We start from the raw sequence: 71,636 nt of genomic DNA on the forward strand, positions 1-71,636 counted from the left end.
CTCCAGCACATTTTTATCTGTTTAAAAAGGACTATGTATAAATAAAGTTCTTGTAATAACTGCTTTGGAATAAATGTCCCAAAAATAAAACACTGAAATGGTAATTTTGGTGTTTGGGACACAGTACATGTGTTACTTATGAAATAATGTATGCCGTTATGTGACGATGCATTTTGACTATATACTCAATGTGTCTGTCAGTGACATGGCTTGTTAAAAATGGACAAAAATAAACACAAGAGATGTTTTGCTTTCCTTTGTCATTTATATGAGTTGTTATGGTGTAATATTAATTTTATTCTCCTTCAGGTTTTTTTTCCAACTTTTCCTGTCTCAATATGTTTTTACTCTGTTCATCTTTTTTTATTACAAAGAAACTCTGACGTCTATACTCTTCACTCTTGCAAGTTGGAAGACTATGTATGTAATCCAACAGGAGTAAGTTAAGTTTGGGCCCGTTTATGGGAAACAGCCTTGACAGTTAACAGCATGTAGGAGCTCCAATGTTTTCACGTGGTGGCTACATTTTTTCAATGAGCGGAGCAGAAATGAGTCGAAAGTTTGTCCTTAAATTAAAATTTGAAATGGTCTGCTTATGTTCCAAGACCTCAGAAATACTGAAAGGCTTGGAGATTTTACTAGAAATACATACATTTGTTCAAATTAATTGTTATCAGGAGCTCAGAATACACTTCAAATCGATCTCTTTCTAGGAAGTTTGACCGATCTGCATGAAACTCGGTGAACATAATCTAGGGACCAATATCTAAAGTTCCCTCTTGGCAAAAGTTGGAAAACTTACTAAAACTGAGCCTCTATAAGGTAATGAATATTGCGGAGGGCGTGGCTCATCACATAAAGGTGTATAACATCTCAAGGGTTTCACCGATCACCACGCGACTTTGTAGGTATATGACCACACATAATCTGAGGGGACCCCTCCATTATTGACCCCATCAAACAAAATGGGGGCGCTAGAGAGCCAATTTCTTATCTAGGCCTAACCGCCATATTGATTTTTTACTAAACTTGGTAGATATGTTGAACAGGACGCTTCAAGGTGAGTGGAGAAATTTAACTCTAATTGGCAACTGGGTGGCGCTATAACAACAGAAAAATGCTTAAAAATGGCTAAAATGCGACCGATTGCTGTGGCTCCCCCTGTGGCCCAATGTTGTTGTTTTTTTCTCATTTTTGGTATGATTAAGTCATGGTATGGTATGCTGTACTCAATGGGTATGGCCTAGTACGTATATATTTGTGTTTGCGTCACTTGAACTTCGCATGTAATATATGCATTGCTTCTGACCCATGCTCCATTTTGTTTAAAGATCAAAACCAAACAAAACTCTCTTGAATAATCAGTTTATTAATGAATTTAAGGCCACTCTGGACTGTGCAGAATTCATAAAGAGAGCAGAAATAACTCACAAAGTCACATTGCCCTTGGTTGCTTCAGTACTACCCTGTGATGACGGCTTTCTATTGCTGCTGAGCTTATCCACATCAGAACGGAGTCAGATCAAACATAAAGTAGCTTTAAATAAAAACCCCAGAACCTCAGGTCAAGTGTTACAGAGTAAATGATGGAATCTGTACATTGTGACTTTGGGAATAAAAGCTTCCTTTGTACATTTTCATCCTCAAATTAAACAGCGAGGATCATTCCGTTCAGCAGATGGAAACTTGCATTTTCAGTCACAATTACACGTTTCCAGTTGACAACACAGACACTTCAGCATGCTTCGTATTTTCTAGATAAGCACTGATATGTATCATCTCCACATTGTGCTCAGTACATTCCCTCACTAATAGGTTTGTTGCCATGCATATTTAGTCTGGATATAAAGATGCTATTGTATTAGTGACCAAGTATTCAAATACTAGTACTGTGTGTTGCTAAGGCCATAGGATTTGAATATGAATTCACATCAACATGATAACAAGTATATACTCATCTATTTATGTAAATCACAGGCAACCACTCTCAGAGCTCGTCTTGTCCACGTCAGCAGACAAATACCACAATGACAAGAAGATAAAAATAACTTTTCAGTACAGCGTTTGAAAAAGAAGAAGAAGAAAAAAAAAACCATTAACCATGAACTATCATCATCCCTTTGCTGAAGACAAACATTTTCTTCCTCTGTGGTTTGTTAAATTTGAGAAATCCGAAGATGTGTTGGTTTGGAGATCCTTTGAACACAGAATCGAAAGATGCTACAAGTATTGACAGGAAGTGGTGATAGGCCCATCCATTAAAATAAGAATAGCACAGTGTTACAGAAATCATTCATGACATATGAAGTATACTGTATACATACACACACACACACACACACACACACACACATACACTTTTTATCCAGCATCACAGCTTTCCGTACAGTCGTCTTTGGTTTCAGCCTGTTCACCTGCCAGTAAAGTCACCCTCACAGTATGAAGGGACTGTTTCTTTTTCTCCTGTTTACAATCAAATCTGTCAAGAGTGGGGGAAAAAGAGTGAAGAGGAGGGCGGAGAGTCGACATGCAGTACATGGGCTCTACTGGAATGGAAATGGCAGATGTCTTCATGTGATAACTTGTTACAGAACAGCATTTCACACCAGCCACGTCGCTGAGAGACGGGGTCAATTTTCATGAACCGTAAAAGGTTTCAAGAAAAAAAGAGAAACAGACCGTTTCATTTTTGACAAACCTACCTGCGCCTTACATATAATGAGAAATATATTGGTGACAAATCTCTGATTTTGAGTACATTTTCACAAAGGTGGAGACACCTGCTGTAGTGGGAACTACCAAAGAAGCTATTTTAAGTACCTTGCCTAGTGTTTATATGTCTGTCTGTGGACAGAATTTGTCAACATGGTAACATCACATTCATACAAGATGCAGTCACAAAACTTTACAGGTGTAGTTAAGATCACAACAAAGGCTGAAAATCGGTGAAATCCAAGCAGTTAGTACGGGGGTAGAAATTAGGGAAGGGACGCTGCACCCCACTTAGTTGCAGAGTGGCTGGTGTGAACTCATTGCAAAATGATCTCTAGTTTTTTACTCCTTTTCTGTGTTGAGAAAAAACCCTTTCTAGTGTATTTCTCAATGATATGTATAGATCAAGAACAGGAGATGGGCAAAACATGTTATAAAGATGGACTGCATATCATCTGTTAAGGGAGAAGGCCAGCATTCTTGAGGGACACATAAACATGACATATATAGTACACTGCACATAGTCAACGTATACGTAAGGACAAGTTAAGCAAAACAGACTCCATTTTGATGTGAATCTCAAACTCATCTGAAGGCAGAAGACTGATAACCGTTGCCAGGACCTGCTCTATTTGATAAAGGCAAATACACGAAAACACGCAAAAAAGAAAACCGATCAAATGTAGTAGATATTGGATATGCTGAAATTTGAAAGGCTGAACTGAATGCACTAAAATACACGCTACACAGAGGAACTGTACGTTGGCCTTGATGTGCAGAACTTAAAACGCTCACGCACATTCGCACTGGTGATTCTACTGAACATGATAGAAGGCAAATGTTTGTGTAGAGTGTCCATAACAATAGAAAGATTTAATCTATCTTTTGATAGACAAATGGATATAGTTCAGCATCTCTATGTGGGAGCTTCCTTAATGAGACCCCAGATATGTGCAGACAGGATATGTGCGCTGTTATGTCAGAAGCAGTCATAATAATAACAGTAATACACAAATCTGTCAAGTTCCGTCATTCAGCACTCGTGGTAGCAGCCTCTCACACTCAACTGGAAACAAGAAACTGTCTCCATTTTACTCATATTCATTGGCGTTGAGACAAAAAATGAGTGTGACTGCTGGAAATCGCAGCTACTGCTCTATTAAACCCAATATTCTAAATAATGTAAGGTATGAGTGAAAAGACAAAAAAGAACAAGCTTCTAAGGCATCACAAGGTTTAACCAGCGACCACAGCGCTGTAGATATATAAACTCATAGAGTCCATCTTTTACCCTTCACTCTTCACTCTGGCTCCCCTGGAAGAAGAATCAGTGATGTGACAGGAACCAAGGTGGAGAGCCATCAACTAAGGGTTGAGAACTTCAAGTCAATTGTTTTTTTTTTAATCACCCAGATGAGCGTCCCACTGTCTGCAGGCAATACGATGTTGATTCTCCACAAACTGACGAAAGCTTAAAATGGGCAAAAACTCCAGGTGAGTGAGGAGAAAAACCACCATCGTACAGCTTGTACCCAGAGGATTATCCCATTGAAGTTATGGCAGGGTGAAACTTGATTAGCAGTCTCTTGGACTATTCCTCTGAGTGGCCCTCTTTGAGTTTGGCTGGTCCTTTTGCTGAGACTTCAGCAGCTTCTTTGCCTACAGCTTTGGCAGGAGGAGGTTGTGTTGGGGGAGGTGGATGTAGACCGGCCTCAGTGCCGATGTTGACAGTGATGTTGGTGTAGAGGGGCAGGTATTGCTTTGAGATTGTCTCATATTCAACGGTGTTCATCCCATCCAACTTCCAGGTCTGCCGTGTCTTGGCCAGCATGTTGAACCTTTAAACGGAGAGCAAAGACAGAACAGACTGAAGGCTGCGCCCATTTTACTTTTACTTTCTGCTGTTTCCATCTATGATCAAGCAGTGCAGTTTTTCCCCTTGACCTCAACATATTTCAGATTTTTTGAGTCTGCAAATACCGTACCTCTTTGGGTTCACATCGTTGCCTTTGTCCAGCTTGTGTTTGATCATCTTGTACCGGCCGACCCTCAGCGATGGACGAGTGATATACATCCCCCCCAGAGACACTCTGAGAGGACCAAAAACAAATGTCAGTCTTTCACACAGTTCAACTGAGTCCCACACATCTGGTGTCTGACCAACAGGAATTTGTTGTTAACTGACAGTTGTATTTGGTTAGTGTTAATCAAGGATGTCCCGATCAAGCCCTACCCTGGATCTACCCTGACACCGATGTCTGCGATCGGATCAAGACATCCCTAGTGTTAAGTATCAATGTAATATCAGAGCTTGGAAACTGGAAATGTCAATGTCTGACTGGCTACAGACACATTCCTTCCACAGTAGAACCTCCCATTCTTGGGGGAATCTTGCCAAAACTATTCTCACCTGACTCCAATATCATCATCCTCTCCACCCCAGCCCCAGTAGTTGTTGGGAAAGCCGTTCATTTTGAGGTAGTGCAGTGGCGTCAGAGCTGACACTCCTCCAAAGTACATCTTGTACGGAAGCCTGGAGATGATCATTTCAAACAAAAAAATATTAAACATGACTGTGTGTGAGGAGCAATCCATTTGATGGACACAAACAAGAAAGGACATACTTGTAGCCAAACTTGTCCATGGCGATGGCTGCATGCTTGGGGTTGGAGTCGCAGATGTATGTGTTGCGATCGTCCTCTGGAATGAGGTCCACATCATGAAAGAAGAGACAGTCCCAGTCTTCTTCCTTCATGGCCTCACGGAAACCCACGTTCATCAACTTGGCCCTGTTGAAAGTGTAGTTTCCCGCCTGGGGAGTAAATGCCGACACTTGATGTCAGAGTAGCAACGACCTCACCTTACACACCAGTCTATTTAAAGAGTAACAACACCTCAAAACCATTTTAATCACCTCAAAACCAATGTATATGGGTATTCAGTAGTGTTGTTAATGGATTCAGGTCCAAAGCTTAGCATTTTGTGCAAAGTATTTGCATTTTACATATTGTGTTAGGAATATGCATAGTGACTGCCCTCTACTGGTTGGAAACCAGCTTTTGCCATGAGGAAACAACTGGCTATGTCTGGGCATGACTGGGATACTTCCTTCACATTCTAGAGACATTTTTTGAACTTCCAGGATAGAGTTACTTCAAAAGAGTGTAATTTGCCACAACATTTGACAAATCAGTTTGGAATGAAGTGATAACTTCTGGCTTGTCAGTGTGGGATATAGAAAATAGATCATTCAGATTCTCTACCAATTCCCTAATTGATTGAAAAAAGTCAGTCAGGTTTTCATCGTCAAACCAACTGCTTTATTTCCTCTGAGTCTGAACAGTGTAGAAACAGCACAATAGTAAAATGTAGTAGGCATGCATGTGACTCAGGTGTGCTAAACCTCCACTGTTAAATCATTTTCTTAGTCAAAGCAAAAACCTGCTAAGCCTGCCTGTGTGTTGTTAATATTATTATACCTCAGGATATTTACTTTTGCTAACTGACATGCTGCTTGGGTAAAAAGCAGTGACACATGTAGTAGAGTGTCAAATACATGCCATTCCTGGAATTTCAACCTATGTCATGTAGAAAAATGTTTCAGCATATTGCTACTTGAAAAGATCATTTTGCAGACATTACAAGCTGTAATGTTGTCATCTTTTTTTATGTGAAATTAAGCAACACTGCGTCTCCACCATTACTCCTTGTTGCCCATTGCCAGCAGCACAGACACATGGGTTTGACATCATTGTTTTGTAATGCGCAGCTGTCAGAAAAACACGCCAAATTGATAGGCCTGGAGGTATACATACCAGTATGGAACTGGTTCTCCATTCCTATCCTTAGCCATTGTCTTATATCCAACAACCAGCAGACCTTTCTCAGTTATCCAAATAAATTTGGGCTGGGAATCTCAGGGCACTTCACAATTTGATTCGATTACGATTCAGAGGGTGACGATTCGATAATAAAAACGATTATTGATGCATCACAGTGCATCAAAATGTTTGATGTCAACACGATTTATTTTTCTCTTTCTTTTAAAGTATAGCATATGGTATTTTTGGTGATCCATAATTAAATAAACAGATTATTTTACTTGCATACAGTGTGGCTCTTGTCCAGGTCCCTTTCCTCTTCAACCTACATCCTTACCCTCACTTTTGAATCGGGGTTGCCAGTTGGATTGTATCCATCTACGGATGCTCACGCTTGTCTGTTGTGGGATATACATATATATATGGGATCCAGTGTTGGCACAGCCTACTGTAATATTTCCCATGAAACAGTACGCAATTCACCTTCTATTCAATAATATATGGTCTGCATCCTTTTTATGTGAATTTGAAAGCACCTCACATTCTTCCGTGTGGATAAGAATAACATGAGGGGGAGGCGGAGTGCTCAGCCGCAGCCGCTGTGTTGTTATTTACATTATGCCAGCAGAGGAGCTGCAAGCAGCCTCTCTCTTCGTTAATACTAGTGAAAGCCAAGACACTGGGCAGGCCAGGCACAGGGTTTTTGAGGTAAAACAAACTTAGCAGAGAGTTATTTTCTTCACCACAGAGGTATTTTAAATTGGCTAATGCTGCAGCGTGTGTTGGTAAGCTGGTTTACATGCTGATCACTGCTCCTCTCGTTAATGTAAGTCTATATACTTCAATATATACAATATACTTCATGTTCGCCTCACAAATGTAATTATTTAGACATTAAACTGAAACAAGCTTGCAACCGCTGTCTTGTGTGAAGATGAATTAGTACACGTTAACTTTAGCTCATCTGCACTGTAGACTGTCCGGGTGCTACACTGATTTCGCAGTTGAGTTCCACCTCTTTTGTTCCATTAACATCATGTTACAAACAAACATTTACATAATTGATTACTGACATTTGTTAATTGATGCTGAATCATCCACGTCTACATTGCAATGCACCTAAGAATCAATTTCTCCCATCCTTAGAATAAATTACTACATAACGTACATCAACTGTATATTTTCCGGAAGGCCAGAAAACTAAATACATTCATTTTTAGCTGGCAATCAACTTACTAGGCCTTTTTTGAGGTATCTGCTAAGTAGAGACAAGTCAAATCATTAAAAGGAAAGATTCCACCAGGTGGCTATGCAATGCAAAATCCAGCTCAAGAGGTGTTAAAGATAAAGTGCTGAGAAGTAAACATGACTGGATTGTTACAAGCAGCAAAGGAGATTAAACCCTTTAAGCCACTTTCTTATTCTCTAGCATGCACATCCAGTGACGGCACACTAGAGGGCACTCTTCATTCAGCCTGTACTGAAGTGGATACCAAATCACAAGATGAGAGCTGTAAATATCCAACAAAAGAACTACCTTTTGTTTCTACCAAGAGAGGACCAAAACACTAGGTAAAATGTTAAATGAATCCCTTATTCACCCTTTGACTCTTCCTTTGGTGTGTAACATATGCTTTGGTTGTTTGTGTGTGTTTCACCTGGTGAATGACGTAAATTCCATAGTTGAGCTGTTGCCGCTGCAGAAAAGGATGCAGGTAATATAACAGGAACTTCAAGTGATGTTCTCTGTGTCTGTGGGGAATGATGATGGCTGTCCGGTGCCTCGCCTCACAGTCAGGCGGCCTATAACGTCCTCCTCGCACCACCAGTGGATTCTTCCTCTCAACCTCGGACAGAGTGAGCCCTGATGGAAAGCTGACGTGGATCGGCCCACCTGTGAGCAGGAAATGGTTCGCTGTCATTATTAGTAGGAAACAAGATGCATTTAAAGGCATACGGGAAAACAATCAAGTCAGAGCATGAGAGGCTATGATTTGAACATGACATTTAAATGACCTCACGTGCTGAACTCATTCCTGGAAAGAAACATCCTGATGCTTACACAGAGCTTTGTAAATGTACCAATACAAGTTCTGACAATTGCTCTTTGTTAGATTTACACAGCACAGTCAATCTGAGTACACAAATTTACTGTTTATACTCTCTGTATATGCCTTCTGCTCATCTCACTGGAAATGGCCACAAATGACACAACAGTTTTCCTTCTAGGAATTCAACGTTTTCAAGGTTTTTGATGTCTTTCAGTTACATTTGGATCATAATCTGTACGAACATATACCAACATATTTTCAATACCTCCACACTGATCTAATTTTAAAATAATCATATAAATCAAAGTACAAGGCTGTTAATAACCGTTTTTCATCTGTGGCACAACTGCAGATGAGAAAAATATTACGAGGTGATATAAATATGATGTGTTTAGTGCTTATAGTACATAAAGAGACACATATGCTGTCAAAAAATTACATTTTACAAAGTAGAGTTTGGATTTTTTCCCCACAGAACAGTAGCTGAGAATGTGAAAACTAGGCACATGTCAAAAACTTGCCTATCTAGTTAACCTAGATACAAGGTTACCACACATTTCTATGAACAAAATTTCAAAACTTTTCCATCACTTTTCAACGACCCATAATATTATTTCTAGCCCTACTTGCTCTGTGTTTTTCAAACAAATCAGATTCAAACTCTGTTCATTCTATTCACAACATAATTTCAGCTAGCTGGTATACAGTGGTGGAAAAAAGTTTTCGGACACCCTTAAAATTTTACACAATCTCAAATATTATCATGAAATATTTGTGGAAAAATCTTTTTTGTGTTTCAAAAGGTGTGGCTGCATTAGACAGATACAAACAAATACAAATTATATTTTTTTGTATATTGTTTACAAGAAAAACTAACAAAACTAAATTCTTGACAGTTTCAATATGTCAGTTCTCAACATTGTCGGTATCAAAATCAACAAATAACAGAGAATGTGTTCAAAACTGAACAAAAAATAAATAAACCATCACATCATCAAATTAATATTTAGTAGTCCTGCCATTGGTACGTAGTAGAGCTCTAATCCTGGCTGGCATGTTCCCCACGAGCCTTTCACACTGTTGAGGGGTAATCTTGTCCCATTCTTCTTGAATTACTGCTTTTAATTCTTCTAAATTCTTTGGTTTATGCTTTGAAACAGACCTTTTGATAATCCACCACAGATTTTCAATGGGGCTCATGTCCGGGGATTGAGCTGGCCACTCTAAGACCTGGATACTGTGCTCCTGCAGCCAAGTTCTCCTAGCCTTGGATGTGTGGCAAGGGGCATTATCTTGTTGAAACATCCAGTTTTTACCTCGACGGAACAGTGCACGCGCAGAAGGGAGCATGTGGGTTTGGAGAATGGTACAATACTTGGTAGAGTTCAATGTGCCATCACAGACAGTGAGATGACCAACACCAGCAGCACTCATGCATCCCCAAACCATGATACTGCCTCCACCATGCTTGACAGTAGGTACTGTACATGCTGGAGATAATGCTTCGCCTGGCCTTCTGCGTACCCTCACATTAATAGGAGGAAGATAAAGCTGGAAACTGGACTCATCTGACCACAAAATCTTCTTCCAATTCCTGGACGTTCTTGTGTGCCTGGGCCCAACGACGCCGGGCTAACCTCTGTCTCTCATTGATCAGGGGCTTCTTGATAGCCTTGTAGGACCTTAAGCCATGATCTAAAAGTCGGCCACGTACAGTGTGGGTGGAACACTGGGCACCAGTTTGGTTTGACCACTGCTGCTGAAGCTCCTGTGATGTCATTCGGCGGTTTTGCCTGCACATGCGGATCAGGATGCGGTCATTTCTTGCTGAAGAAACCCTTGGACGCCCAGATCTTGGTTTGCCTTCCAAGCTGTTGGTTCGTCTGTATTTCTACAGAGTGTATCCAACTGCTGAAGGACTGCATCTGCACTTCCTGGCTATCTGGCGGCAGCTGTACCCTTCCTGGCTGAGAATCTTTATCTTCAGGCGTGTTTCCTGCATTAGGTTCCTTGTTTTAGCCATTTTTGTGTCTGAAGAGCTTTCAAATGTGCTGGCTTTATGTAGACACAAAGCTTGGCAACAAAAATTGTGTCTTTTAATAAAAAGAACGACCTTCATCACTGGTACCAAAATGACCCAATACTCAAACTTTCTTTTTTTTCTTTCTCGTATTTTTATGGAACCAATCAATTTTAAGTTTTTAATGGCTTTTTTAGGATTTATTTAGTATTTTGGCTGTGACTGTACTAAAAGAAATTGCACTTCAAGACCTAAGAGTGATTCTTAATGCAATATTTCACAAATGCATGGGGTGTCCGAAAACTTTTTTCCACCACTGTACATGAAGGGGGAGACAGAATGTGGGGGGGGAATTAAAAAAAAAACAAAAAAAAAAAACAAAACTTATGTGATATGTAAACAAAATGTCACATAGTGAGCTACTTTACGTCAACAGCTACAGAAAATAAATCTGCCGTTTTGTTGCATCAAGTGTAAGGTTATCCACAGATGATTACTGTAAGAATTGCATTACACAAAACAAAATTCCATAACTTTTCCCAAACTTTCAACTTTTTTTTTTTACTAATTCCATGACTGGAAAATGTGATCAAGAAATTCCGTGACTTTTCCAGGTTTTCCTTGACCATGGGAGCCCTGAAGATAGGCAAGGTATTATCTAGCTAAGGTTATCAAGTTAACCGAGTAGGGCGCTAAAGCAATCAATCAAAAATGACAATTTTAATTGTCGAATAATCATTTTAAACAAAGGCAAAACAACTGTTGTTCCAGCTTCTGGAATGTGAGAATTTCATACTTTTTTCAGTCAGGGTTCTGCAGGGTACACCAAATTAAATTTAAGACATTTTAAGACCTTTTTAATACCACACATAGTGCAAATAATATATTTTATGATCATTCCCAGTTGGAAATTAACTTTGTAGTCCACCTGCCATTGAGGCTAATGGATTTAATAATCTACTAGCACTCAATAAATTACCAATTTTTTGTTTGTTTTTGTGCTGGTGAGTGAAGCAAATCTAGCAGCCACTTGCATATTTTATCAGCATTTGATGGAAACCAGCAAGGACGCCATGGCCTTGAATTTTTTATCATCAGACCTTTTTTTTTCAGTACTTCCCAGCAGTATAATTCCTAATGATATATCTGATTAAATTACTGCTACCTGGACCCAGATAAACGTCAGAAAGTGGCATTTGGACTGTTGCAATAAAAAAATACCCTTCATTCTCCCCTCATCATACTTGTTTCTGTGAACCTCTGGCCAGTTTCTGCTCACTTCTATCAGCCTGACACAACGTTCAGGTAATACCTAAATGACCTTTATCTATTATTATTTTTTCTAGGAAAGCAGTCAAAGCCTTCTAGCTCAGTTATCACCATGTAGTTTCAAATTACTGGACGTAATGTGGGAACAAAGGGGCAGAGGGCAGAGCCTGGAAAACAGAAAACTAAGCCTGCTTTGACAGAGCATCCTAGGCATACTGAATAAGCAGTACACAGGATCAGATTGTCTAGGTAATGTATGACAAACCTCAAATAGAGGACATGTAACAAGATCCACTTACTTACTACCCTTCTTTTACCCAAGCTTTCAACCATATCTCACAGTCTTCACCAGGGGATGGACTTTGCTTAGTTGTCATTAAGCTAGTGGAGATGAGATGCAGGAGCTATGACAGAAAATGGCTGGTAAGTAAACCTTGAATTAAGATTTTTTTTATAGCAATCTCATTTTTAAGGTCAAGATCACAGGTTACCTACAGGTCAAATTTCTTCTCTGCAAGTTTTCATTCATTCTGTGATTAAGATGAACAAAAACAAACAGCTGTCTGGAAATCCTGTTAACTGAGTGAAGTACTGTGCACTTTCCTCCATACGGAAACAGAGGCTTAAGCAGCAAAGGGACATCACGACTGATAATTGTAGCAAGATGTATCTGCTTGCTTGTAATTTCCCTTCATGATCGCTAATTTGCCTCTACATCATTATCAACGATGCTTAACATGAGCAGTACAATATGTTTGCCTATTGTCTTATGGTCCGCATACGGTTTCCCAGGATTTTTGCTGACAAGAAACTAGCATTACTGCCCCGCAGTTGTTTGCCTCCATGAACCAGTCAAGTTTTTCTTACAGTTTACATCCATGTCTGTGAAAACATGGATGTTTCACACCCATTGCCCCCCAGTGGCACAGATGATCTATATAATCAGCACAGCTTCAAGATGGGCACCCAAGATGAGTATCAGCAATGTAGTATCTGACCAAATTCCCCTTCTTTTCCTGAGACATGACATTGAATATTGGCCAGAAAAGCGTTCCATGCAATTTAATTCAATTCAATTCAATTTTAATCTTAAAACCCAGTATCACAAATCACAATTTGCCTCAGAGGACTTTACAGCATACGACATCCCTCTGTCCTTTGGACCCTCATAGCAGATGCAGAACATTATGATGTCACAGTGCAGGTGACCTCTGACCATTTATATATAGATAAAGATATAAAATGACAGCACTTTGTTATTTTATTATGTCCTATCAGACACTTGTGTGAAGTTTTGTCATAATTAGCAAATTAAGTTATGGCCAAAAACATATTTTGCTAGGTCACAGTGACCTTGACCTTTGACCACAAAATTCTAATCAGTTTACTCTTCAGTCAAAATGGACATTTGTGTCAAATTTAGAGAAATTTCCTTAAGGTGTTCTTGAGATACCGTCTTCACAAGAATGAGACAGATGCAAGGTCACAGTGACCTTGACATTTGACCACCGAAATCCAATCCTTTCATTGTTGAGCCCCAAAGAACATTTGTGCCAAAGTTGAAGAAATTCCCTCATGTTATTCTTGAGATATTACGTTCAGCACAATAAGACAGGTGAGGTCACAGACTTTACCTTTGAACTATGACCATCAAAATCTTATCAATTTTTCCTCAAGTCCAAGTCAACCTTTCTGCCAAATTTAAAGAAATTCCCTCAAGGCGTTTGACCTTCAACCACATAATTCTAATCAGTTTACTCTTCAGTCGAAATGGACATTTGTGTCAAATTTAGAGAAATTTCCTTAAGGTGTTCTTGAGATACTTTAAAGAATTTCTTTTAAACTCTTTGTGAGATATTGCGTTCATGAGAATGAGATGAATGCAAGGTTACAGTGACCTTGACCTTTGACCACCAACAACTTATCAGTTTATCGCTGAGTGCAAGTGGACATTTGTGTCACATTTGAGAAAAATGTCCTTGAGGCATTCATGAGATATTGTGCTCACAAGGATGGGACATACACAGGGACAGACAGACAATCCGAAAACTTAAAAACGGAATGAAACATGTACTTCGTCAGACTATTAAGTCCCGTTCAGCTAATACACAAGATCTGTGTCGGTGTAACAGTCATACTCTGCTTGCTAAACTAGTTTTAGTGAAACTCTAGAGGGCTTTTGTTCACGTTCTGCTACCAGATATAATACTCAGTAATACCTCAATGACCTTTTCAAAGAAAAATGTACAAGACTTTATACAAAGGGTAGCCAAAGCCTTTGTTTTGGTCATCACTAAGTAGATCAGAATTGCTGGCAAAGTCTTACTGAATACCAAGTTTCCTAACCTGAACTTGAAACACACTACTCTATCGCTTCATATCTTTTGCAAGCTGTAAGCTTTATACAGTATACCTGAGAGAGCAGACGATGAAATCTACAGCAAACCACCACAAAACAACACCATGAAGCAGCAGCTGAGCTTGCACGACTCATTACTCAAGTGATGGCTCAACTTCATTGTGCTAAATGGAAACATCTGACAGCTGCAACACTGCCATGCACTTGAAGCAGAAACATGTGGCCCCCACCTCTGTGTCCCCACTGCCTCTATACAACAGCAGATGCACAACACAACCATTGAAGTTCAGTCATCAAGATCACTGACTTTAAAATAAACAAACAGTGGCTTCATAATCCACTGAAATTTGCCTTTCAAATATGCCATGTTTACTGATAGAAGGGCCATTCGTTTGCAGGTAGATCCATCAGCAGCTACCAGTAACTCATAGACAAAGACAAGGTGAAGCAACCAAACATAATCAGGGCTTGACGCTAACTTTTTTCCCAAGGAGCACATGTGCTCCTAAGTTGAAAAAGTAAGGAGCACACAAAGAACTTTAGGGGCACAATGTAAATTGATCAAATAATGTGTTTTCCGTAATAAATGTGATGCAAATAGACATTTACAAGCAACATTATTTAATGAATTTGCATACAAAATCTACAGAAAGGTAAAATCATCAAGTTTTGAAGAAGTATTGCAATTTAATCTTGTCTTTAATGTTATTATCTTATATATATTATCTTTGCAATATGATTATCTTATATAATGTTATTACTATCCTAAAACATTCTCCAGGTCCTCTGAAACTCTGCAGGACTTAAGCCTCTTTCACACAGAGCGTGATTTTCGTGGCACCCACCGTGGGGTAGGGCGCAGAGCAAGCGGAGAGCAAGGCGCGCAAGACAGGATTTGGGGTACAGGCTCGTTCAAGAGCTACAGCTCCATGGTGACCGCTTCCAGGTCTACTTCAGGCTCTTCTCTGCTATTGGACGCGACGAGGTATTGTCACAGCGCGTTGCGGTGAAATTAAGGCCCCATTCAGATGTAGCGTCTAAAAGTGCGTGGAAAACGCCAGCTGTGCCGTTTCCATCCTTTTATCCTAGGCGCTTCGGAGGTTGTGCTACTGTCGCGCCTGCCGTTACGAAGCAACCAAAACTGCCTGTCACTCACAGGGGGAGTAAAAAAGTTACAAAGCCATAAAAATAGCGTATCATCATGCTCACCAGTTATCCCAAGCTCCGAGCTGATAATTCTCCAGGCATTGTTCCTTCTGTTGGAGTCAAAGTAGTACGACAAAGACAGGTCATATAACTCTGGATATCCCTGGACAAGAATGATCAGTCGCTCCTCCATTGCTTGCTGCCTTTCACACCACCGGATGTTGTGAAGTCCGTTGGATGGAAAGGAAGAAGCAGATCCGTGGAGCTGATTGGTTAATTCTTATCACGACATGCAGTACGCTTGCTACATTCAAAAAAGTTGAGATTTTTCCATCTCTGTGTGCCGCGGACGTGCACAAAAAAACAGGCGCGTCGCACCGAATGCACACCGCTACGGCGTTGCTTTGGATTGTGAGCGTGCTTGATGCGCGTTTACATTGAAACTAATGGATTTGTGCGCGCAAAAGACGCTACATCTGAATGGCCCCTAAAAAAATGTTCAATTCGAGCGCAGGCTGGCGGCACGCAGACGCCACGGCATCAGCTCGGCGGCAGAGCAGTGCGCTCTTGCGATGCGGTAGCACATACACGATGAATGGGTTCGTCGGCGGAGGTCTGTGCTTTGCGCGCTCTGTGGGATAAGGGCTTTATTTCAACCCTGCCCAGCAGTGGTACCATGGCGAACGGTCCCTAACTGCGGGGAGAACGGAGCAGGCTTAACCAGAGGTCCACTGCTTTTCCCGGTCCCTCGTCTCTGCTACACTTTGACTTATTTCCACCCAGCTAACAGCCTGGCCATGGAGAACGGTCCCTAACTGCGGGGAGAATGGAGCAGGCTTCCCTGTAGGTCCGCAGCTTCCTCCACACTTTGACTTATTTCCACGCTGCCGACAGTGGGACTTAAATTCATTGTGCCGACAGTGGCTTGGAAAACCGCCCATAACCGTGTCACACGGGGAAGAGGAAAGAGGGAAGAGGGAAGGCAGCTGGAGTTCCTTCAATATTTGCAGTTAGATTATCATATTTTTAAGAAAAATATAGGCTGCTTCGGCTGATTTTTTTATGCGCACATGTGCCCATAAATATTTTTTACAGTTCGCACACACCTATTTTTAGTTGCAAATGCGAATGAAACACTCGCACTGTCGAGCCCTGATAATGAATGGCACCAAATGTAATTCCAGAAAATCACCAGGTATGCCTGTTTATAAGACAATGTTGTATTTAGAGATTTACACATGTAAAGAAAGAGTGATCTATCTTCAGTAGTACAGCCTGTTCAGGTACAACGGAATGGCACAGAAACAGGAAAGACCACTCACCTATAAGAGGAGACTTCTTGGGGCATAAGGGCATGTCATCTCCATGGCCATGCGTTTTGGATAGGTGGGAGAGATTGGCGTATACATCCCCTCCAGCAATGCCTGCTGATGAGTGGTTGCGGCCTGACAGACCAGTGGTGTCAGGCTTGCGGAAGATGCGGATGAAGTAGGAGACCCTCTTTTGATACCCCTCTCGGGACAGCAGTGCCATGACTACCAACTGGATCCCCAAGAACATGAAAAGGTAGCGCCATTTGGATTGGATACTGACCATGGTGACGGCCACGTGTTGTCAAACCAACAAAGGTTCAGAGGAGGCAGTGCAGAAAGTCACGGTCTGGTGCAACCTTGCTCTAAGTGAATTAATGTTGGGACTATATAAGCTCTCCCCGAGCAGAAACAAAATTAAGAAAAGTGATGATTGTCAACTGTGTATTTGATGGAGGCTGGTGTTGTGTCTGTTAACACATACACACAATGTCAAATATACTATGTACCTTCTTTAAAATATGGCAACACACATTGAATGTGAAAGTTATTGTATGTTACATGCAATAATCTGTGGCAGTTTGGAGTATGAATATAAAGCAAGATGATTAAAAAAATAGACAAAAAGTAACAGAAAAAGGCACTTCTGGTAGGGTGTAACTGAAAAAAGACCCCAAAGGAGAGGAAAAATAGAAAAATACTCTAAACCAAGAGAAAAAGTCTTATCTACTTTTCTCTGTTTCACTGCATTCCTCGCTGCAGACCACTATGTGGCAAATATCTCCAAAGTTGACTCTTGGTCCAATTTGTGATTGGCGTGGGGCGGTAATGCCAGTCCCACATCATGTAGTTTCACCCCCATTGAATTCCATCCGTTGCCCTGTGAAGCTCATTCTCCTGCGGTCAAATAAATGGCAGCGTCAGTGTCTCTCTCTCACTGGCTTGCTCGCTCTCTCTTCCTCCCTTTGTGAGCTTTATGCTGCCTTCTGTTCTCCCTCATGTGCTCTCCTGAGGGAGGCCTCTGCAACAACAACAGCCGCCATGACAAAAGGGAGCATATGCAGCCGTATAGGCCCTATACTTTACAGAGGATTACACAGCTTCCATCGACTCACTGGCTGACTGGCTGGAGAAACAGGGGGAGTGGACCATGACCACTGTGGGAGGAGTGGTCAGAGGGTTGTGTGTGTGTGTATGTGTGGAGAGTCAGGCTGAGAGAAAAAGAAATGGGGGAGGAGATGGAGGAGGAGGAGGGAGAGCTTTGATTCCAATTGCTATTGTCCTATAATGATGCAATCCACAGCTCTGAGACACTTCACGCAGCTCACTGCGCTGGCAGCCACTAGGCTCACTGGATGGACAGGAACTGGACCAGTCACTCCACAGCTCTGAAAAGACAAAGAGGAGGAGGGAGTTACATCGACTGACCCCTTTGGTTCAAACTGTTGACATCAGCGATTTTGTACTTACAGCAGAATGCTTTTCCCATACAAACAATGACTGATTGTGTGCAATAAAGGCCCAACAAATGGTTTGTGTTTGTTTACATGGAGACTCAACGGCACAGTTGGACAGCCTTGACTAATCAGGCTCAGCGTGGGCTCCAGTGCAGATGCCTCCCCAGAGAGAGGCCTGCTGCCCACAGCCGATGGCAGAGGGGAAGCCATGCATCAACGTGTGGATTAAACTTCCTAGTTCTAGAGCCAACAAACTCAGTGGCTCCGTTTCTGCAGGCTGCAGCAATGTGGTGTTTGCCGACCTTGCATAACCCCTTAACCTGCTCTGTTGCTGTCTACTGCAGTGTCCAACACATCCTCGGTCGCAGATCAATTAGTTCTCGTTAAAGAAGCCAGCCTCAGACCACTAATCCTAATCCCACTGACTGCTACGAGACTGGTGGAGAGACTAAGAGACTGGTAGAGAGAACAGTGACCAGAACAGCTTCCAACCTCTCACCTACACATTTTAAAGTTACTGATTTAACAGCTTTGATTTAATTCCCAAAAGTCAATATTTGTTAAAGTCGACTCATTGCGCTGAATGAAAGGTCTAAAACCATGCAGAGCTGCAATGTCTCCTAATGCACTTGGACTTAACAGCTTTAAGTCATAAAGGCCTATCATTTCAGCGATGACAGATGGCTTGTTTACCACACATTTTATTTATTTACTCGTTTTAATCTTTGCTTGACTAATGTTTACGTTATGCGCCCTAAAGTGAACAGCTTTAATGCCAGTTGTATTTATTCCTACTGAATCATTAGTATGGTGTTGACATCTTTAGCCCTTAGAGCATGTCTTGCTAATTACACGGGAAAAAAACAATGCGTTCATTTGCAGCCGTCTTTCAGGAACATTCTACAGAAACAGGTACATTTCACACAGCTTGTTAAGATAGAGAGACAAGGAAAGAGAGAAAAGAGACAGTTAAGACAAAAAGATAAAAAAAAAAACATAACAAGAGAAAGATGACTCTGCAATTTGTTTTCAGTAATTATTAGCAATACTAGTGTTGGTAATTTAAAAATACAACCACTTATTCTGCTATATTTCATACTATGTTGACACCTAGTTTTTATGGATGTTTATAGATGTGCATAGCCATGTAGTTTTATAAGAGATCACACTGATGATAAATTGGAATCTGTTGAATAACAGAGTCAATCAGTGTCATCACATTCCTGTGTTTCCTCACTGAAGAGGGTGAGTAAACCGTAATTGTTATTGCAACTGGCAGGAAATAGTAACATCTACAAACCATGTTTCATTTAATTGAGAAAACTACAACTGAAACACACAGCCCACTTGATCAACTACCCAGATATACTGATGACATCTGACAAACTCGTGCTCACTGAACTGTAGTGTTTACGTGCTTCTGCGTTTTGCTTTGACAGCTGACTGCGAGGATTTTCAGTTCAAGGATGATAAAGGTTTTTCTCTGAGGGGATATGTGGATCAAAAAGGAGAGGAAAGCCTCTGCTTGCCGCTGCAGATGATTTTCATCTGCATGAGGAGCTGTGAGCAGATGGGAGATTGACCTCTCTCCCTTTGCCTGGCCTCTATAATAACCCCATAGATTATGGATATGGTTTATAAAGATCATGCCATAAAGATTTATCCCACAGCGGGGAAATTTAACTCCACTCAGAGCTGTGATCCAGAACACACACACAAAAGAAAACTGACCTGGAAAACACTAATCGTTTTTTTAAATAATGACAAAGACTTGCTAAGAGGTTAATGGTCTTTCAGGCTTGCTAGATAAATACAAATGATTAAACCTCTCAGGTTTTCAAGGACAATACATGGCTGATAAGATCAATGTGGTGTGCAGGTTTGAGTCTATACACGACTAAGCATTGTGCATTAGGAAACCCCCCCAGGGACTGAATTAAAACTTTCTGTGACACCCCCTTTCCATTCTCCCATATTCAAGCATCACATTTGTCTGTAATGAGATATATGTAGGCCTATGTATTCACAAAGGGGAAACTGATGAGTCTGGTTTGCTTTAATGCTTGGGGGCCATATTGTGCTTCAGTTGGCTTATACAGTGAGAGAACTTGGCAGCAGGCACCTCCTTCAACAAAGCTCAGGCACTGACTTAACACGCATATAAAAGAGATCCAGTGACTAGATGGAGACGAATCTTTCTGTGTTAGCTAAAGGGCTGAGGGGTGAACCAAACACAGAGAAGGACAAAGCAAACTAAGAGGAGCTGGAGGGGGAGAGGGAAAGCAGCCAATAGTCTGGTTACACTATGTTCTTTTGACTTCATTGTCTCTCCTGCATGGATATCCTCCCCTTCTACATTTAGAATTTCAAAAGAGGCAGGTTTGGCATGACGTAACATACTTCAGCACACCAAAGCGAGCCTTTTCTGGTCTTGTTCCCAGCACCCCCGCTCGCCTCTTTTTTATTTATTTATTTTTTTTCCTCACAATGTGTGCTTTAAAGAGAGTGATGGCACATAACAGCCAACAAATGGGACCTTTCCTTTCCTGCCCATGGGGCATTAATATTGCATATATATGGTATGTCCACATGGATGCTTACACACACATGAGTGAATACAAGAGTTGCCAACGGGGCTAGCATGGGGGTTAGAATGAAGCAGCAACAAGAATATAAGAGGGGATGGGGGCATAGAGAATGGGAGTTATATATATAGATCATCATCCAGGGAGTAATAGCTTATGCACTGCTGTTCAAATCCTAAAGGGACATCATAGCACTCGTGCACAGCCCATTGACAGTCATAACAGCCCCAGAGGGAGATAAACGAGCAGCCAAACCAAGTCTCAGAGAGGGTAACCACAGAAGAGGGTTACCTAGCCAGACATTCCTATTGAGGCTATACTGGCACCAACACTTAATTCACTTTTCCTCTTTATTCCCCCCTTTTTTAATTCTTCTCCAACTGTCAAAGCAGCTCATTCCCTGGACTCATGCTGATCAGCGACATTTAAGTACAAATCATATTTTCAACAGTAACAGTCATTTATTACTTGCCGTGGTTTATTTTATAGTTGGTGGCTATCTGAGCCAGAAATTCCAGGCACAGCTGGTTCACATCAAATGTGCAGAGTACAGAGCAGAGATGTGGCCCATCCATGTTTGACTACAAAGCTATTCTACGATGGAAAATCGTCTGCAGCTGATTTCAAGGCAGCTGTTCTTCAAAGCGTTATTGCAAGAAAGGGAAACAAATGCTATTAAGTGCTTGCTATTGATTTCTTAAGTCCTCAGAGGCAAGAGCCAATGCATGTAAAGCAAAAAAAGGCACTATCATTTCAGCAAACACTGACAAGAAAGATAAGAATGCTCAACTCTTGCGCTCCAAGTATGTTTTACCAAAAGGATAGAAAAGCTTGCCACAAAACCCGGACTAGACTGCACTGCCTGATAAGGACCTTAACCTCTTCACCCCACTGAATCACATAGCAAGGTTCTGCATTAGGAGGATGAACCCTTCACATCTGTCTGAGTGGGTCATCAGTTCGATATGTGCAAAGCTATCGAGGATGAGCGAGGGCTTTCCAGCCTTAAATGTGTGACCTTCCTGTTAAATCTGCTAAACCCTAACTACTGTTAGTCGGGGGAAAGTCCATCAAATCCCACTCGCTTTTGCACAGATTCACTTTGTGCTTTTATTCAGAAAAACAGCAGAAGACTCCTGCATGCTACAAGAACCTGTTATCCATCTCTCTTAAAATGATATATCCAACTGTAGAAAACAGATGAAGGTAGCAGGACACAACAAACACATATCTAACAATAAAATGACAGAAGAGCAAGCATTAAAACTGACAGTTAAAAGGAGAAATTACTTCAAAGCACAGTCCCCTGGGTCTCTTTCAACAAAAAAATTGCATGGCAGAAAGACAAGTGTTCTTTTAAAATAAACGGCCACAGTCAGAGTGCATTTATTAACGCACTACTGAAAATAAAATGTAATCATCACAGACAGTCTGAGATTACTCTCAGAGAGCTCCCAACTTAGCGTAAAAACTTCCAGCAAGGAGTCCCAGTTCAGAGGTGATTAAGGAAATTTTTTTATCTTAGTCAGAAGGTGTGTTTGAATCCACTGCTATGGTTAATGCCTTATTTTAAAAGGTATGATTGGTTGTCACAGACATGCCTATTGGTGAGCTTGCAAGGTGTGGACATCCAGTGGAAATCGTTGGAATTGTGAGTGATTATTGGTCGCCTGATTTATTGCTAAAAAGACAGTTTTACTAAACCAAACCAAACAAACTTATTTCACAAATGTTGGGCCTCATTCATCGATACCATTTGTCTGCCTGCTTAACACAATGTAATGTCATACACACATGGACATATCTCCACCATAGTAATCTTAAGATTAAAAAAACTGGTAGGAATAGGTTGGAGGACTTAAAAGAGTTTCTAAAGCACAGGAGAAAATAGTAGAAAGACAAAGAGCAGTGTTTGACATAAGCAATGGCCTGATGGCCTGGGGCCAATCAAAAAGTATGTCGGGCAAGTTGACTGACTAGTCACAAGCCCGCTTGGGCCAGTGACGCTGTAAGGCTTTTTTGTTTGTTTTTTAACCGCGCCACAGGTCAGAGCTCAGTGAGACACTCTATGCTCAGCATGCCCGAGAAGCTAACTTACTCAGTACCTCAGTAGGCTAATATATATCTGGCTGTCAGGGGAACAACTCCAGCGGGAAACGTGCCGGTGCGCTTGTGCGTCTACGACAACGTGGACACCGCTGCCAGGTATATTTCTCTCCAACGTGCATTCGCTGACCAATAAACTGGATGAACTTAAGCTACTGATGGTGAAAAACGGAGAGTTTTCTACATCTGCAGTTTTGTGCTTTACAGAGACATGGCTGTGTGGCTCGACACCGAACTCTGCGCAGCAGCTGGCAGGCTTCCAACTCTTCAGAGCGGATCGTAACACTGAACGCTGTGGCAAAACTAAAGGTGGAGGTATCTGTTTTTACACAAACAGTGGCTGGTGTAATGACGTGACAGTGATCCAGCAGCACTTCTCTCCTGATCTGGAATCTTTTTTCATCAACTGTAAACCTTTTTACTCCCCCCGTGAGTTTGCTTCATTCATTCTGGTTGGTGTTTACATGCCACCGCAGGCCAACGAGCAGGAGGCACAGCGCACGCTCGCAGACCAGATAGCTACTGTGTGTGGAGCAGACTTACCCAGACTTATTATTTTAGTAAGTTATTGTTCTTGGTGACTTTAACAAAGGTAACCTCACCCATGAACTCCCCAAATACAAACAGTTTATCTGACCAGAGAGAAGAATATCCTGGATCACTACACAGCTGTTAACAACGCTTATCACACCGTCCCCCACGCTGCACTGGGCCACTCTGACCACACCACCATCCATCTGATTCCCTCATACAGGCAGAAGTTAAAGCTCTGAAAACCTGTTATGCTTCTCTGAGGACTTCTGTATACCATCACGCACTACGGTGAGGTATAATGGAGTTAAATGAAATGAAATGAAGATTTATAGACATTTTTTTCTCTCTCTCTTTTTTTACTTGGGCCAGTAAGAATATACAAGGGGCCAGTGAACCTCTGAACTACTGGCCCGGGGTGCCAGTGGGGAAAAAAGTTATGTTGAACACTGCAAAGAGATAGCAGAAATATGACAGTGAGGTAATGAAACGTTACAGATTCGATCTTGCAGGGATAATGTTTGTAGTCAATCTTATTAGAAATGCACTCACATTTCCCATCCAATGCAATAATGCCAGAAATGAAAGTGATGACAGCACCAACATATTTGTCAACAGTGCAGCAGTGATGACTTGTATCTGTCTCAGCTTTATCACACTAACAATTACAGAACTTTAACAGTCTCACATTATGACGAAGTTCCTTTCATTCTCACTGGGTGTCCACACCTTGCTGGCTCAAAAACGGGCAACTAAACACACATCCTATTATGAATGCATCTAACAACGCAGCTCATAAACCATGACACAAGACAGGACACACAGTCATGAGGTGTGTTAATCAGTGTTATCAAAGCGTCAGCAGATGCATGAGTGAGTGAGTGAGTGAGTGATGAATGGACGTTGTTGTGCAAAATTACTAACAAAGAAGCCAACCAAACAAGAGGACGGTGCTGACAGAGTGGACTGGAACAGCCAGGTCTTAAATAAGCTACCCCTGAGAGACAGACCAGGGGCTCCCACTTGCACTTCTAAACTCAACCTACCAGGGACCTGCAACAAAACACGGACAGACAAAGAAAGGGGAAAACACACCTAGCAGGCCCAGGAGAGCCATTACAAGGCATCATACCTGGCAAGGGGATCCACCACAACTCCTAACTAAGGTTTCAGTTTCTATCCCTTTCTTGCTCAGAGGTATAAGTGACTTTTTCCAAAGCACTCACAAGGTAAAAAGTTCCTCCAAGTGATGAAGTTCTAGGAAAAAAATCTTAGAATTATAATGTTTTCTTAGAATTTTCCCTTAAAGTTAAGACTAAATCCTGGTCCTTAAGAGACCTCCTAAGGTGTAAACTGTTAGGAGAAGGGAGAGACTTTTAAGAGGCTTGAGAGTTTATTACAGAGAGGAGAAAATGTCAGAAAGACAAAGAGGTAGGAGAAATAATGCTAAATGACAATGATATAATGAAAAGCTAGAGCTTTGATCTTGCTTGGCTAATGTTTGTGGTCGATCTCATTAGAGATACGCTCACATCTCCCACCCAAGCCAATAACACTATAACTCCAGAAATAAAGTGACCGCAACACTAAGATATTTGAGAACTGCAATGCAACTGTAAATTGGGGCAACAGTAGCTCAGTCCATAGGGACTTGGGTTAGGAACCGGAGGGTCGCCCGTTCAAGTCCCCGTCCGGACCAAAATATGGAGCGTGGACTGGTAGCTGCAGAGATGCCAGTTCACCTCCTGGGCACTGCCAAGGTGCCCCTGAGCAAGGCACCGAACCCTCCAACCGCTCGGCGCCCGTCATGGGCAGCCCACTCTGACATCTCTCCACTTAGTGCATGTATAGGTCCAGTTTGTGCATGTGTGTGTTGTGTGTGTGAAAATTGAATTTCCCCTCAGGGATTAATAAAGTATATAAAATTAAAAAAAAAAATTAAAGCAGTGATAACCTGTGTTTGTCTCAGTTCAATGGTCTTCAGTTTCTGATACTGACAGATAAAGACGCGTCACAACCACCACCAAGTGACACTTCTGAGGAAGGCAGAAGTTTCCGCCAAAACATGTCAAGGTATGTAACGTCCTAATACAATATATATCTGAGATAAGCAACAACTAAAGTTTGTCTCAACATTTAGAGAATGTCCACACCTTGCACATTCACAAAAAGGTTACCAAACACACCCTTTTAATGTATGCATCACACCTAGCAAAAGGGTCAACCACAGCTCCTCACTTAGGTGAACGTTTCTGTCCCTTCCTTGCTTAGAATTGCACTTAAATGTTTCCTGAATCACTTCTGCTATTGCTTGGGTGGAAGATATAAGTGTATCTCTAATGAGATCGGCCACAAACATTATCCCGGCATGTTCTAATCTGTAACGTTTCATTAACTCCCTGTCATTCAGCACTATTTCTCCTACCCCGTTGTCTTTCTGCCATATTCTCCTCTGCTAAAGAAACTCATCAACCTCTTAAGTCCTCCTGCCTACTCCAACAGTTTTTCATCTCTCCTAAGGGCTGACATGCTTTGTGAATAACTTTTATCTTTATCATGATCTGGTCTTAACAGTAAGGGCAAATTCTTGACAAAACATTGTAATATAAGAGTTTTCCTTGAATTGCGTCACCAGAAGCAACTCTTTGTACTGGGAAGCTTTATGAATAGGGCCAAGGGGTCGTATTTTCAAACATTCTGAGAATACTCAGAGCTCCAAACTTAGCCTAAAAAAATTATAGCCAGGAGTCATAGCTAAGGAATGATTTAGGAAAATTCTAAGAGTAATTCCCAGCAAGAAAGGACAAGACAGTCTTGTTTCTCACAGTCTGAGAGTCCTTTGGGTGCTTTTTTGCAAATTCCAAGTGAGCTTTCTTGTGTCTTTTAATGAGACAGGGCTTCCTTTTGGCCACTCTGCTTTAAAGCCTAGAGTGGTAGAGTGTTACAGTGATTTCTAGAAGTTTCTCCTATCTCCACACTGCCTTTGATGAATATTTGAAAAAATTATTACAACAAAAAACAACACTGTTGTTTCAATTAAGACGAAAGAGGAGGGCTAGCAGAAAATGATTAACTGTGTAAGTTTACAATGCATTTATTTTACCACTCTGTTTATTTCTAACATGACAGCTGCACATTCTACAGCTCTTAACTTTTAAGTTGATGCACCTTTTAACGTAATACTCAAGAATTGCATTTAGGTTTGACACAGTCCCATAATGAATGTGGAATTGATTTTAGTTTTTGGCCAAATTAAAGTGAAACAAATGTTACTGATTGAACATTATCAGTGATAAATGGGTACCAATGGACTGATCGATTTTCTAATTGGTGCTCTATGAGCTGTAACATACCAGCAATGTAGCAAGTGGACTCAAGCAAATCAGGACCAAGCATAAAAACACAGTTCAAAGTGGTAACGTTATGGTATGGTTTGAAGGAATTATACCACATTTCATATCCAAGTAAACATCATACAGTGAACTATTAATGCTACCTGCGATTTCAGAGAGGGCTTATTTTTAGGAATGCATTTATTGGCTTAACATCAGTATGGGACAATATTCACCTTGTTGACTAATATCAGCCTCTCAGCAAAAAAACCACCCCACACAAACAAAAAAAGACATTCACTGATGGTTTTTCTGTTGGGTCACACTGATTTTGTACAGGCTAAGAAGCAGGACTTGAGGCTAATGTTGTCCCTTTGACAACTGAAACTATGTCTGGGACAAACAGAGATCTTGCCCTGGATGCCTTCAGGAGAGGGAATGCAGTAAACTTAGTATCAATGTCATTGGATGCATCCTTTTTCCCCCCGATTTGTGCCAATATCTGCAGGAGGAGAGCTACTTAACATTAGCTGTTACGTTATCATGGTGTGTTTCAATGTATACTTTTTTGTACGACTTAATTTGTGCTTATTCAAAGATGGTATAATGATGGGCTGAATGACTTTGAAACAGTTGGTTTTTTAATAATGAAGATTTTGTTGTTTCCCCAACAACAAAAACAAAATAAACAACAAAAACACAGGTCTCTCCTAGTGGCCAAATTGTTATTTTAACCATCAGTAATGGCCCAGAATTTAACAATCTGTGCATTCCTACTTGTTTCAGAGCCAGTGCAGACAAGTTGACCAGAGAACACTACAAAAACATTCAATAGTTCAGTGAGAGCAAGAACGAAATTGCTAATAAAACAAAACGATATTTTCCTAGTTTACCTTGGCAAAAAATGCAACAAATTCAGTTTGTGCTGCTGTACTTGCATGGCTTTGTTAGATAGCATTATTAATGTAATGTTACGGCACAAGTTGGATCAAGTGCATTTATAACATATTTCCTAAGCTGAGGTCTTTTAGGTCTTCTACAAACACAATGTGCACCACTCTTTCCCTTCTTATCTCTACAAAAGTTTGATTTCCTTCATGTTGTCGTGCTCTGCTCAGCAGTAAACTGGATTTTGCACCATGAAACTGTCGGCACAGGGTGCTGATACTACTAGGCTACTTTGATTGCCATGCGTCATAATGAAAAATGCCAGCTAGCTGATTTGCATTAAATCAAACTGGATTAAGCTCGCACACCAGACCAGCAAAACAGAAAATCCACCCAACTCTAGTTTTCAGAATCATATTTGGCATTCTTTGAGCTTCAGAGCAGAACTGTGGTACAAAGTCTAAAATGACTACGATAAATTGCGATTTATTTTTATAGTGCTGAAATACTAAATCCCCATTAGGAATGTGCACAGAAATGGATAGTGGCGTAACCATTAATTAATAATTAATGATTTCATTATGTTATCAGACCTTAGCTCAAGACAACAAGGTTAAATTCCTCATGATGGGTTTTAAGGGGCTCCAGTTTTAGGGCTACATTTAATTTATTAATTAAAAAACAGCAATGCATGACATGCCTGCTGCATTCAAACAGCTGGACAACTGGTCTATGCCATTCTTAAAATGAGTATTTCAACAATTTTAGGAATTGGTGTTTAACACTACACACAGAAGTGAAACTGATATGGACAGATGTGGTCAGCAGACGTAAATAGCTCTTACACAACAGCATCATTTTTCTTTACTAGGCTGCCACAACATTAGGGAAATATTCCTTACACAAACCACAGTAAGTCTTGAAAATACAACAGGCTCAAGATAAAAGCGTTTTTCAGATTCTGTAAACGCAAGCAAGCCCTTGCCCGCAAGCAAGCAAGACCAGGCAATGAAATAATGTGCAAACATGCCCTGAGAAAAGAGGTGTCTGCATGAAAACGAGTGCCAGCGTCCTTGTCATGGCAACCCATCCTAAGCCCTGGCCATTCATCAAGGGTGCAGCTGGTACATGTCTCCATGGCTGTTCCCTTGAGTCCGACTCTGCTGGGACAGACTACTGAGGAGAGGGTGGAAACAACACATCATCACTCTCCTTCCTCCCACTTTTTCTTCTCGTCTTTCTGCCTTTGGTTGCGCGTGCTGTTTCCATAGTGTAGTGTTCACCTCTAGCTATAGCCAACCCACCAGGGATAGTCACTTCTCAAATCACAGTAGCTCGCAGTGGGTTGCAAACTTTGCAATGGCAACCGTGGAGGTAAGGAAACCCCCATGTGGCTAGAAAACCCAAAACATAACTGGAGCAACAAGTTACACAAGAAAAAGGACAGCTGACACCACAGATCCTGTACCATTTTGCCTACTTAAACAAAATAAAACAGCCTTGTACTGAGAGCAACCAGGCCTAAAGGGACTGCCAGAATAGCTGCTATCTCATGCAGAAAGACGAAAAAGAACAAAAGCAGTTAAAACTCACATAAAAGAGTCTGACAGCTGATACCAACAACTAAGACTTTGAGGTATAACAGATATTATTTAAGAGAGTTGCATTTTAAGCTTAACATCATAATGGCAAACCTAAATACACAACATTTAGCCCAGTCTAAACTGGAGTAGATGCTATGGTCTGTCAGGAAAGAACTATGATTGAAAAACTACATCATGATAAAAAAAAACAACATCATTTTAGATATTACACAACGGGATTATATTATCACAACCAACCTCATTACCCTCAATACCTGCCAGTGGTCATGTGCAGAGAGGAAACTTTATTCTCTGTCAACAATTATGTAACAGAGACAGAAAACGTACAGATGTCAGAAGAGGAGATTGCAAATGGATAGGTGCACTTACAGCTAAATTAGTGCTTACTATTCCTTTTAAAATGGACCAACATATTTGCTTTTACATCTAAGCTATTGATACTAACTCAATAACTACGACTGTTAATGTGTGGGTTTGTAATTTATGACAAAAAAGTTTCAAAAACATGTTTTGTGATAAAATTCTCTTCATGTCACAGATGTAGCCTGTTTTAATCCTCACCTAGTTGGAGTCATATTATTTAGGACCGATAAGCCTAACAGTTGATTTATAGGTACGTATGTGCAGTATTTAACTTCCTCCTGACACATTATATTCACACAGAGGGAGAAGCAGACTGTGTGTGTGTGTGTGTGTGTGTGTGTGTGTGTGCAGAGTGAATCACACTGATCACACAGAATATGTGTGTCACATTTCCACAAAGATAACATCCCGGTGGTCAATAGGTTAAAGTACTGGTCCATCTACAAGTGGAAAATTAAAGATCAGTCTTTCTTTCTGCTTTCTGCACTGGTCCTTTCATTCCTCAAGTATTGACTCAATCGATCTGACAGCTGAGGGGGGAGGGGGCCGCCATGCAGAACCTTTTGTTCTGCTGAGGAGTGTTTACATGAATTCATAGGGAAATGAATAGAGATGTAAGAGCCAGCCTGTGAAACCCGTTTCAGCTTTGAGTCAAGTGACTTAATAAGCATGAAATGGCGAAATCGATGAGTATCCTCGACACTGATATTTCAACAGTGACCGTCACCAGCTTTGGCTATCTCGTGAGTTACGTTAGTTAGCTATTAATACACGGATTGGTGTGCCAACTGCACTTGTCATTAAAGTTACTACGAAACTTTTGACTGTGTCGTCATTTAGCTTCTCGCAGTGACACGGGAACTAGCTAACGTTTACGCGAGAGGCGAGCGAACTTTTAAGTGGTCGCGTTAGCTAAAAGTTGTGAAAACATTTTGGGGAGTGACGTAATTTGAGCTGACCAACTAACATTGGCTTTAACAATGTTGGCTGTGAAGCTACTCGAGACTCCAAACCAATAAAACACACTTTGAATAAACCCAGAGAAATCGTGTGTCTCCATTGTTTCTGCCACACGTTTAAACCGCACGTTAACGCTATACATCGCAGTGTTTTGTAACGGCTCTTACTTTTAAGTGAAGCTAACTATCTTTCAACTGTCGCGTGACCAACATGAACACATTTACCCAAACTAGAAGATAACATACCACACTTTAAAGACACATAATCCTTTTAACACAGCGGTGGGAACTGTTCTCACCCAAACTTCGCTATGACTGCTCCTCGCCAGCTGTGTCTCGGGGTAGACGAGCCAAGCCGAGCCGAGCTAGCGGCTGCGGGTGAACTGGCGTTAGTTAGCTGGCTAGCTAGCTAGCAGTCACACACACGGTTCTGCTTTTTGGTTTCTTTAAGCCACGTATTTAACTGTTTTAGTCTTACCAGAGGTGCTGTTTTAATCCGTTGGCAGGCTGAGGAGCTGTTAGACGTCGATATCCATGGCAGTACCCTCCCTCCTCCGTATTTCCGATATGTTTTGAAGTTGATGCTCTGTGGTCTCTGAGAGCGAATGAGCACAGTCAGTGTCGCACAGCCGTTTTCCCCTCCCCTTCACTGGAAACCCCAAATTACACTAAGCACCTATAAAGAGCTCACATTTCGCTTTCTCCTCACGAGAAAATTATTAGCAAATAATATTCGCATTCTAATAGTTAATTGCAGTGGTAGTGGCTCTGCCATTGTAATCTTTTTCCATGGGCTCAGCTGTGGTGGTACTACTTTAATAAGCGGTATAACTTCCGTCTATAAGATGCCAGACACCAGATGTTGGTAACAACCCAAGTAATCAATTCATACAAAGAAACCAAAACAAATAACCTCAGAAATTAATTCATGTGTAATAATGTGAAATGACACAGGTATACAGTATTGAATACGCTTACTTAAATTTATTTAATGCTTCTTACAACCTTTGTTGGTAATGACAGCTTCAAGACACCTCCCGTATGGAGAAACTAGTGGCATGTATTGCTCAGGTGCAAACAGTCTTCAAATCTTGAAGGTACCGTGGGCCTCTTCATGAATTCCAGTCTTTAGGTCTTTCCATAGATTTTCAATTGGATTTAAGTCAGCTGATTGGATGGGCCATTCTAGCAGCTTTATTTTCTTTCTCCGAAACCAGCTGAGAGTTTCCTCAGCGGTGTGTTTGATATCATTGTCTTGCTGAAATGTCCACCCTCGTGTCGTCTTAATCATCCTGGTTGATGGCTGCAGTTTTATTTTTTATCAAGAATGTCTCAGTACATTTTTCCATTCATCTTTTCTTCAATTATATGAAGTTTGCCAGTACCATTTGCTGAAAAGCAGCCCCACACTATGATGTTGCCACCTCCAAACTTCACTGTTGGTATAGTGTTTTTGGGGTGATGTGCAGTGCCATTTGTCCATATAGAGAAAGAAAATAAAGCTGCTAGAATGGCCCATCCAATCAGCTGACTTGAATCCAATTGAACATCTATGGAAAGAACTACAGTTTAGAGTTCATGAAGAAGATTTGAAGACTGTGTGGAAGAATGGGTCAAAACACACACATCACACCTGAGCAATGCGTGCAACTAGTTTCTCCATGCAGGAGGCATCTTGAAGCTGTCATTACCAACAAGGGCTTTTGTACGAATTATTAAATAAATTTCAGTAAGCGTGTTTGATACTTTTTTTCCTGCGTCATTTCACATTATTACACAAAACTTAATGTCTGAACTTATTCGTTTTGGTTTCATTGTATGTATGGAATACTTAGGTTGTTACCAACATCTGGTGAAAATTTCATGTCAATAGCACCTTTAGAAATATGTTTACTGAGAAAAATTGTCACGTGTTCAATACTTATTTTCCCTGCTGTATATGGGATATACCCTTTCCCCAACCATTTACATTATGCCCACTTAAAAGCCAAAAAGCCACTGTAATGTCAAGGAGAGTGTGCCAACTTCCTTCTTCCCACATATATCTCATAAGCTAATATCTAGAATACCACTACACCATCTGCAAAGCCAACAAACTTTAGATAAAGAGTCATAAAAATGAAGCCCTTAACAGTAAAGGGGAGGTTATTACATAGCTATGGTAAAAAGCAAATATATTGAGCCTGTAAAACAGGTGAAAATGAGGACTTTAGACTTACTGGCTGACTTTAAAGACTTTATTTGAGACAGCCTGAAGACTTGCTTTGACCTGAGACTTTAAAGCCAGAACATGATCCATCTTAACCTGGGAAAATCCTTGAGAAATGAAAAATGAGACAGCAGCAAGCACGCCTTGAATAGCTGTGCCACATAGTTTGTGTACTTTATGGCTTATTACCCAGAATATGACTTTAAACAAGGTAAAAATAACAGAACAAATAACTTCCATCTCTACAAATCTTACAACAAACAAAAGCAGACTACGCCATAAACCAGGGGTGTCAAATATACAGCCCAAGGGCCAGATCAGGCCTGCTAAAGGGTCCAATCCGACCCACTGGATGACCTTGCACACCTAATAGTGATGCACTTGTGAAGGCTACGCGGTGCCAGGTTTCAGGAGCAAGTTAAACATTGAGTCGTTTTCTTCATGTAAAATGCCAGTAATACACTTATTTTCTCTCACTTTAGTTTGGTGTGGTGTTGTAAGGATTACCACACACAAGTAGAAATGTATGGATTAATGCATATGTAATGACTGTGAGTAGCAGACTGACTGACTGTGGAACAACTGAGAAATATTATTGAAATTGCATTTATTCTTCTGAAGACATCACAGTCATCTGTTTTGTAAATTGATTAGCGTTTCTTTAAAAAAATTACTTCTTTAAACAATTTGGAGCTATTTATAGGATATTAGGCAATGGTTTTATGGCCCCAGCCCACCTGTGATCAAATCAGACTGAATGTGGCCTATGAACTAACATGAGTTTGACACCCCCAACCTAAACTTTAGCTGTTCATGCTTCATTAAAGTGTCATCTCTCTTTTGTAGGTTAACCTGCAACATGATGATTAACAAAAGTGCTATCAGCTCTGGCACTTGTATTTGTGCATTTATGAAGTCATCACTATTGACAGTGTTTAAATAAAGCCACATGTTCTAGAACAGGACAGAAAAAACCCAAAAGAAAACAAATATTTCACATCTCATACAAGAGATTACATTTCATTCTTAAGGTAAGTACAGCCATTTGCTTTTGATTAATTAATTTCACTGGTCATAATCAGTGGTGGAAAGAAACTAAGTACATTTACTCAAGTATACTGTACTTATTTACACTTGCTTTATGAAAGTATTTTTTGCTACATTATGCTTTTATACTACTGCAGTTCAAATGAGTATCTTTTACTTTTTACTTCTCCTCATTTATTTGATAGCTTAAGGTACTAGTTAGGTGACTTTGGAGCAAAACATGAATGCATCAGCAATTATAATCCAATAATTGAAAATGTTATTCTGAAATGGACCATCCTGCTTAATAACTACTTTAACTTTTAGTACTTTACTATATTTTTACAGAGCAGTGTTGCTTTTTACTTGAGTGACAGATCTGAGTACTTCTTCCTCCTCTGATTATACATACCAGAAGGCAATTTTAAGTTCTGACTTAAGAAAAGCCAAACAAATAATGTATATTATATTCAAAAATACAAAAAAAAATACTAATCACTTAATCTTGTGGTTGTCGTTACACTTGATTTTGATCTTGCCTATGTTTTTGTTGGGACAGAATTAGCAAAATGGCTGTCCAACCACCTGTGTACAAGTTGTTTCATCTCAGGCCCCTAGGAGATCACACCAGCATGGATGCTTTGGTGTCAGCCTTGTGGCGTCGACTCTTCCCTGGACCGTACTGTGGACAAAACCACAGGCTGGATCACCTTTTTTCCAGGATGACCCTCTGGCCAGAACTGGTAACCCTGCAGCTCTGTCCCTATTATTTTGACCAGGTCACTTACAGCCTTCCTACCAGAGACCAAGTGAAACACATGTGGGTACCACTACTTTTGATTTCCACTGTAATTTCTACATCAAGTCACAAATTTCCATTGACTGCTAGCCTTTGTTGTTTTAATCTACTTTGTAGTTTGAGATGTAAAATTGAAACTTCTGCACCATTTTTAGAATCTCTCCTTATTCTAACTTAATTAAATGTACTACATAAAAGTCAAGCTATTCCTGAAGGGACTTTGATCCTTAACCCGTCCATGTAAATCCATAATACTGTGGTCATATTTGCTGTGTCGCTTGGCATGCATTTGTTGTAGTAACACTGCAGCTGATGATGAAAGATCTTCCCCCCACTTGTGGTCTAAAGGGAGCGCTGCAACCTCAGGCTGCACTGCTTCGACTCCTGGGCAGACTTAAAACAAGAGAGGCAGAGAGCCAAAGTGCAGCATGGAAGACGCCATTCAAGCACGGATCGAGACGCCCGGCCCAGCACTGGCATCACCTTGAGTCGACTCTGTCAATTCCAAGATCGAAACACTGGCAGGAGTTTGTCCACAGAACAGTATATTTATTTGCTGTATGGCTACCACAGTTGTCTACAACCCTAAGTTGTTGTCTCATAGCTGTTATTAAAATATGTTATTATAGATGCAAATGTTGAGCATGTGTCTGATGTTTTCTGTGATAAATAACACCTTTACGAGCGTGTTTGACAAATACATCTCAGGTTAGTACCCTTTTTAGTCACACTGATTTTGTACAAGTAATCAATTCCACCCTTAAGGGCGACATTTCCCATCTACCTTGCTTTAAAATGTTGCGTGACAGTGTCTGAGTGGGTGAACATCTTGCTGCCAGTAAACACAACACAACACCACTGCTGAACAGTATAAAAGCTGGGTGGATATGAATGACGCAATGCAAGACCATAGCTGAGGTAACTGTTGAGTCCACAACTTGGTAACAATAATCACGACTAGGGCTTGTACGATACAGATATTTTCATTATTGATTATTCTGTCAATTTTCTCAATTATTTGTTAAAATTAAGAAACAGTAAACAATAAATAATAAATGAATTTTCAAAAGCCTTAGTTGACATTCAAATTTCTTCCTTTTGTCTGACCAACAGTCCAAACCCTTAAGATTTAATCCAATTCAATTAATTTAATCTAATTTAATTCAATTTATTCAATTCAATATCAAGTCATATTTGAGAACCTGGAACCAGAGGGAAGACTTAAAAGTCATTTAACCAATTAATCAAAAAATTAATTACATTTTCTGTTGACCAACTAATCAATAAATAAGACTATTTCCCAACATTCACCTGATAAAAAAGGTCATAACGGTAGCTGTATAATTATCTTCAATCATAAGCCATATATTTCAAGGCAGACAATGACAATCATTTTGTTTTTTATGGAAAACATCTTTAATGGATTTTTTTAATGTAACGTCTTGTTGAGTGAGTACATATAGATACAAATGTTCTATCCTAGCTACAGTCAGGGCCAGATATTTTTAAGAACCAGCAGAGTGTCTGCACAAAAAAACACTCCTTCATATGGTAGTGTGTCACAGACACAGGGCTAATCTGACATTAGGCCTTGTGCTGCAGTGAGTAAATTTAGTCCAAAAATCAATGCAAGTCAGGGACCGCAAATCCACAAAAGACACACTGTAGATACAGACACACAGACGTAAATCAATAAACTTGTGTGTCTCGACACCTTTTGTTTTTCCGGGATGTATTTTTTCCTCTCTACTTGTAGAACTCGTGCTCCTGCTCGTCCTTTTTGATGACGGTCTTGTAAGCTTTTTCGAAGTCTTTGGCCAGGACGATATACCTGTTCTCACGCACTGCCAACATGCCAGCCTGAGACAGCAGAGGAGGAAATAAACAGAGGGAGGAAATCAAAAAGTGAGTGTGTACATTTTTTAACTGTTCTATACACATTTTTCCATTAGTTTTAATTTTCCACAGCTCCAAGAAAGAAAGAGACATGCTTAGCGTTACACAATCAAAGCTCCAACTCACCTCCTGGCAGATGGAGTTGATATCGGCTCCAGAGATCTTGTCTGGCCTGGCCACATCTGTGCATCAGTTAAGGACGACTGAACAACACAGCAATGCCAAAATACAAGCAACAATCATCTGAGTATCTAAACTGTGTTGAAATCTAAAGGAATACTGAATGATACTGTAAACAGGCTGCAGACTCTCAACACTGACACTGTCTGAATTGCAAATGAACCAGCTGCTGCATGTTTTGATTCAAGGTTTCACTGAGTTTTATCTTTGTGATTCTGAGTTCATTTTTTTTGCATGTTTGTCAGTTTTCAGGCTGCACAAACAGTTCAGAACAACTACGCTGTTGTGCAGCACTGAGTCTGGTGGCATCCACAGAGAGCTTTTATCAGTCAAACAGGAAGTTAACATCTCTGCACAACCCCAAGTTTTCCACCACAGAAGATGAAACATTCACAATGAAAAGCACGTCAAACTCAGAGCTATTTCTTAAATGTGATAGTGACGCAACTACACAAGTGAGGCCAAACATCTGGACAGCAGCAGAGAATTTTCAACAAGAACACAGGAATAGGACTGATGAGTTCCTGCTGTCAGGCTCTGCATTTTGAATAAAAGATAAAATAGTGTGCAAGTCTAAGCTCATATGACTGGACCTGGTTACCAACTGACTGACTCTGCCAAACTTTTAATTGTAGATTTACTACTTAGTACCGTACAAACTGTTTTTTTTGTAACACAAGCTCTACCCTGCTGTATGGTTTACAGAGGCAACAACCAGTGATTTAGCCAACTTCCCATCATGAGCTAACTATCCAGCTACCCACTCACCTTTTTACCCGCAGACAGATTAAGTATTACACTAACACATGCACCACACACAATACTGCACCCATATATACATGTAAACATGGATCAGAAGAAGCCCAAAAGCTTTTGCTTGGGGCAAAAATGTCCTTAAAAATGTTTGTAAGACAGTTTTTGAATACTAGACAACAGCCAGAAGGAAGATGAGGAAGCACTGGCTGCAGTCCAAGACAATAACTCTATGCAAACAACTGTAATATCCCATATATAAACAAGTTTAAACTTATCTTGTGGGCACACACTGCATTTGCTGTATGTAAAGCAAAGGTATTATATTATACTATGCAAATCCATCACACTGTTACACACACACACGCAGACACAAACACACAACCTAACTCGCTGTTATTGAACCAAAAGGATACAGTCCTCCAAGTCGACCTCCTCAGAGAGGTTCATTTTACTGGTGATGGTGGAGAAAACGAGACGTTTCTGCCTGCGGTCGGGCAAGGGGAACTCAATCTTTCGGTCCAGGCGACCAGGACGTAGCAGGGCCGGGTCCAGTGTGTCTGCTCTGTTGGTGGCCATGATCACCTAGGAGGAGTTCAAACGTGAGCATGATGGTATACTGTAAACATACTGTGATGTGGGGTGGTTTGGCTTCACACAGAATGTTTGCTTCTGGCTCAGTGAGGGGAAGATAATGAGTCAAACTGAGGCAATGGTTTCACTGATGCTTTGGAACTGGTGGCCAAACAGGGAGAACCTCAGCGGAGAAGACTAAATCACTGCTTAGTGTTTATTTTATCCAGATCACCTGCAAACGGCTGGTTAAGGCTGGCCACATACAACTTTCAGTGGCAAAAATACTACAATATTAATATGTTTGAATTATTATGTCACTCCTGGGGTTGCACTAGACTCTCATTTTCTGTCATTCTGGTGGTCAGGATTGTAAAAATTCTGTCATAACCTTTTATTACTCTCCATTTTCTCTCCATTAAGATGACAACAAGACATATTTAATAGCATTAAAATTTCATTCTTTTAAATAATTAATATACAGAGCAAGTTTATAGATTATGCATGTGGGAGGGTGTAGTGCTATTTGTTTTTGTGCCACAGTGCAGCTATGACGTGCATGTGCACAGTTAAGTTGTGGCTCGTCTCGAAGGTTATGTAACCACTGTTCCTGTGGTGCTAAGATTACATACATTTGTCATCTAAAATTAAAAAAATAAAAGGATGTTTTGCTGCCTTTTTTTATCTTAACTAATTAAACATTTACAGCTATAGGCTGAGAAAAAATAATTTAGTTCACTTTGCTGCTTAAAGGCTACCACTAGCAGCTACAAGCAACTTTTAAGGTGGAATATTTTCTTGCATGTTACTCAATGTATGAGATGTTCTGAATCTATCAACACTCCTAAATATCAATATGACAACTAGGTCATTTGTTTATAATTGTCTTTCTTGCATGACATATGCTTCAGTGATGATTTGATATTTAAGTGCTTGAAAAAAAAAATTATTTCCTCACTTGGAGATAAAAAGTGGTAGGGCGTCATTCCCGTGCACTCTGCAGCACTACACCACTATTTATAAAGGCATAGACAAAAGATAAACTATAAACAGAGATACCACTTGCTAAGAATGTGGCAAGTTGCCATGGTATGCAGCAATATTAAATACCAATGCAATGACTGAAGCCAGTTACACAACACGGCACAAAAAGGACAGGTGTGTGGATTACTCAAGTAACAGTAAATTACCCACAATGTTCTGATCTGTCAAAATGATGGACAACCTTCAGATTTTTCTGGTAAATATTCAGTCAGTGACAAAAAAATATTCAGTTAACCCAACCTCTGTGTTACTCTTTGCATTGTCACTGCTATTTTACCAGTAGAAACAGAGTATGTCTGGCATAAAATAGCACACAGAGAACTGCATTTGCTTTGTTTATAGTGTGACAAGACACAAAGCTACAGATCTTCATCTAACAGGATTTGTCAATGAAATATGTGAAGTGTCGGCCCCCCCAAAAAACCCTTGGAAAATTGAATTCTTCATGGAAAAAACAGTTCCTTTAAATACGCAGACACCGTCTTTATATACTGAGGGCACTCTTTGTGCAAGTTTGAGCTGCATTTGCTTATCAGCAACATGTCTATTTTAGGTTTTGAAGGTTGAGAACAAACACTCTGGGTGCTTTCTGAGCTGAATGAATGGACACAGGGCACAGTGAAAATGGCTGGGTGAATGAATAGCTGGTTTTGACAGTGCTCAAGTGCCATCACTGGCCCTACAAGTCAGTACATACAGAGCTGGAGGAGTCACAAGGGAAAAGTTAAGAGCTCCCTCAGACAGGTGAACTTCGCTTACCTTGACATTGACGTTCTGGTCAAAACCGTCCATTTGATTAAGAAGCTCAAGTAGGATTCTCTGCACCTCCCTATCAGCTGCAGACAAAAAACAAGGTCACAGGGTTCATTTCTTACCGTGATGTTACTGCATTTACAAGGATGTCATCAACAAAACAAACTTCTTAAAATGAGAACCTTAACTTCAATAACAAAAACTCATGTAATGTTTGTCCCTGATAAACTGAAATCTACAATAGTTTGTATACAGCAAGTCGACATGTGAGCCACTCATGTTCATACCTCCAGTCTGTGCATCAAAACGCTTTGTGGCGATGGCGTCAATCTCATCAATGAAGATGATGGCCGGAGCATTTTCCTTCGCCAGCCGGAAGACATCACGCACCATACGAGGGCCTTCACCCAAATACTTCTGCACAAACTCAGAGCCAACCACACGGATGAACGCCGCTGTGGACAGAGAGATAAAAACAAAGATGAATTCTTCTATTTGTTGTATATACTCGTTATCAACAATCCAGGAAAAACAGCTGTATCAGGACAGGTTTCCTTCCATTTAATTTAAATAGACAGTCTTTTAAGTGTCAAAGACCTACAAAATCCTCTTGCTGTGGACAGAGGACACATTTTGCCCACTGGAAACTTTCCATTTACATTTTAAAAATAAGTGACATTTCAAACATTTCTGAATAACACTGTAAGAACACTGTACAAAAACTTTTCCAAAAGACAACAGGTGACTAACTCACACACACCAATCAACTTGGGTTTTTCTGAAACCACCCCCTACACACTTCCACTCCATTGCCACGTTCAAGCAGAGTATCTGCCACATTGAGTATCACCCAAACCAACTAGTGAGAAGTGGAAGTGGGTTATAAAACCCTCAAACAGCAAGCCTGTACCTATGACGACTTACTGACCACGTGCAACGCAGAACTGTGTTTGTCATGGAAGACGCTCCACACAAATCCACGTCACTACCCTGAGGAATGTAAACTGTTGAAACTAGGATAGACATTTAATATTGTCAAAGAGATGTTAACATCTTAAACGCTGCACTGTATTTAGGATCAATTATGCACCTCTCTGGTCTGTATAAAACTGTACTCTTGTTTATTTTATAGTAAAGTTTAACAGGAAATGTTGCAAAAACCGAGTAGCCTCTAAACATCAGAGTGAAAACGAGATGTTAACAAAAGTAAAAAGAAATGTGGAGTAAAGCAGCACAAATCAAATAAAAGTAATTCAAATACATATGAAGAACATTATATGAGAGTAATTTCACTTCTCTCCATGGCTACCAAATATAACAACAGAACAGCTCCTTTTTCAGCTGCAGAGAGGGAAGTGTGTCTCAAAGCTTGGCACTGTACTTACACCCCACACCTTGATATAGGGTGCGAACTGGGAGTGGGTAGGTTCCGGTTTTGGAAAGGCCCCTTGCTGTGCTTCCCTCAGTGCATGTTGCTAGCCTTACATGGTTTAAGTTTCATATCACGTGCATCAATCTGCATACCGTGTATTCTGCATGTGGCTGCGTGCACAAGACTATGACTGCGACAGTTCAGGACAAACACACCAACCCTCACAGCCCTAGCTGATGTTACTTATAGTCAGCAGTGTTGTTTTAAGTAATGACATAGTGTATGTTTAAGTGTTTGCATCCATACAAAAAGGAGGGAAATGGCTTTCTGTCTAGTTTGGTATAAAACACGACATCTTCCTACATTAACACACACAGGTCTCTTATAGGTGCGACTTACCTGTGGTGTGGTGTGCCACAGCCTTGGCCAACATGGTCTTACCACAACCCGGAGGTCCATACATAAGGACACCCCTGGGTGGGTCAATGCCAATCTGAGAAAGGAGACAGACCAGAGTTATTATCTAGCACAAGTTTTTGAGAGAGCCAAAGTTCACTCCATGAAAAATATGTTTTGTCCATGGAAAAAAAGTCACATTTCTCTTTAATATCTGACCTGTTTGTAGAGCTCAAAGTGTGTGAGTGGCAGCTCTACAGCTTCTCGGACTTCCTGCTTCTGGATGTCCATACCACCAATGTCAGCATACATGACGTCTGGCTTTTGGTCTGGGAGCAGAAACACAGTGACAAGGACAGTTAGCTTCTCTTCAAACTGTAGACTTTATACAAGAACTCTGACAGTCTATAACAACTTAAAGAAAATGGCATCTGTAGATTTTTAACAGGTATAATGAATAGACAACTGATCAGGATTCCAGCTTGCTTGATAGTGGAAATCATGAATACAATATTCTGTGAAACTAGTAGAAAAATGTCTCCATATGTGACCATGGACATCTTTGTTGAGGAGCTATTAAAACAGGCCCAGAAAGCCTCTGGGAGAGAGTCTTTTACCTGATGTCAGCATCATGATACTGCTGTCAGCTTCAGGAGGGAGCACATCCACCAGCGCGTTGCTGTGCTTGTGCAAGGCCACTGAGGCGTTGGGCTTCAGCAGCTCTCTGTCGATGGTGCTCAGGATGCGCACATAGTAGTTGGACCCTGAAAACAGAGCAAAGATGAATAAATGGAGAAAGAACACAGGAACAGAACTCATTACACATTTACAACATGTACTTCACACTAAATAATTAAATTTCACAGCACACAGTACATCTCCTCTAGGTTCTCTCTCAAGACTCTGAAAGCCTGAACATGATAAAGCATTCAAATATACAGCATGTACGCATCATCTGCCATTTCATTAATGTTTAATTCTCTGCTTTATCTGTTTATTTATTTATTTATTTATTTACACAGTCATTATTTCAAGGTTTGAATGCATACTTTTTTGTTCTCTGTTTATCTCTTGGAATTTTAAGACTAGTGAGAACTGAACTGTTCCTTAGTGCAGAAATTACCGCCTTAATATTGAGCTTGACTTGAACCAAAACTTAAGCCACAGTATAAAAAGTCTGTGAAACACACAAGAGGAAACAACAGATTCTACGTCAGTGTTTTAGAGCAAACTAGAGAGCAGGTGTGACCTCTCATCTCTACTACTACTGAAAAGCCTTCAGGGCCAAATATTGAAGCCAAATGTGGTATTGACATATTCTCAGTCAGAAATTTCCCACAGGTCTTAAATAGACTGTATGATATCGTTTATGAGCACACCTGTCCATGTTTGTATTACTCAAAACTATTACTGGCAGCACATTATTATTTTAGTCTGTATAGATATCTTACATTGTGCCGTTTTGCTTTTAATGTTACCTGTAGTGGAGCCAACAATGGCTGTATTCTGGTCAACAGCTTCCAGGAACTGGCCAATGACAAGTGGAATGCTCTGTATCCTCTTCACCTCCTCCTGAGCATGGAGAAACTCTTTCTTCAGGTTCTTCTGTTCATCTTTGATGTACTCCTCCTGCACCTCCAGGAACTCCAGCTCCTGCTGCAGCTTCTAAAAACCCATAAAGCAAACGGGGCTGTAGTAAGAAGGGTGAGAGCCTACTGAGGCTGAAAGAACCATTAATCTGCTTGTGTGTGGACATACACAGTTGAAGAACTACTAAAACACAAACATTTAAGAACAAACATTTTGTAATCCCTTTTGGGGAAAAAAGAATGCAGTTGAAACTGTTTTCACTTTAAAGGCCTTAAGCTTGAATACAATCTGATTCCCAACTGGTCCAGCCACGGGGTCCAGATTTTTCTTTAGTCATTTGTTCAAGGTCCACACCGCTCAATGAATTCAGATCCATACTTGCATTTGGCCATGTTGTTGAGTTAGTTAGCTGTCTCTGTCATGTAGCTGTCCATTAGTCATTCACCCTACAGCAGGGAATGGCACTTCAATGTCAAAGTTCTGAACGGGAAATTCACTGTACTTCAAAATAAAGTGGGTTTTTTTTTTTTTTTCGCAAACTTGACATGTTCACGAGTCACTTGCAGTCCATTCAGAATGGACCAGAACCCACCAGTTGGTGACCACTGTCCTAAAATATATATTATGTTCCAAGGTCTGAATTTTTTTATCAGCCAATATAAACTGCTGAGATGGTAAATTTGATTGCAGGAGCCTGTTGCACAACTCCATCCATACAGTATGTAAAGCACGCTCTGGTGAAGCACCATGTAGTATGCACCTGGTTATACTGAAAGCATCAAATTGCATAAGAGTCTTTCTGTGAGGCAGCCCTAAATATACGTAGGGTCGCAAGTTTCTAGGTAAACTATAAAGTTATTATTTTCTTTCACTCTTGATAAGTAATTTATTCTAGTTCACTTTACAGGTGCACAAAAAAAGGTAATGTCAGAAACCGCCTATGTTTAAAAATGTTCAAACTTAAAAGAAGAAGGAAGGTATATCTTAGATAAACCTTGTGTAAATGTAGCATGTGTGCAATGTATTGCTATTCCTCTGTAATTATATCCCAATAAACAGCCATAATTGACATTTTGTGTCACTTAATACCATCATGTAAATCACTGAAAAATCAAATGGTATGGGCAGCCTTTCAGAAGATTGAAACTACTGTAATTTCACGTGCGTGCTTTAATTGTCCATGATATATATTTGCCGTTATTGGAATACGTTGTACTTTAAATTTAGACAGAGGTCTGAAAACTGATGTTTCACTGGACTCTATTATGGTAAAACACAACTGTATTAACAGATATCAGACCTTGTATCTGCTGTAAAGGTCCTCAAGATCTTCTGGTTCAGGTGCCAGGAAGGACAGACCTGTCTGGGGTCTGGAGGTCAGTATTGCCGGCATGTCTTCCTGTGGATGTCACAACATCAAAAAACATTTAGCATGAACAAACTACAAAATTTAACATCACACAACAGTGAAAAGCTTACGCTGCAGTTCACCCAAACAACCTGAAAAAATATATTTAAGATACAGACTACTTTTGGGTTCACATCAGGGTACGGCAGAAGTGTAACTTCACAGATAAAACTAATGTATGCTCGGTTATTACTTGACATCTCACAGAGACAAACACTACCTTAGCTAAACTTGGCTTGCTAACAGCTAGCTAACTTCAACGGCTCGCATAAACAATAACTAGCTATTTAAAGCCGTTTAGGAAGCACCGGACAATGATGGAAACATCCTCTAACATCAATCTTTGGTGAATATAGCTTCACGAAGCCCTCAGCTACTTTAAGGCAATTTAATTTTCTCGACCTCTTCAAACATCATGCTAACGCTAGCAGCTAACTTGCATGACATAGCACCTACACTGAGTAGAGAATGAATTGGCAGGTTTACGTTTCGGCAGTGCTAACAAGCAAACAAACGGTAATACACTGCGACAAACACTCACAGATAGCCACACTCAAACTCTTACATTTACAAAAGCCTACCACAGAAAGCCTGTCAATTTTAAAAGAAAAACAGGAAACAATCTGACTGATTCATACCGGGCTCTTTTCTACAGCGACGACGTCCTCCATGTTGTTGTTCTTCTTCTACTCTCGGTTTACCAGCGGAACGCAAAAAATACAAGGTGCATACTGCCACCTACCGTTCAAGACTAATTCATTTAAAACCAGTGCCATTTTCTATATGCTCTTGAAAAAGGCAAACCCATCTCCATCATGTTTACTTTTTTTCCTTTTTTGTTAGTCAGTTGCATCTACAACAACATTATTCATTCATCCATCCATCCATTTCCATCCGCTTACCAGGGCTGGGTCGTGGGGCAGCAGGCCCAGCAAAGCACCCCGGATGTCCCTTTACCCAGCAATGCTTTCCAGCTCCTCCTGGGGGACCTCAAGGCGTTCTCAGGCCAGATGAGATATGTAATCCCTCCAGCACGTCCTGGATCTGCCCCGGGGCCTCCTACCAGTGGGACGTGCCCGGAGAGCTCTAACAGAAGGCACCCAGCAGGCATCCTGATCAGATGCCCAAACCACCTCAACTGACCTCCTTTGGACACAAAGGAGCAGTGGCTCTACTCGAAGATGCCTCTGATCACTATTTTATAACTAGAAATCAGCTATTCTATAAATCAAGTATTCTACAAGTATAAATAAACTATCAAAATTGTTAAATTAAATTAATAATTCCTTATTTTTTTTAAATTTTATTTGGTATTTTTTGTACAGATATGTAATGACGACTGCTGAGTAATATGTATGTTGATGTTATCCACTGTCATGTCTCTGATCATGTGACAAGACCATACCTGCACGATATATGCACTAGGGTCCAATATATGATAGCATGCATGCACCAGGGCCCATCGTCATACTTCATGGCACTGCTTCACGGTACTGCTTCACATCAGCCTTTTGTCGTTTAATCACTATGGTTTCATATACCAAATATTGGAATTTTTGTTGAGATGTGGTTTTTAGATTTCTAAACTGCTTATCAAGCTGTCAGATTTCCATAAACAGATATTGTATTACTGGAAAGTGACATTCAACAATTTCAACACGCATGGCTCCACCTTGTGTAATAGAAGAACAATTACAGCTAATAGAGAGACTCTTATTAAACATGAGTGATTTTAGGAAAAGTTTTATATAATGTTGATTTGACAGATGAACATGGCCATTTTACACAGTTGAATTCAGTTTTTGAAAAGTATGACTCAAAGATGGTATCTTCATACTTTTCGCTAAGTCTGAAGAAGAGTATTCAGCACAAAACTTTACTTGTGGAAATGCTAATCTTTTTGTCTAGCGCCTGCCTTAAATGTTTTTTTGGATGTGCACCACTGCTATGTTTTTCATGTCTTTTTACACGTTTGACAGAAAGGGATGGCACAGTGTGGTCTGAGAAAAAACTAAGGCGCAAATCATGAGGTCTGTGAACTCAAAGCTTTGTGCTGGGAATAAAATCTGAAATTGAACAACGAACACTTGTGCACTCTGTCAAGTAGGCAAAATAAGAAACAGGTTTTGAAAAACACAAAATACATAAATGTTAAAACTGCATAACTCCAATATCATATGTATACGTGTATTTGTGTGCTAAATGTCTAAATGAAAAAAACTGTTGTATATAAAATGATTCATAGTTACATTTATTTTTTACAGACTCTCAGTTATGTTTTTGAATGACTGTATTATTTGTGTCTTTCACTATTCATGACAGTTCCACTGTGACGGGACATCAAATCCATCATCTTGTGGGTCCTGTACTTCACAGTGAACATCACTCTGTGTAAATCCACATAAACCTGTACACCGGCATACCCCAAACTGTAAATAGGCCTACTTTACAACATATGCAGTAACATATAGCCTGTTTGTTAGTAAAAACACAAATATACCCTATAGATATAAACCATAGCATTTGCAGATACTCATTTTGTTATCAGCAGTATCCCTCCAGTGTTAGTAAGTATTATATGATCATTTTGAAATGAATAGGAAAAAGCCACTCTACTTCCTTTAAAACACAAGATAAAAATATCTATTCAAATGTGCCTGTAAAGTTGCCTGCATTGAAGGTCAGTGAAGTGTACATTTAAAAAAGTCACTGGTAAGATAATAAAGTAAGTTATTTTCTCATTTGGAAAAAAAACAGCAGTGAGAAAGTAAGAATGATTGATAACTGTAGTCTATACACTTTTTGTTGTGGTATTTTTACTCCTGCTCCACGTAGGCCTACTGTGCAACTATGCTGACCTCATAATCACCATAAAGATGTCAATTAATGCCTGTGTGTGTCCTCCCCCACAACTCGCAACAGATTTATGACTTTTTTTATGACTTTTTTGCATATATTTCTGAGTGTTTTGAAATGTTCTTTTCATGTATATCTTCCATATCTAGCCACAAAACACCCCATTTTTTTCTCCTTAAGTATGACACTTAAGGCTTAATTTCTCCTTCGCTGAATGACTTACACAGCTGCACAGAATCCCTTAAAAGGTTTTCTTAGTTAAGGAAAAACATTAAATCATTTACTGCGTTGAAAGAGATTTTAAAACTGTAAACGTTTCCATGAAGATTGTGTGTTTGCTTGTTAGATGGTGGAAAAATGGCAGAAGAAAAGAGGACAAGAAAGACCGTACTGGTCAGAGGAGGAGAAGATTATACTTCTAGAGGAATACAATCATAGACAGCACAGACTGCAAAGTAAATTTGATCCCCAAACACCAGAAACAGAAACTGCAATGGAGATTAATTCAGTCAAATCTGTAGTGTAACATCAGAAGTGTATTCATTTATTTACCATTTATCGCCATAATCTCGGTCATGTTGCAGTTAGATAGAGTCAGAGGTACTTTGGGGTTTTTCTAAGGTATTTTGTGCAAGGGATTAAGGGATTTCTAAAGTATAAGACCAAGACAAGCACCATAAATACTTAAATGGATAATACTTAAGGAGGTTTTGAGCGACCAATTTTATTCTGAAGAGAGCCTAACTAGGACTTTAAGGAAAGTCTCAATTTAAGGTGTTAAATTATATTCTCCATCCGCGAGTGCAAAGTCTTGAGGAAGAGCCTACAATTTCTAGCCAATGACAGCTGCATCCGCGAGTCACATGATACCGTCCCTTGACGTCATTTCTCTGCGACTCCTTCTGCTAGTTAGCTCCATGTGAGGAGCCTTCACCAAAGTCGTCCTTAAAAACAGGTAAGTCGTTTATGAATGTGGTACCTGGTGGTGCTGTGAGTTCAGTCTGAACTCTGTCTTTGTAAGTAAAGCTGAGTTTAGTGAGAGGAGGCGGAATGAGGCGCTGCCGGCGGACAGCTGCGTCTCACGGCAGCTGTCCATTTGGCGACAAGGTCAGGATTTAACGTTACGTGACAGGAGGAACTCTCTGGTTGCCGGTTCTGTCAAGATTGCGGTGATAATGCGAGAGATGTTGCAGTCAAGGTTGCAACAACAAATGTACGGCTAACGTCAACCTAGCTAGCTACGTAAGTGTCATTGTGCACCTCATGTAAGCGCCTGCGTTATAGGTTACACAACTTCCTCGCTGGTGACAGCCCACTACCCATGAGCTCTGTATGTGTCGAGCCTGGTCAGGGAGATATTGTGTAGTCAACACGAAGGTGAACATTTGACAGCATGTACTTGTTGCTTAATTAAAGATGTGTAACCTCTCCTTTTAACCTCTGGCCCCTCAGCTTTATTGTGGGATGGTGACGCCAGCTGCTGCATTGTGAGAAACCTCTCTCCTCTCCTACCTGCCTCCACAGTCTTGTCTCTCTGACCAAATGGCCAGCCGCCTCTTGGGCAGATATGCCCGTCTGCTGGGCAGAGCCTCCTCCAAGACTCCAGCTGCTGTGGCTGTTGCCCGCCTGCCTCCGCCTGTGGCTGGGCCTGCAGAGGTGCAGAGGGCTCAGGGCTGGCCATGGGTTGTAGAAAGGTCAATGTGTGAGAGACAGACAGTTACCAAGGAAGAACATGTTGTACACATACCTACGGCCACACCGCTGGATGAGTTGGTGGAAAAGGCAGCTGTGCCAGAGGACGTCCTGCTGGCCTGGGAAGAGCACGGACACTCTGGCAATGAAGCTGCCAATGCCCTGAGGACGTGGACTCAGTTAGAGCTAAAGACAAAGGGCTTGTCCAAGGAACGCCTGCCAAAACTAATGACAGATTCAAGACTACAGGATATGATAAATCTCATATCTCAGCAGGTAAGGCAGCTGGATACAGAGGTGGACTGGTGCTGTCATGATGTATGGAAACACACATCTCATTCAAGCCTCTGTGCTCACCTGTTTAATTTCTGATTCCTGTGTGTGGTTTTCTTCCAGGTGGCTTTGGTGTGGAATGGCAATCTTTTGGCTGTTTTGCGAGCTTTCTGGGTAATGGGTGTGCCCCCTACTGATCCAGCACTCAATTCTATCCAGACTGAGGTTCTCTGGCGAGTCCGCAGGCTATCCTGCAAGCATCTGGGCGTCCTGGTAGATATGGGAGCAAACAGGGAAGCACAGCAGGATGTGGCATTAGTGAATGCTGCGATTAAACAGCTGGAGCTACGCTGGACTGAAATCGCTGATGTCAGAACTATCAGTGCACTGATACACAATGGACATCTCATGTCACCTACTTTGAGAGACAGACTTGAAGACAAGGTATCAGAAATCAGAACACGTATGTCACCATTTAGCAAAGCTTACAGTTTTATTCTGATGGCTCAGGAACTGTCTTTGAAACTAAAGGCTAATTTTGCAAAACTCACGACTTCACGTCGTTTTTTGCATCAATACAGTACATACAAACCACCATTTGAATAATCTGATAGTTTAAATGAAAAACACTTGGTGGCTTTTGCATCTTCTGTCTGCAGGGCTTAGCATTTTGCAGTACAGTTTTGTCATACATGTAGTAACCACATACACACACAGGTATTCAAATGTGGCAAGTATAGATGTGTGCTCTGAACATAACACACTATCAATACAAATAAGGGGATTCTTTTTTTACTCCTGAAACAACAAAACCTCAGCAGAGGAAAACAAAACTAAGTTGAATTTTTATTTAACCTGAAAGTCCCATTGAGAGTGAAAATCTCTTTACAAGAGAGATCTCGTCGAGGTAGCAGCCAATCGGAACACATTTAAAGTGCAACGAATTCAACAAATAATGCAGAAATCCACAATAACGCAACACCTATTCAAACACAGTGGCCTCTCAAGAAAAAGAAAGCACATGTCTCTTTCACCACATTCTTTATGATGCTTCTTTGTGGGTGTGGCCATATGACTTAATCCACATCTCTTAGTCCAATATTGGCCTCAATTTTTTTTTTTTTTTTTTTTTTTGTGTTAGTGAACAAAAAACATGAGCATTATTCCTTGGAGAGGCAATCTGAATGTGATACCATAGTATAACTGAAAGGAGAAACAGTAGAAAATGTAAGCATGTGGTGAAATTATGCAGGCTAGAATATGTTTAAAGTCTGGGGAGGGCAGTCGTGAAAACAGGGTACACTGTATGCCTTAGAAGATGAGCAAGAAAAACACCTTTGAACAACACATTATGAATCTACCCTTAACCTAGGGGATCACCTTTAGATGAATATGCTGTAATCCCTGTTGTAATGCCCTTGTCTGTTTGTTTCGCAGGCCTTGGAGCTCGCAGAGAGCTTCTCAGCAGAAGAGATCCGCAAAGTCTGTGTATCTTTGGCAGCTCAGGGCCGCAGATCTGTCCCGCTGCTCAGAGCTTTGTCCTACTACCTTCTGCAGAAACAGTCATCAGACTTCACAACTCCCCTAATATTGGACATGGCTTTTGCATACGGTAATAACACTGGTGATTACGACATGTCCAGTAACACAGAAGGCATGCATAAATCTGTCATTTTGCCTTCTTTACTTGATACATAAAGTAGATATTTTAAGTTAACCTAAAGCAGGGGTTCTCAGCCTTGTGTAACTTTAGGCCCATATCTGATTGCCCTTTGCTTTATATAGATGATTTTGGCTTCCCAACACATCCTGGGTGCTTTATGTTCAAGTATCTCTAAAGCTCCGATGGTTTAAGCTCCTCATTTGGCAGGATTTCACCACATTCAGCGCCCTGTGCTTTCGGCTCAGCGTCACTGCCTGCCATTATGAATCTGAATTTAATGCATTCAGTGTCATATTTTCTCACCACATGCTTTCGAGCTTTTACTGGCACTGGGTTGTCTCCCACATCCCTTTTCCATTTCAAAAACCAATACATTTTGTGTTACTGCATCAGAGGGAACACCAGCCATCTAACAGTGGCAAAACTCAGTCTCTACCTGATGATGTGTGTGGTGTGGTGATATTCAAACGTAACTGGTCGTTAAAATGATGCATTTTAATTTGACGTTTTTCAGGTTTTTTTAATGTGAAGTCACACATTTTGATATAAACACAACTACCTTTGTAAATTACCCAAAACAAAAAACATTAAATCCAACCAATTGGCAGTACCTCTGCAGCCCACTAGAGAGCTCTCCATGGCCAATCAGTTAAGAAATGCTGGCTCGAAGTACTTTTACCTTTTGAATTGAGACAGCAGATTAAGTTCAAAGCAGGCGAGGGAATAAAAGCTAGTCAAGAGAAACAAGACCAGAGATAAAGGGCTGTCTCTGAGTACTCCATTCAGTTGGATTCAGCCCTAAAAATTCAAGCTCTGATGTCAGAACTGGTCTGTCAGTTTCAAAAAACAATCTGTTAAAAGCAAATATTCCACTATTTATGCCCGGCTAGTGTCAAAAACACTCATGGATAAACAGCTTAATGTCTAATGCAAGTCAGAACAGATCAAAGCACTGTCTTTTTTTATTGTATTTATTTCTCAGGGAAAGTGCATATTAATAAATATTACTGTAAACATGCCAGAATTAGCCAGGAGGCTAGTTTTCATCTGTAGTCCCTGGTCAGGTGTGAGCTTAGCAGCCTAAAATCAAGATTAAAAACAATGATTATGATGCAAACCCTATCAATTATGGTAAAAGTAAAACAAAGACAGACAAAAGCTGAACACAGACATGGGGGGGGGCAATAAAAGCAGAGTAAATACCAGTTCATTGAAGCATAAATAAACAAAACTGAACATGTTAAATTACCGTACAGCTTCACAACATGCCGTATAATGCTAACAGTAACATCTTGTCTTTGCTCCTCCACAGGGAAGTTGAATTTCAACCATTCTCAGGTATTTCAGCGAATGGCTGCGGAGTTGTTACCCAGAGTCCCCGAGCTCAACTGTACTGACGTCACGCGCTGTGCTAAATCATTCGGCTTCCTCAAATGGCTCCACATTCCTCTGTTTGAGACCTTTGCCGAGGTCAGTCATACGCCGAAGATCAACTCTAATTCAGTTCATTTTAAAAAGTCCTTAATCTCTAATTAACCGTGTTGCACTTTCCATACATTTCTTTGTCACCAGCACTACACAGCAAACAGCCAGAAGTACAGCTCCTTTCAGCTCTGTAATCTGCTCATGACTTTTGCCAGACTGAACTTCCATCCCAGCAAAGGAGAAGAGTTCTATGGCAAGGTACTAATCCTATTAAAGGCAGTCTGTTGACTCTACGTGATTGCTTTTACTTCCTGCCTTGAATGTGTTCTCGATGTGTGCCATTTTGTGTAAAGGTCCACCCTGTGCTGGAGAGCTGTCTCGCAGACCTGGAGCCCTTCTTGCAGACAGATGTGGTTTGGTCTCTGTGTGTGCTGCAGCAGGCCAAGCCCAGCTATCTCGTCCCACTCACAGAACAGAAACACATCACCAAATTGTCAAGTAAGACACTCAGCTTCGGCTGTACTGCTCACCTCTGTACTCTCCTGTTTTTAATAAACAGTGAATGTATAAACATGCAAATACGAGGCTGGGGTGGTATCACAGTATTATGGAGTACCAGGGTATTTAGAAATCCAGACAGTATGACTTTCATTCCCGTCAAAAACACAGAAGCTCATCTTTCTACTAAAACTGATACAGAGATGTTTTATTTGGGTGATGTAGTCCACAGCATGAGCCACTAGAGGTCAGTATCTATCGATGGAACAAGCAGCTGAGCTGAGAAAGATGGCGACTGTAAGTGGCGGGGATAACGTTACAGGACTGTAAACAACTGGCTAGCAAGCCAGCGGGAAAAACTAGCCTGTAGAGCCTGCATATTGTCACATCTTACTCGGAGAATTAAAGTTTTATTATGTTTTTGTCGAGTTTGAATTAAGTGTGTTTAAGATGAGTTAACAAGGCAGTTAGGTTAGTTTTAGTTGGATAAAAGAGAAACTTGAATTTAGAATGTGTATGGTTGTTTCTGTTTAATAAGGAAAACAGATATAAGAATATTTCCTTTCTTGACATTTTGTGAGTTTATTTTGTGTATTTTGTAGCTAGAGATGGTGGAACCTACAAATACCATTATATATGCACATTTATTTTTCAGATAATGAAGGCGTGACCCGTCCCGCTCTGCCTTTCTCTGCCTCTGATTGGCTCACCCTGATATTTTTACTCTAACAAGTCTCACTCCGGTTGCCTAAACATAACCAGTCTCACTAATGAAGGCAACGAGTACTGGCCAATCAGAGGGCTGTCATGTCTTTGCCACCCTAGGAAAAAGTGTAGTGTAGTGTTGTCAAGATGTTGAAAATTCTAACTTTGATACAATAACTTGAAAAATACTGTTATTAAATACAATTTCAGTCAGAACCACTTTAGTCAAAGAAAACTTTTCTATTTGCAGTTTTATATTTGGCGGTATGGCTCTGTTCTGGGGCCTCTCTGCCTTTCCTCGGGCCTACGCAGAAAGCCTCTTCTAAGTGCTTACGTGTAAAGCCTCAAGGCAGAGAGAGCACACCTCTCTGCCCTTCCACATGCAAACAAGGAAAGCCTGAGTCAGAGAGAGCAAACCTCCCTGCCCTTCCATGTGCCTTCATGGAAAGCCTAAGGCAGGGAGAGCAGCATCAATGACAAACAGAAATGACATTAATAAGTCAGACACAGCATCAAAAGAAGGAGCTGGGGTGGAGGTTGGTTGCAAAGCAGCTTGCAGAGGAAGCAGCAACATTCGGCAGACCGGAGCAGTTTAAATAGGGCGCCCTGAATGAGATTAGCCAATTGGTTGCATAGGAAGGAATCATCAGTCAGCTGATCCATCAGTTGACTGGGCTGTTTGAGATCATCTGATGTCGCTGGGATGTGAGCTGAGCTTGGCATCATGTCCTGCCTGAACTAACGCTATGCTCAGTTTCTGATAGCACAGGGAAAATTGACGTAGAGGATAAAAATAACAAGGCTATAACATAACATGACTTGTCTTTTCTTGGTCAGAAGCAGAGAACAGCAGAATGACTATAGTAAATATTAACCATAAGAGAGAGTGGTGTATCGATATTGCAAAAAATGAGCATTAAAACCGTTTTGAATATTGAGAATAGACATTGTGTATCAACAAATCAATATTTTTGACAACACCTATCTACCATATACCTCCATGAAATGTCAAGAAGGTCTGAAAGTATGAAAAATAGAAACTGCCCAAGCCTAGCAGATTCCCACTCTATATTGGTACTGTTATGGTCGCACATATCGCAGCATAATACTGTCAGCAGTTCAGAGCACCTGCTCCTCTAAAACCAGGAGAGGCTGGTGAAAGTAGTTCAGGCACGTGGTTTGACTGCCCCCATGCAAGTGTGTTCTCTAACTTGTTTTCATAAAGAATCAGCAGTTTAACATCTAATTAGGAAATCAGAATAATAATGGCTTTATTAATCTATGATAAAAACATCCTTTAGTTTCAGGTCAAGAAAAATATAGTATATTCTCATCCCCTGTTAAGTAATTTAAAAACAACAAATTATATATATTATGACTAAATTAGCACTATTAATAACAGGTAATTAGTTACAATAAGAATGTCCTTGTTTGAGGATGTTGGAAATTTACATTTTGCCATGCTTTTCCCACTTTTCTCAGACCCACAGTGATATGTATGTGTATATTACAGTTAAACGAGCTTGGTTGAATTAGCCAACACTTTTATCTTACATTATTATTCCCATGTCATCATAAGTTATTAGGCCAAAGAGTTGGTGATATTTTTGTTGGGACCATAAAATGATGTGACTTGTTTGCATGGTTTTAACATCACAAAATGCTGTCCCTCTTCTGAGCTGAAATACCACTTTGACCCAGTAGATGGCAGTGCAGCACCAATACACATCTGGTTAGACAGGCGCATTAATCCCGTTGTCTCACAGATTTTACTAAAACAAAATGGTTTTGAAAAGCACTGATGTCATTGCAGCACTCACTCTGCTTTTGTGATTTTTTTTTTCTGTCTGTAGTGGGTAGTCGAACTCGAGTGGAGAACTATCGCCTTAAGCAGCTCCACATTGCTGCTACTCTCCGCTTAGAGCATCCAGGTTCCTCAGATACTCTATCCTCCCCAAGTGACCTGCCTGCCCCAGTCAGAACTTCGCCCCTCACCCCGCTGCAGACCGGTCTAAGAAGGGCTTTATCGAGTCTGGTGGGTGGGAGGACCGAGGCCCTTTGCACTGGGGTTGACACTGTTTATGGATGGACTATTGGTAAGAGTGGCCTATGTATATACATTGACATCACATACATGTCACACTTCCTTTTATTACAAGACTTGCACACTCAAAGCAACATTTGCCACATCTCTCTGTAAAGGTGAAAGAGTGTTCATTCAGCCAGAGAGCCTTCTTATAATTGAAATGCCCTTCTCCGATCAGATGGTGAGCTGGTAGTGGATTGTGACAACAAACCAGTTGACATGTCGACGCTGAAAGCCCCTCATCTTCCCAGCGGGCGAGGAGACCAGGCTTTACCTGCAGGGGCACAGCGGTGAGTCATAACGGGGAGAATCCTGTGGGCTTGGGATGTTAAAGATTTATTTATGGCTTTTCTCTCCTTTGGACTGTTGCATCAGTTTTTCTTTTGCTCTGTCTGTCTAACGTTATTAAGCTCTGTGTTCTGCTCATCTCCATCTGTTTTTTCAGGCTTGCTTTCTTGGCCTGGGAATTTCCAAACTTTGGCTCAAAGAGTAGAGACCTTCTGGGACGGTTTGTCATGATGAAACGGCATCTCCAGTTGGCCGGCTTCATCATAGTTGAGGTGAGGAGAGGCAGGAGAAGCCCCCCTTTGTGGCAGTGTAGTGTACTTACTTCACTACTTTTCTCTATCCCTGCAAATACAGTGTGATGAGCTATTTGTTCTTCAGCTTTCATTTTTTACACACTCACTAATTGCAGAAGGAATTTTATGGTGTGTTGTGTTTGCTGTGATAGTGAGTAATATTCAAGTGAACAGAGGCAGAGAAGCGGCGCTGCTGCTGCTGCTGCTGCTGCTGCTGCTGCTGCTGTATCTGACAGTCTAAGACCATGCAAACAATGGGCCCAATACTTTGGTAAAGCTGAGAGTCAGGTGGGTTCCGCTGCAGTCTGTGGTATAAATAGAGCTCCTGCCGCAGCTCTGTCTCATCTAGGCCAATCCAAGCGCTCTCTCATCTAGGACACTCTCCTTAGCCAATAGTAGCATCACTTGCCTCTCAGGTTTGCATTGCTGCAGGATGTGTTAACTGGGCAACTGTGTGTCCCTGAGATTGAAAACCAGCATTTACAATCTGTGAATACATGATAATAAAACGAGTTGCACTTATTGGTAATCAGAAGGTACTTGTAATGTTTTCAAATCCACCCTTTTTGTCCTCTTTCAGGTGCCCTATTACGAGTGGCTGGAGCTGAAGACAGACTGGCAGAAACTGGCGTACCTGAAGGATAAAATAGGGAAGGCCGTGGCAGAGGACATGGCCAAGTGAAGCAATCAGTCACGGGAAAATTTGCAGACTCAGCTAAATCCGAGCTTTCCCAACCAAATGAGACCACGGGGAATACACACGCACACCCACGTTCACACTCAGAACTGAGCAGCATTGCAGAAAAGCTCTCTCATACTTTGTCAGGATGAAAAAAAAAAAGAAAGAAAGTCATATTTTCACTCTGGTTCCCTTGGCAACATGTGGGGCTTTCCCTGTTTCCATGGTGATGACGAGCTAGGAGTTTTGGAGCCAGAAAGAGAGACCGAAATAAACACAACAGCGAGTCCTGCTGTAGGAATGATCTGATCGACCAAGTCTTTGCATCTGCGGGTGACATGTCAAAACAGGCTGTTTGTATTCTTGGCCAAAACGTTGCGCTAAATATTGGCATGTGAATAGATTGGAATAACTTAATTATCTCTGTGAATGTGTGTCATCTTGTAATGGAATAAATAGTTTTACTGCCAGTTTTCTCTCTGTTTTGTCTTTTAATATTTAGGTTGACTGTATGCCCTGTCATTTTCAGATTCAGGATGTTGAGAGTACAGACTGCGGTCTGTTGCAGCCAATTATATTTGGTGTGGTATTCAGATAGTATATGCTTAATTTCACATGTAACAGCTGGTGCCACACCTCTCTGGCATACTGGTGTGTGAGTTTGACAGTATTATTAGCAAACATTTATTAGATCAGAACAGAACAGTCTTCTCACAACTTTGCTGACAAAAATGACAACCAGTTTGTTGTCTTGTTCATCCAGTACTTTTATTTTACTTTATATCAGTTCAAATTTAGTTAAGATGATTAAATATTAGCAAGTTTGGGTAGTGGATTAATTTCTACACATTAAATTTCTTTGCTTTCTCTTAAATTTTATTGGATCATTTTAAATTCCATCCTCAATTTGTGTGTGTTAAAAGAGCAACAGCAATATTATTTAGAGACAGCAAGGGTGAAACTCACAGATAAACACTTTGCTGACCCCCGAAACTGCTTACACAACATCACAGGCAGCAGCCGCACTCTGACATCAGAGGGGAAAAAGACCGACAAGTGCAAGCCAGAGAGCAGATGAGTTCAACAGGGAGGGAGACAGAACAATACAGAACCAGAGTGGCAAATTAGGTAACAGGAAATGACAAACATGAAAATGAACTGTTACTCCGGTAACTCATCATGTGACTTGGGGCCATGGTGCTTACCTCATTCTTCAGTGTTCAGGGATTAATGGATCGATAGATGGACTGATGACAGAGAGCCAAGCTAGCACTTCTTGTATTGAACTCCTTGGTCGTACTATCTCCTGTCTGACGGGTTAGCAGTGTGCAGGTGCAGCCGATGTGTTCACGCAAGGCTGATGAACAGGACTGCACAGTGACAATAAAGCTTAATTGCTGCTTAATACATAAAATAAACAGTGCATCTGCATCTGAGTGACACCTGAGAAGTGAGAGGGACACCTACAGTTGAGGTGATGATGCCAGTTGAGATTTCACAAACACCCCTCTCTTCTTTTTTAAGCTGTAAGTTTATCAGCAGCTATATTTGTTCAGGTCAACCGGGTTGCATGGAGGCTTTTAGACATTATCCAGTAAAGCAGTACTTCTGCTGAGCTGGCAATCTATCATGGGAAGTTTTAGGTTGCCATAGAAACTACCATTGCTGATCATCTGGCTCAGTGCTGACGCCCCCTCTTGCATTCCTGCTATCTTTTTTATACCCTCACTTTTTTTTTATCTGGAAAAGTAAAGAAAATCAGGAGCGTGCTGGAGAAGAGGGTAAAATGGAGGGCACAAGCAGATGCTACAGCTCGTCCTCGAGGGAAACGTCTCCTTGTCGATTCCTCGGGGACGCAATCAGAGCAGGAGGCAGATGGTGTAATAATTAGCTGTATACTTTTAGGTGTTTTTTCTGCCCTTTTAATTGCTTGTGTTTTCTGTTTCTCTTTCCCTCCACTGTTGGTTTTGTTTTCCTTGAATCCCCCTCCTTTGCTCGATTTCTCCATCTTCCCCTTGTTTTTGCAGTACTGGTCCTTTCCTTCAAGGTTGAGGGCAGCACTGAGAGAGAGCAGTGGAAATCTGCTGACATCATCCCCCAAGATCCAGTCATAGCTTGGCTGAGAGAGAAGGAGGGGCAGAGAGATACAGGGAGGAAGGATGGGAGGGAGGAAAGGAGGGAGGAAGGGAAGCAGGAATTGGGCATCAAGAGAGGATACTGCAGCTCACTCTCAGAATCTACACACACACACACACACACACTCACACACACATATACACATATTCAGATGAACTGGATCATGAGGCTCTAAAACAGACGCCCACAGCAGCAGCATCTCCGTGCTGCACCACAGAGAGAAACCAGCGTACACTCCCATCTCTCACTCTCACTCTTTCTCTCTCTGTCTGTGTCATTCTGTCTCATACACAAACACACACGCACACACAGACAGACACGTCCTGCAGGGGAGATCTGAGTGTTGGGTCGCTGAGCATTCAGGCCCCCTCCTCTCCCCTCCCCTTCTTCTTCTTCTTCTTCTTCTTTCCCCCTCTCCACACTCACTCTCTCACTCCCTCTCTCTGTTCACCTTGTCTGTTCCGGCTGTATGGTTTATTGTTGCGTCAGAGCCAAAGAGAGCCAGCGAGAAGCATGCCGGGGGAGAGCACTCACAGATCTGTCCCCACCGACAAACATCCAGAGCAGGGAGCTGAGGAGACAGGGCTCCCTGGACCAGGTAGGACATCTGGGGTTGGGGATGGAGATGGAGATGGGGAGGATGAGCTAATAAAGCAGGGGGGATGCGATCGAAGACAGAGACAAGGACATAATCAAGGGAAGAGGGTGAGGATGGTGTAGAGAAAGTAGTGCTAAATAGATTAGGGTATGAGGCGAGTTAGCAGGATAGGAAGCATGGCAGATACAGACTGCTGGGCTAGTGATAATGTGACTTAGGTAAACACTATCTGCTTTGAAACTGCAATGTGGAGTCATTTGTGTCTGCTGACATGTGCAGCAAGCTGTAATTCAGCTGCATGTTAGCCTCCTCACTGAACCGCATGTTGTTTTCCCCTCCAGCTCCCAGCTATTAGCAGCCTCCCTAAAGCCTCCACCCCAGACCTGTCAACTCCCAGCCCACCTCTCTGCCCTCCTCATCACTAAATCCTAACAAGCAATCTCTCGTCTAAATGACTTTCAAAACCTTTGTGTTACAGCCCCCATCCTCTCCCACCCTAACCCTTGCCTCCTCACCCCTTGTCCCCCTGCTCCATCTTTAGCCCCGGTGCCACCCCATCTGCATCCTCACATCTCCCCAGTAATTCTGTGAGCTGTAAGGGCAGCGTAGAGTGGTTCCTCCCTTCCCCCAGCCTCAGCAGGAACATGACACAGCAGCATGGCAGCACTCTGTAGGAACACACAACCACAACCACACAAGCAAGAGAGCTTTTATAACAAATCTCGTCAGCTACTGCCCGTGTTGCTGCTGTGTGTCTGAGAGATCACAAAATAAGTGATTGTAGAACAGTGAGAATAAGAAGAGAGAGACAGAAGTAGATAATGTTGTGTCAGTGCAGATGAGAGATTGGGAGGGTCGAGATTTTATTAATGTCCCTTTAATTGCAGTCAGGCAATAATAGAGTGAGAATGTCGGCATTGTAACAAACTCTTGTGACCACTGTGTCTCTTACAGTTACTGTACACAATAAAGCTTTCACGAGCACAGTGTATGTTGTTGTAGATGCCTGACAGTTATGATGGATAACCTTAACGGCTAATACGGAAACTCTCTGCCTCCTCTCTGCTGGGAGTAGTTTACAGTGGTTTGCTTTAACTTCATCATTGCCATGATCTGTTCTTAGGCTTGGAATTATTTTAAGCTTTCTTGGCCTGAATCTTGGGAAGAGAGGGAGGAGAGAGGATTGTCGGATGCTCTAGTTATACTATTATAGTTGTATTCTGGCACATACTTGATGCAAAACCAGAGGTTGGAGGATTAATAACGACTGTAGGGGAGGCTTATGGAGAAAGACAAAGAAGCGTATGAGACTTTTGGGGTGTCTCTTCTTCAAGGCTCAATCTGAGCACTAGATGAAATAGAGGCTCCCCTTGGGGCTGACAGGCCAGCGCTGCAGCCTCTGTGACGCAGCTCCAGTCTGCTCAGCTTGCTGCGGCCTGTGGCCGTACGGCAAGCCGGGTGCTCCATTTCACTGCATCCTCCCAGAGGAGACTCACAGGCTGGGCCAGGGAGGGGAAGAGAGGCACACATCCACAGACTATTTGCAGCAGTGAGTCTGCAGCTAAGAGACGGGGACTGGCAGTTATGCTAGCAGAAATAATACGTGTCACTGGCTCATTTAGCAGCCTAGCAAAACAGTAGCTCCAGCAGTGTGCAGCTCTCACATGTGATCCCAATGCCTCGCATTTTATGGAGACAGATATTCTTTTTCTGAATGTGTTTAACATGCTGTTGTTTGGTGTAATTTTATATAAGTCAGATATGGATTAATTATTGGTTTTTGTTCACCTGTGCATGTGGTCACTAAAGCTGGGTGCCTTTTTTTAGGCCATCCAGGAGGAAACAATCACATTAGCCACATTAGGCTGTACTGTACATGTAAGTGCAGAGCAGGCATTGGCTTTTGTGCTTACATGTGCATCTTTCTGATTAGTGGCAGGTTTTAGTCTCTGATACATGACTCAGCATGCACACAAACACACCTAGAGCTTATTATTGGAGCAGGGCTGCTAAATGCTGATGAGTGCATCTGCCACCACCACAGGCAGGGCAGGAGAGCAGCGAGGGAGGAGATATACTATGTGCAGAGAAAAAAGAGAACATGGAGGCGAGAGAAGGGAGCTGAGAGACACAACAAAAAGTGAACAAAGGGGAGGTAGCTACATGTAGCTCTCTCTCTGTATATATATAATGCAGTGAGGATTAGATATCAAATGGTTTAGGGAGGAATTTTGAGAGTGAGACAAAGGAGGGGATGCAGAACAGAGAGTGAATTAGTAAGTGATATCTAGGTTCCTGGCAGAGCAAGAGTGTGTGTGTGTGTGTGTATGTGTGTGTCAGGGTGAGTGTGTTTGTGGCTGGCACCGAGCTGAGCCACTTGTGTGTTATAATGGCCAATCAGCATGTGGATTGAGGTCACCGTGGCAATGGCCCAGTTAAGAGAGCAAATGAAGGTTCTGTTCCCTCCATGCATGCTATAGAGACAGAGGATACTTTACATCCTTCAGGGATATTTCAGTGAATGTACACTTTTGTATTATGGTAATCAATCTGACATAACCATATCTTTTTTTTATAAAAAGAATCAAATGAAGAATACAGTCTTTAATTCCCTCTTCTCCGTCTTCTTGTTTTCTCTTTCTCGCTCATACACAAGACTCCCTGCACTCACCCTTGACCCCATTTCTTGGATTCATCCTGTCATTTCATCTCAGTGGTTTCTCCATTCCAGATGACAGTTATGAAGATGATAGCATGGTCTAGAAGGACAAGAGGACAGAGAACACTGTAATTCAATGACTGTTCCTCTTGCCACTGGCTAATTGTGCAATTGTGCATGTTGATACTGAAAGAGAAAGACAGACATAGAAACTTGGAGAGGTCAAGTAAGATACTGTATGTAGAGAAGCTTTGTTTTCCACATCCATGTTTTGAGTCCAGCCTTAAGGTGGAAAACTAAAGGCAGGATTGATCGGTTTCAAAACCTTCAAACAAAATCCACCTCCAACAGCAAAACATCCTGCTGGTCATTGTTTTTATTCTTGCTGATTGTTTTGCTTCTCAAAGCCATTTGCAGTGTCAGAGTAACACACAAAGCTGTGTGCTATTTGGTTAATCTCCTGACTGGCATTTTGGTGACATTTTTTGGAGCGCTCTCTCTGAGTGTGTGGGAACACAAAAGTAAAGTTCAACTCAAGGGATAAAAAGTCTATAATTGTACAATAAAGGAGGCGTAGCCTTCCACATCATGTCTAGTATCATGGTACTGAGATAATTCAGACAGCTCGATTAGTCTCACTGCTTTGCTGATGACTTATTACAGTTAAAATATTCTGTAAATCTGATAGATAGTTTATTTAATTCAAGACTTTGAGGCAGCTGCTGCTTTTCTTTTTTTGGACTCTTGTATTTGCATTGCTTTTTATGTTTTTCAGACATGACCAGACACCCATCTACTGACTCCACCCCTAGCGACAGTGGCTCCTCCCCTAGTGACAGTGGTTCTAGCCCCTCTCCCAGTACTCCTCAGAAGCTACTCCCAGCATGCACCTCTCCATTTGGACCACGCCTATTTCATGCAACACCTAACTCCTCTGGTACTCCAAGACCTCAGCCTGAAGGCTCTGACCATCGCAACAACACACCCAGACTCTCTGGAAAGTTAGGTGGTCATGGACCGTGTGGCCGCCATGTCCCTGTTAAGATGGAGAGAATCAAGGTATGTGTTTTGTATGTATGAGCATGTGTGCAATTTTACAGCAGTTATGCCATCAGATGCATTTTATCGGTTAACTAATGTGATCTTTATGTTTAATGTCTTACTTCCAGGTCCTGACTGGTTCGGAGGTGGAGAGTGACTTTCAAGAGCCACAGACCATTGATGCACGGGTGGTGATGGGTCAAGAGACACTGCTCAAAACAACAGAAATCCAAAAAACGACCCCCATCGCTGAGCCAAGTGGTCAGGCTATCCCTTTGCCACCTATTCCAAGCTTTTCAGGTCCTCAGTCACAAGCAAAAGAGACCCAGCTGGAAACCAGCAAAGAGGAAAACCAAGCCCAAAGCTCCCCAAAACAGCAGGATCAGCAAATAGACCCTGTGCAGCCTCCAACCACACTCCCTTCCCCTTTTCAGAGCCCTCCATGTCCTTCTGCCTCCTCCCAAGAGCAAATCGCAACAGATGACAATTTAAAAGACAACCAGGAAGAGGATCAAACCCTTTCTCTTGACGAAGTGCCTTCCCTTCCTGTTTCTGAGCTGGCCTGTCCAGTTGCTTTGTCCTTCTCTGAGCCGGCTTACGCTGTCGACCCACTACGAGTAGGTGTGCCCTCATCTCTTGACCCTGACCTGTACTATACCGCCCCTTCCACCCCAATAAAGATGGCCTCCCGCTCTTCACACCTTAAACATCATTCATATCCTGGCTCTCCAGCATGCCCACTCTCCCCTGGCTCTCCCTCAGACAGCGAGGACCTCTGTTCCCCTCTCACCTCTCCCTCTGGCTCTTATATCACAGCGGAGGGAGGCAGCTGGACCTCCTCTTACACATCTTCCACCTCCCCCTCCACTTCTCCCAACCTGCTTCTCACAGAAGAAACGCAGGAGGCCCCTGCTTGCTTTGTAGGTTCCTTATCAGAAATTGGAGATGAAGTTGGGGAAGAAAAGGGACGAGCAGGTCCAGAACGGGAGGAGGAAAGGACAGGAGACTTCCGTCTGTACCGTCCTGAGGATTTTGTTGTGAATTCACGGATGGGTATAACAGGAACAGTGATCCTCGAGGAGGAAGAGGCTCTAAAAGGGGAAGAGATAAAGGTTTCCAGAGAAAGTTGCCGTCCTTGCTGGGTGACTGAGGATTCATCCCCCCTGAGGAGCAGTAGCAGCCGTAGCAGTGATTCCCAGGAAGATGGGGGAGAGTCTGAAAGCTCACTCTGCCCACTGGAAGAGGCTGTAGCAGGGAGAGCGGGGTACTCTAGACCCATGCAGACAGGCCTGAAACTGCAACTGGATGCATGTATATCAGAGGAACATTATGGACAGATGGATGACCACCCAGAACTACCCTCCACTGCCTTGACCCCAGACACAGAGAGCATGACCATGGCCTCATCTAGCCTTAGCCCTGACTCACCTGTCAGCCCCCTGGATGCCTTCTGTTCTGGAGCCTTTGGTAGGCTCGGCCACAGTTCTTTCATGCTCTCCCAAGCAGCCTGCACTGATGACATACCAGAGGAGGAAAGGATGATCCCTGCCTCCCTTATTTCCTTTCCCCTCCACACTAGCCTTATCTTTAAGGCAGATTCAATGGAAATCACCCTCTTCCCCACAGAAGATGAGAATGATATAGGAGAGGATAATGACAGAAATGAAGGCAAGGATGTTAATGCTTACGCAGCAGGAGAAGAGGAAGCAGATGTCGAAGATGACGATGATGATGACGAAGAGGATGATGATGATTATGATTATGATGATGAGGGTGATGGCAATGCTAATGGTGCTGCTGATGGTGATGACGATGATGAAAATAATGAAGATGATGACCATGATGAGGCAAGTGAGGAAGCTAAGGTAGAGGTGAAAGTGGTAGAGGAGGAGGAGGAGGGGGAAGAAGAAGAGCAGGAAGAGGATGATGAGGACTGTGACAGCAAAGCAGTAGAGGATCCTACAGATGAGGACAGCTCAGCGTCCTTCCTTCAGTCACTTTCAGAGACATCTATCAATGAGGGGTTGGACGAATCTTTCTGTTTCCAAGACGATACAGATGACTCATTAGATTCTGCCTCCTATAACGGGGAAGAAGACGAACGTCTATACAGCACAGAGAGGCATGCACAATCACTCGAACCCACACCAGTGGATGCAGTTGAACTAACAGGAGTCCAGACAGAACCAGAACAGGGGTCTACGACTAAAACAGGTCAAACTGAACCTATGCACACACAACCGAGCACAGAGGAACTTGTGGATCAGCCCCAAACCACCTGTCTTTCTGAATCCATCGCTACCAACCCCAAAGGCAACAATACAGAACCCAAACCTCTGGATGAACCTTCACCCCCTGAACCCCAGTCAGATACTGAACTGGAATCTGCCAGTGGAATAGGTCAAACAAAACCTTTGCACATACAAGTGAGCACAGACAAACCAGTAGATCCTTCAGAAGCAATGTCTCATCAACCAGAGTCCTCCAGCAACCTGGATGAGACTGGTAGTGAAAGTGAGATGATGGATATCTCTGGTTCTTCCAACCCTCTTGAGCAGCCTAAAGACAGTCCATATTTAAATCTTTCCACCACTCCTGTTGTCATTTGTGGTCCACCTGACCCTGCAGCTGAGTTCCACACCTCTCCTCCTTCCGCTGCTTCTGCACAGGAGATAACAGACCTTAACAGTTCAGGTCTTCTGGAAAAAATGGCTGGTGAAAATCCCCAGATAAAAGATGATGATTTGGAAGAGAGCAATGATTATTCAGGTGAGGAACCCACAGAAGAACCACTAGAAAGAGACTCTTTCAAATTGCTCATCAAGCCTCGTCATTATCAGCCAGAAAGCCGCAGGACTGTAGGAGTAAGTAGACTTGCATTATCAAAGTCTTTTTCCAATAAAGCAGATGTGCTTGGAGGTGCAAAGGCCTTATGTAAGACCAGTCCTCACAGGGAATCTGACAGTGAGCTTGACCAGAGGAATGGGAATGCCTCAGCTGAGTCAATGAGTATGGAGTGTAGAAGCCTTGATTCTGCAACCAATGACTTGAATAAGGGTGTTCTTCTTCTCTCCTGCCCCAAAGACCCTAGTCCTAACCCCAGTAATATCCCTGTTTCTGCCTCTCCAGAGATAATCTCAGAACTTGCTGACAATCTGGCCCTGACCCCTGACCACTGCCCTGGTGACTCTGCCCAGGAAAACCTGAGAGAAAACACTCTGACTACTGATGAGGGGGCGCTGGGAGCTGTTGGATCCCCACACTCCCCCCTTGCTATCTCACCCAAACGGGAAAACTCAGAAACAGACAGCAGAGGTGGGAGCAGGGAGATGTGTCCTGAATCTGGGGCATGGTGTAATGACAGGATGGGCCTGGGGTTTGGTCTAGGATTAGGATCAGGGGCTGACTTTGGTGTCTGGGGAGCAGGGGAGTCTCTCTCCCTGTCTCTCGGGAAGAGGTATGAGTTAGAGGCAGAGGGTCTGCTCATGTGTGACACAGAGGGCCAAAGCACACAGACAGCAGTGGTTCCCAACATGAGCAGTGAAGTGTGCGAAAATTATGATAATGTTTTGGGTTCTGTTCTGGATGAGGAAGACAACAACAGTCTGTGTGGAAAAAGGGACCGGATGGCAGATGAAGAATTGGTAGGAGAGGGAGCTTCTGAGTCCAACTTGGCTTGTTGGAGATCAATTGAGGAGATCTCTGAAGCAGGGGGAGGAGAGGATGGAAGCTCCAGATTCCCAGAGGATGATGTTAGTAATCTAAATCCAGACAATGATGGTGATAACACGGACACATTAATACAAGACACATGGAAGAATTCAAACAATGACAATGACTCTGCCTTTAACTCCTTGGAAGTGGCCATGTGTGGAAGTCTGAATGCTCTATCAGAGGAAGTGAGACCCCAAAGTGTGAGTATCAGTGTAAGAGAATCTGTGTCTAATATTCCACTTGAGGAAATGCCACCTCAACTCTCTGACACAATGCCTGATGAAGGGGAACAAAAAGACAGCTCCGTAAACCAGGCTTCAGACACTAAACAAACACAATCCTCTAAGGACGAGGCCTGTGGCATATCAGTGCCATTAGTTGAAACTCACATGGACAAAGTGGCAACAAACGAGCCTCTCAGCTCAACAGATAAAATCAAGTCAAGGTGTCATACGAGTCCAGAGTGTCAGACAATCACTCCAGAGAGTAACACGGCATTTTCTTTGCTACATGGATCCTTTGGTTCCTTTACTCCTAAATGTAAATCTAATGAATCCAGACCAAGCAGAGCTTGTCAAGACAAGGTGGAAAATACTGGTTCTCCATCAGAACCAGAGATAGTGGAGCCTCAGACTGAAGGCCAAAGAAAAGGTGATGCCAGTCCTGTGACTGACAGACTTGTTGATGAACCAAAGACTAAAGATGCCTTTAGAGGACAGCAACATGTTGTTTGTAACTCAGGGGAAGAAGATGAGGAGGAAAAGGTGAAAGAGAAAGCAAAAAAGAGAGGCGAAGAGAAAGATGATGAGAACAAAAGGGAAAGAAAAACCTCTCCTGCACATAATGGCCCAGAGCACTTTCCGTGTCACACCCCAAAAGGGGAACTTTGCACAGATAAACCAATTGCTGCTAAGAAGGGGAGGAGAGGGAAGCAGAACAAACACAGGGCATCCCAGACAGCCAGTCATGCTGACTCTAGCCCCGAATCTGTTGATGATCCAAAGAAACCTTCTGTTCCATTAAATACCACAGCAGATGGACGGTCAAAGGGGGTCTCAGACAATTCTACAACGAAGACAGGCCAAAAGGCAAACAACAAAGCTTCAACATCGGACTGTCAACAGAGGACATCTGGGACAGACAAAGTTCAGTTTGGTTCACAGATGCGGAGGGATAACAGTCCCAGTCCTGATGTCATAAGTCCTAGTCATGGATACTGCAATTCTACCACACATATCCCAGACAACCTCAACGCTGGGTTGGCAGGGAACCAAGAATTACATCAGGAACAGGAAGTGCTTGATAACAGACCACTACCTGATAGTCAGAGGGGAATTATGGTGGATATTAATGACAACAACATAGATACTGGCCACAGCCCACCTGCCCATGACACCATATCATACTCCCTGACTCCACTGTCTTCCTCACCCTCTCCTGTTTCCTCTTCCTCCCCTCTACCATGTGCCTCAACAGAGCCAGAGGATGATCTTTCCACACCTGTGCAGGAATCCCAACCTGTCCTCTCAGCCCAGCAACAGCCTTCACTGTCCATATCCCACTCCACCCCTACGCTTTGCTCTACCTCCCCCACAATACAACAAGCCTCCGATTCCCAAATTCTTCCTAACAAGAACCTCCAAGAGGTCACTGTTGTCCTTTCTGCATCAACTACATCTACCACAAGTGTCTCTTCACCCTCATTCTCCACTGCCATACCATTAAGCCTGTCCCAGCCTACCCAGGAGTCGTCTTCACCTGCACCCGGGACTGGAGATTCAGCATGTGTTCCAGAATCTATTTCCCATCCCCAGTCTCAGGCTAATCTCAACATCCAGTCTCACAAACAAATCAAGCAAGGCTGCACGTGGAGCACACAAGACAGGTGCAGAGGTGAGTATAGAAATGATGGCTTGTTAGATTGATAGCAGAGGAATCCCTTATCCTTTTTGTTACAGTCATTTCTGGCAACAGTGAAAGGGTGCTTTGCAAGCTGGGATTGTTATCAAGAATCAAAATGGCCACCATGTTCCCCTAGTCTGTTGGTTTTAAGCAATTAAAAAAGAAGCAGAATGTTTGTAAAAACAAAGTCAAATGTGAACTCTCTAATGCAAATATGATCAATTAATGTGTGCTCTGTAAGGTCCCAGTTTGGCTGAGGAGGAGACAGACAGTGAGGATGATGGTGGACTGCCTCGGCGTGGTCACAGATCCCAGGCCAGAGGAGTGGCAGGAAACAGAAACGGAGCCATGCAGAGAGAGTCTGGTCCGTCTAATCAACGGGAAATACAGCCTTTCTCTGCCCACCAAATATCCGACAGACAGTCAGGCTGTCCGATCAACCACAGCCACAAGATTGCAGAAGAGATCGACCTATCCTTCAAAAACAATTGTGAGTTGTTTCTGACCTCACATGGGAAATGCAATACAGCATCAGGAATCTCCTTATACACTCCACCCTTTTCTCTTTCTGTCTCCTTACATCTCTCTTTCTGTTTCTACATAGCACACCCACAGCTACTGTTATTCATTTGAATATAAACTGACAATGACAGAATAGCTTGAAGTGACTCCGCTTATGAAGTGTCCTGTTTTTGCCAATAACATATTGCACGTAATGTAAAAATCATATAGTATGGATACATAATGAAATATATTTTCCTTAGGCTAATTAAATTCCCTGATGTTGAGTAGATGAGTTTTTTTAATGAGTACTCTTCATCAGCATAGCACTAATGAGACGGAGTCACTGATGGCCGTATTAGTTCTACTATGGTGATTAGTTTCTATGGCAATAAGGATATGATATCCTTCACTTACATGCACTTGGATGTGTGTTCATTATGTGTTTGTGTAGGCTCCATATTGGCTTCCTGTAATGAGTCTGAGAGCGAGGGGTCAGTGCCTGAGCTAGAGGAGCCAGAGCCATTGAGACCATCAGAGCCCCAGGTGAGTGTTCATGATGCCATCTTTTCCTGTACTGTACACTGATATCTTTTTTAACCCCCTCTGTAACAAGTATTGCATGGCGGAGAGAGCACAAGTAAGAAAGATTGTCTATTACCTTAAACATGTTAGACTTTATAGTGTGTTGTTTTGACATAACATTGATTATGTAAAGAAATATAACTTGTTTTTCAAGTTCTTGTCATAATGATTTCACAATCAGGGGTACCCTGCTTACACACTGAACAACCCAATCGGCAGAAAAAATGTTGGCATTGTATGTTACTGCAAACCACGGATATGTTACACATGCAAGTTATTATGTTGTGGATATGTTGAATCTTACAATTTCAACAATGCTGTGGTTAATGTGTGATTAGTTTTAGGCAAAAAAACCCCACTTGGTTATAATTTGGAAAAGATCATGTTTTGGTTTAATATACCTCACTTGAGGGGCACAATCCCAGCAGGAAAGTAGCAATGTCTCGGTCAAAACAATCACTTTTCAGGCCACTAACCCAGCAGGAAAGCAATGATGTTTTTTTTTTTTTTTTTTTTGTTTAAAAAGCTGCTGAAAAAACAGCAAGAGGTCGCTAACACCCACGTTTGTTGCCTGAAAAGAAGCTGGAAACACTGCTATGACTTGTTGCTTCTGTGGCCTCAGACAGTGGTCTGCAGCCTGGCAGGCATCTTTCCTAGATGTAGCGTTATCCATCATCCCTTCAACCTCCCAATGACAAGTCAGCTCTTACACTTCATCACTTCAGAAACGTTGATTTGGATATGTATGAACCATACAAATATACTGTATTAGTATTTTGCAGCAATGCACAATGGCAACATTTTCTTCTGGCTACTGGGCTGCACTGAAAGCCCGAAAACTATAACTTGTGTTATGTGTAGATCTTGACATCACAAGGTAAAAGGAAAGCTGTCGAGAGCATGAAACATGAGAAATACCCACTCACGTGTTGTAATTGGTTTAAGATTTAAGGATCTTGCGTTGGTCTTTTCTTTATTTATGGCAGCCAGTGCTAGTCATGATAGACAAATTACCCTTACTTCTGTAGCTATAAACATAAAATGCATCTCATCCTGTGAATGGGCAGAAAAATCAGATCTGGCATCAGTAAAATATCAGTGAAAACCTAACTGTGCATGAGATGAGTCACATTTGGTGATATTAGCAAAATTGACATATGGCAAATTAGCATAGTTAGACTATTACAGTAAAGTAATTAACATTTGTTTTTTCCCTTCAGTCTATCTCCTTTGCAGATGAAGGGCTAAACAGACCGAAACAGAGCCGCAGTGAGAAGAAGGCCCGCAAGGTCAGACTACTGGCTGTATGAAAATAAATAAATGAATAAAGTGGAGTATATGACAGTTTAGCATTTGTGTTAATATGTCTTTCTTTGTCACTCTGTCTGTTGCTGTACATACCGTAGGCCATGTCTAAACTGGGTCTGAAGCCGGTCCATGGTGTGACTAGAATCACCATTAGGAAGTCCAAGAGTATCTTGTTTGTCATCAGCAGACCAGATGTGTTCAAAAGCCCCGCATCAGACATTT

The 71,636-nt window shown here is 41.7% G+C and overlaps 4 protein-coding genes across 4 annotated transcripts in view; 2 read left to right on the plus strand and 2 right to left on the minus strand.

Moving 5' to 3' along the window:
- Positions 1-1,353: 1,353 nt before the first annotated feature.
- si:dkey-199f5.8 (beta-1,4-galactosyltransferase 3) lies at positions 1,354-31,147 on the minus strand. Its single transcript, XM_049583231.1, has 7 exons — positions 30,992-31,147; positions 16,701-18,076; positions 8,192-8,427; positions 5,337-5,524; positions 5,123-5,245; positions 4,698-4,802; positions 1,354-4,550 (listed from the first exon to the last, which is right to left on the minus strand). The coding sequence occupies exons 2-7, from the start codon at positions 16,972-16,974 to the stop codon at positions 4,304-4,306; spliced, it is 1,173 nt and encodes a 390-aa protein (XP_049439188.1). The 5' UTR covers positions 16,975-18,076; positions 30,992-31,147; the 3' UTR covers positions 1,354-4,303.
- A 4,792-nt stretch (positions 31,148-35,939) lies between these two features.
- psmc4 (proteasome 26S subunit, ATPase 4) lies at positions 35,940-45,211 on the minus strand. Its single transcript, XM_049584287.1, has 11 exons — positions 45,151-45,211; positions 44,405-44,503; positions 42,993-43,179; positions 42,132-42,278; positions 41,734-41,843; positions 41,518-41,611; positions 40,034-40,201; positions 39,753-39,829; positions 37,793-37,961; positions 36,570-36,625; positions 35,940-36,407 (listed from the first exon to the last, which is right to left on the minus strand). The coding sequence occupies exons 1-11, from the start codon at positions 45,181-45,183 to the stop codon at positions 36,294-36,296; spliced, it is 1,254 nt and encodes a 417-aa protein (XP_049440244.1). The 5' UTR covers positions 45,184-45,211; the 3' UTR covers positions 35,940-36,293.
- Positions 45,212-48,248: 3,037 nt separating this feature from the next.
- Positions 48,249-57,141, plus strand: tbrg4 (transforming growth factor beta regulator 4). Its single transcript, XM_049584439.1, has 11 exons — positions 48,249-48,323; positions 48,821-49,336; positions 49,457-49,777; positions 50,771-50,945; positions 52,309-52,466; positions 52,569-52,679; positions 52,775-52,919; positions 55,478-55,720; positions 55,889-56,000; positions 56,156-56,270; positions 56,872-57,141. Exons 2-11 carry the CDS (start codon positions 48,911-48,913, stop codon positions 56,971-56,973), a joined length of 1,908 nt encoding a protein of 635 aa, XP_049440396.1. The 5' UTR covers positions 48,249-48,323; positions 48,821-48,910; the 3' UTR covers positions 56,974-57,141.
- A 1,569-nt stretch (positions 57,142-58,710) lies between these two features.
- Positions 58,711-71,636, plus strand: part of nacad (NAC alpha domain containing) — a 16,806-nt gene continuing 3,880 nt past the window's right edge. The window contains exons 1-7 of the mRNA XM_049583368.1: positions 58,711-59,704; positions 63,139-63,422; positions 63,533-69,011; positions 69,262-69,510; positions 69,976-70,067; positions 71,327-71,395; positions 71,513-71,636. The exon at positions 71,513-71,636 is cut by the window's right edge and continues 23 nt beyond it. Coding sequence (XP_049439325.1) covers positions 59,620-59,704; positions 63,139-63,422; positions 63,533-69,011; positions 69,262-69,510; positions 69,976-70,067; positions 71,327-71,395; positions 71,513-71,636 — 6,382 coding nt within the window. The 5' untranslated portion in view covers positions 58,711-59,619. The remainder of the gene's footprint in view (positions 59,705-63,138; positions 63,423-63,532; positions 69,012-69,261; positions 69,511-69,975; positions 70,068-71,326; positions 71,396-71,512) is intronic.

This window comes from Epinephelus fuscoguttatus, linkage group LG8 (genome assembly GCF_011397635.1).
Source record: "Epinephelus fuscoguttatus linkage group LG8, E.fuscoguttatus.final_Chr_v1".
In the NCBI taxonomy this organism is placed as follows: domain Eukaryota; kingdom Metazoa; phylum Chordata; class Actinopteri; order Perciformes; family Serranidae; genus Epinephelus; species Epinephelus fuscoguttatus.

What these genes read in the sequence shown, in the direction of transcription:
- si:dkey-199f5.8 (XM_049583231.1), bottom strand. Translation starts at nt 16,974, where the DNA reads ATGGTCAGTATCCAATCCAAATGGCGCTACCTTTTCATGTTCTTGGGG. An exon ending in GATGATGATATTGGAGTCAG is followed by an intron (nt 4,803 to 5,122) that starts GTGAGAATAGTT and finishes TGGTCCTCTCAG; the next exon opens with AGTGTCTCTGGGGGGGATGT. An exon ending in AACGATGTGAACCCAAAGAG is followed by an intron (nt 4,551 to 4,697) that starts GTACGGTATTTG and finishes CTCCGTTTAAAG; the next exon opens with GTTCAACATGCTGGCCAAGA.
- psmc4 (XM_049584287.1), bottom strand. Translation starts at nt 45,183, where the DNA reads ATGGAGGACGTCGTCGCTGTAGAAAAGAGCCCG. An exon ending in CATTGTTGGCTCCACTACAG is followed by an intron (nt 42,279 to 42,992) that starts GTAACATTAAAA and finishes CTCTGTTTTCAG; the next exon opens with GGTCCAACTACTATGTGCGC. An exon ending in GGAGGTCGACTTGGAGGACT is followed by an intron (nt 36,626 to 37,792) that starts GTATCCTTTTGG and finishes ACTGATGCACAG; the next exon opens with ATGTGGCCAGGCCAGACAAG.
- tbrg4 (XM_049584439.1), top strand. Translation starts at nt 48,911, where the DNA reads ATGGCCAGCCGCCTCTTGGGCAGATATGCCCGTCTGCTGGGCAGAGCC. An exon ending in GAGAAGAGTTCTATGGCAAG is followed by an intron (nt 52,680 to 52,774) that starts GTACTAATCCTA and finishes TTTTGTGTAAAG; the next exon opens with GTCCACCCTGTGCTGGAGAG. An exon ending in CCGGCTTCATCATAGTTGAG is followed by an intron (nt 56,271 to 56,871) that starts GTGAGGAGAGGC and finishes GTCCTCTTTCAG; the next exon opens with GTGCCCTATTACGAGTGGCT.